Genomic DNA, 72089 nt, shown 5'->3' with positions numbered 1-72089 from the left:
TTTCAATAAAAAATGCTAGTGCAGTTACTAATGGATCTCAATTTTTCATTACGTTTGCTGCAACACCTCATCTTGATGGATATTTACTTGATGCTAAGCTTGTAGTCAATTGGGTTATGTTTTTTTTTTGAAAAGGTATGCTTTTCCTAACTTTATAAATTCTAGTTTTATAGCAACCTAGGTTTGTGTGTAAACTAATAAAAAAAATCCTTTAAAAGAGCAGGTAGTTTCCTATTAACATCAAATACCTTTTTAATTTTTAACAATTGATCCACAAATCTTCATAATCTTTTATAGGCTATTCTCTCTAGTGTAGTTCAATTGGTATATATGCTACTGATAGGGTGAGGCTAATATCTGGTTGGCAAATGTGGTTGACAAATATGGTTACAATTAATTATCATTTTCCCCCTTATGAACATTTTTGTAGTTCCTTTCTCAACAGTAGACATGCAATATTATTTTCTATGTTACTTGTGTAGGTCTCTCGTAGGCATTTCTTGATATGCTTGACATGATTTTTCATTTCGAAATATAAATAGCTTCTCATCCTTTTTTGTATCCATGCTAAAATATTTTTCTACTTTCAATCTATAAAATGTCAACAGTTTAAAATGTAAATTTGAGATGGTAAGTTGTTTTCTTTGAGTATGCTATTAATTGTGAAGTAATGTCATATAGCTTTTAATAATTTTTTTATAATTAACTAACCATTTTTCTTTTTCTGTTCAATTATAGGGAGGTGACTTCTCAAAGAGAGATGGTAAACATGTGCACTTTACTATTATTTGATTACTTAATAGCTAGTGTATCTCTTAAGTCTCATGTTAAAACATACTCCCTGTAAAGTACAATATGATCTAAATACAAAAACCTTCCCCTTTCCTTTTTCTATATTGGGATGCTTGCAAGGATGTTAAATGCAAAATAATACTCCTATGACTTTAGTTTTGAGTGCCCTATTCTATGAGTGCATGTACATGCGATAACTATAGACACTTTACCTAGAGTTTTGTTAAACTTTTCTAATATCTCTATTGGATAAATGAAGATACCCATGAAGTCCAATGCTTGTAAGAAAACATTTATTATAATGATTCTTGATGCATTAAAAATATGCTTGAACTCTTGAGATAACTACCTAATATAAATTGTAGCTATCTTATTATTCTCAAGAATACTATAGGCATTTAGTCTATTCAAAAATTAGTGTCTAGTTAAAAGCTAAAACTATATGCATGGCTCTTTGTAGGTGCATTGTATCCCTTAATACTATATTATTAATATAAATTATAAATGTGGATCTATATCAAGACATTCTTTTTTTCTCTTTAGTTTCCTACAACAATATGATATTAATTCCTTTTAAATCAACAATTTGTATAAAAGCTAGACAAGTCAATCTATACACCAATCATTTTATTTAGGAATCGTGTCTGAAAAAGATAACAATAGAAAAACTACTAATAGAAACAAGTGAAGAGGAACCATGGAGTATTAGGCTCTAGTCCACATCATAGTGAAGAACACATTGAATAACTTGGGTATGGCAGGATACTTCTGGTGGTTTTGTTCCTACGATTTAAGTCTGATCATCCTCACATGGAGAAAGAAATTGGTAACATGCATCTGTTGTAATGTCCCATGTAGAATAACTTAAATTCTACACTCAATCTAAAAGATTTAAAAGGATCCAAGGTTGCAAGAAACCAATAATTTCTAAAGGTTATAAAAAATTATATAACTGGTTATAGAAATTTGCTAATTCAACCTTTGTTTTATTCAAAATTAAACTCCTTTACAATAGATAGAGGAAGGTAATAGATAATATTATCCACACCCAAGTCTGATATGATTTAAGGTAATCTATTTTGAGCACTAGTTTGATATTGAGAGTTGACAAGAGTATGAAGTTGTTGTTCTAGATATATATTTTGATGTGTATAAGATAGTACTTATCCAATTGTCATTTTCTAGTTAAACCTATATATTCTATGGTGGCCTACTATTGATTTGTCTGATATAATATCATAGTACTAGTGCATGCTTATTATGGTCATAGATGGGTCATGTACACTAATGTGTGCTAGGTTATGAATCCTTTCCTATTTGAATTCCTTCAAATATGTAATTGAAAATTCCCTTCCAATCTACTAGCTTATATATATATTTCTTTGTCTTTCCTCCTCTATATGTTTCAATGGACTCTTGCTTGATAACATTAAGTGAATTGACAAACATGCAAATAGTTGTGTTTCACACAGTTGTTGCCTTGTACAGGTCACATTAACTAAAGTACCAAAGGTGTGGACATTGCAACCCTCATTCGAAAAAACATTGGTGGGTTCATACAAAACGTTGGATCTAGCTTTATTGTTATATCTTTAGGGGTCCAATCTAATGACACTAGAATACTTTCATTGATGTTCTTCATCTCATTCCAACCCCAAATGCTATTACAAGTTGTATCTTACCAAAAAATTCTACAATTTTATAAATTATATCTCACACCATTACTATATTATTCAAAACCCAAAAATGTTCTCCAAGACTCATCTCGCTTGCAATCTAACACCAGTAACCTTCAGTATTTCTCTTCTTATTCTTAGTTACACAATTTTGCATTCTTACCACTGTATCTTCCCTACAAAATTCTGCAAAATCCATCTTCTTAATGATGATCTTCATTCAATTTTCTAGGTGGTACTTCATTGTCTGTCTTTTGCTTCTTCTTAGCTTTGTCATGTTTAACCTTCTATGTTTTCCTCTTCTGTGTCAAACCAAAACTCTCCATGATACCTTCTAAACTTCTTCTAGTACAATTCTCTGTAAAATCTAGATGTCAAACAAAAATTTCACAACTTCCTTCTAAAAATTTGTGAACAAAAACCAATAATGATTGCCTTTTTAGTACCAAACATATTGCATTCGTGCATTTACTCTCTCACATGAATTCAAACATAAAGCCATCTTTATCATTGTAACAAATGAACTAACTATCAAAAGTCACTTCGTGCAATTATCTCTATGCCTTATAAAATATATTCAAACATTTGATCATTGTAGCTCTTAGCAATAAAAATATGTCTCCTCCAATCACTATATCTTAATACTGCAAATAGTGAACTATTTTTGATTTCATGTCTATTGTAATAGAAATAGTGACACTTCTATCACTCATTGTTGATCACTATACCTCCATTGCATAAAATTTGATATGCAATCAATTTCAACTTATCACTATAACTCACAACGATACTAACGTAGGAAAAGGATGAATAACTAGGACCAAAGGCTCACCCAACTATCCAAACCACCTTGCAAGAGTTAACACAATGGAAGAAAACACAAGGAACAACAACCAAAGGAGAAAGAAGAGTGAAATACTTTTATTGATTCTCTAAATATTCAACAAACATGCCCAGTTGTAAGGCCTTCTAGGTTACAACCAATAATATTTAGAATTACAATTCAAATTCGATTCTTGAAGTTCACATCCTCTATCTTGCTCTAAGAATTCTCCTACTTGCTGATCTCTAATTTGCCTTAATTCTAAACCTAAAATCTCTATTTATACTTTCCAAAATGGTTCACAGAACATTATAGAACATAGAGAAGCCACAAGTCAACTCTCAGCAAATATAACTACCTATACCAAAATTAAATGCAAGCAAAGTCAGCCCAAATAGGAACCAAACCTAGATTACTCAGCAAAAGAAAGCTTTCCAAAACTGGCACTCCGCATCCACACAAGCTCGGCATCAAAAGGGATTACATTGCAGCAACCATGAACTCAGTAGCAACTAAAAACTAGAACTCAGTAGCAATTAAAACTTAGTAGCAACTGGAAATTGGAACTTGATAGCAACTAGAACTCAGTAACAATTGGAACTTGGTAGCAATTGGAACTCGGTAGCAACTAACAAAATGAACAAAATGTGTAGGATTACAAGGAAAACCTAGGATGCTCCTGCATCAGACAACCAGGGTTGGAGAAAATGATTCTCTTGAATCATGCAAGTGTCACAACCTAAGCTAAATCCAACTCAAATTGAGAAATCCATGTAGCATCTTTAATAGGTCTATTCTTCCACTTCATCAAATATTCATAGTAATATTTTCCTCTTGTGCTTTTGCCAACTCTCTGATCCAATATCTATTCAACTTCTTCAATCTACTTCTTAGGATAATCTTTTGATACAACAACTTCATCCTCTAACTCATGATACTTATACAAATCAACAATATTGAATATAGGAGATAATCAGGTAACTCAACTTTATAAGCATTACCACTGTCAAACTTCTTCAAGATCTTATAAGGTCCCAATTTCTTCATCTTCAGCTTACTATATGTTCCAACTAGGAATCTTCCTTCTTCAAATGAACCATCACCTCATCACCAACTTGAAAATCATGGTGTCTTCTAGACTAATCAACATTCTCCTTGTACTTCTGATTACTTTGTTCCAACCTCAACTTCACTTTCTTATGCAAAGACTCCATAAAATCAGCAAATTGTTCTCCTGCAGCGCTTCTCTTTTCTTCACCAGCAACATCTCTCAAATCTGATATACCTCTAAGATGCATTCTAGTAACAATCTCAAAAGGCATCTTCCCTGTACTCCAGTTCACAGAATTGTTATATGCAAATTTAGCTTGTGGCAATACCATCTCCCAATTACATGGCTTATTCCCAACTAAATATCTCAGCAAATTACCCAAGCTTCTATTCACAACCTATGTCTATCCATCTGTTTGTGGATGGAATGTAAAACTAAACTTTAGCTCAATACCCATCTTCTTCCACAAAGTCTTCCAAAAATAACCAACAAACTTACTATCTCTATCAAAAATAATGCTTCTTGGTAATCCATGCAATCTCACAATCTCTTTAAAGAAAAGTTCAGCAACATGCTCAACATCTGATGTCTTCTTACATGGTATACAATGAGCCATCTTAGAAAATCTATCCACTACAACAAATATAGAATCATACCCCTTCATTGTCTTAGGCAATCCAAGAACAAAATCCATACTAATGTCAGTCCAAGGTTTCTCAGGAATAGTAATAGGTGTATATAAACTAGTATTTTGACTCACTCCCTTTTCAACTTGACAAACTCCACAACTCTTTACAAATTTTTGAACATCCTTATACATTTGCGGCCAATAATACTTCTCTTTCAGAAAATTCATTGTCTTATCAATTCCAAAATGTCCAACTAATCCACCACTATGCTTTTCCTTAATCATATTCTACCTCATAGAACTTCTAGGAATACACAACTGAATACCTTTGAACAAAATACCTTCTTAAATGAAAAACTCATCATACTTACTTATGTGATCCATCAGATTTGGTGCTCTGCACTCTCTCCACACCTCAGAAAAATCAGGATCAACATCATACAACTCTTTCATTTCATCAAAACCAAGAACTTCAACCTTCATTTCAGTCAACAAAGAATGTCTTCTACTCAATGCATTAATAGCTCTGTTAGTAACTCCACTCTTATGCTTGATCACAAATGTAAAACTCTGCAAGTACTCAACCCACTTCATATGTCTTTGATTCAATTTATGTTGACTTCCCAAGTATTGTAAAGCTTTATGATCAGTATATAGTACAAACTCTTTAAGAATCAAATAATATCTCCACTTCTTTAATGCTTGGACAATAGCATAAAATTATTGATCATACAAAGAATACTTCCTTTTAGCATCATTCAACTTATCACTAAAGAAAGAAACAGGCTTACCTTCTTGACTTAATAAAGCTCCTATTGCATTACCACTCGCATCACCTTCCACTTGAAATACTTTGTTAAAATAAGGTGAAGCTAATACAGATAATTCAACAACCTTTTGTTTCAAAGTCTCAAAACTCTTATAAACTTCGTGTGTCCACTTCAATTCCTTTTTATCTCCCCTCATTGTCTCAGTCATAGCATTACAAAAAACACTAAAATTCTTTATAAACTTTCTATAAAAACTAGCCAAACCATGAAATGATCTTACCTCACCCACATTCTTAGGTGTAGACCATTCCAAAATTCCTTTAACCTTCTTAGGATCCATCAACTGAAATCACAAATCCCAAATACACAATCTCCTCTTGCATAAAAGAACACTTTTTCAAATTAATTAGCAACTTTTCCTCTTTCAACCTCTGCAATACTTGTCTAATATGCTCAAGATGTTCTTCCTTAGTCTTACTGAATATCAAAATATCATCCAAATAAACAATCAAAAACTTACCCAAAAATCTTTTCAGAACTTCATTCATCAACCTCATGAAAGTACTAGCTACATTAGTCAAACCAAAAGGCATAACCAACCATCCATACAAACCATCTTTTGTCTTGAAAGCAATCTTCCATTCATCACCTTCTCTGATTCTGATTTAACAATAGCCACTCTTCAAATCAATCTTGGTAAAATACTTTGCTCCACTCAAACAATCTATTATGTCATCCATCCTCGGCATAGGAAACCTATATTTCACTGTGATCTTCTTAATAACTCTGGAATCAGTACACATTCTCCATTCTCCATTCTTTTTAGGTGCTAATACAATAGGTACAGCACATGGACGCAAGCTTTCTCTAATCAAACCTTTCTGCAACAACTCATGCACTTGTTTGTTAAGTTCTTCATTCTCTGTAGGTGTCAATCTATATGGTGCTTTGTTTAGAAAACTAGCTCCAGGAATCAAATCCATACAATGACTTATACTTCTTATTGGAGGTAAACCATTAGGAATATCCTCAGCAGCAATCTCTTTATACTCATTCAACAATTCTGTAATTTCCTCTGGTACTCAACTTCCATTAGTTTCTATTGTCACTTGGTCACCATTGATTGGTACTCGGCTAATACTATTTGTTGGCGCACAACTCAATCCTCTAGCAATTATAGGAAAACAAACTTGGTTCCTTTTCATTTCCTTTTCAAATTGTTTCCTATTAACCATACAAATTTTATAGTAGTACAATTAACCTTGTCTAGACTTTCAATCAAAGGCAGCAATGTTTGTTTCTTCCCATTCACCCAAAGAGTGTATTGATTCAATCTTCCATCATGCACAACATATCTATCATATTGCCAAGGTCTTCCCAACAAAATATGACAACAATCCATAGGCATAATATGACACAAAACTTCATGAAAGTAATGTCCAATTTTGAACTTCACAAGGCATTGTTCACTTACCAATATCTTATGCTCATCTTTGATCCATGAAACATGATAAGGTTTGGGATGTTTCAGCCTCTGCAACTGTAACTTGGTAAACAGGTCTTCCGATGCCAGATTTGTAGAACTTCCACTATCAATGATCACTTTGCAGCATTTTCCAACCATCTTACATCTTGTCTTGAAAAGACTTCTCCTTAAAACACGTTCCTCATCACTTCCCTTATTGCATAAGGTTCTTCTCACCATCAAACTTTCTCCAGCCTCAAGTCCACTTGGTGAACCATCATCATCTTCTTGAATCACAAAATTTATGTTACCTTGCCTACTTTCAAAGGATCTACATTCAAAAGATCTATGTCCCTCTTTACTACATCTAAAAAAATTACCATGAAATCTACCACTAGAATAAGAATTACTTCTTGCTCAATAAGAATTAGTACCTCCTTGGTAAGAATTGTCATTTTTCCATTCAATCTTGCCTTTGTCATCATTCTTCCATTCTAATTTTCCTTTATCTTGCATAGAACTATCATATCTACCACTTTCTCCATAAGATCTACCTCTGCACCTCTACCTCTTTGTCTTTGTTCATGCTTCTTTGTCAAGATCTCCTCAAATTTCAAGGCATTTTAATATGCTTCTTCCACACTTTCCAACTTCACAAAACTTATTCCATCTTGAATTCTAAATCTCAATCCATTAATGTACCTTGCAATTTTCTCAACATCATCATCCACATGTCTAGATCTGATGTCCAATCTATAGAATTCCTTGGTATATTCTTTCACAGTCATGTCCTTTTGTTTCAAATTTTGCATCTTTCTCAATAGGCTAACTTGGTAATCAGCAGGGAGGAATTTGTTCTTTACCTTGTTCACCATCTTTGGCCAAGTTTTGATCTTCTCCTTTCCTCTCTTTTGTCTATCAATTTGCAAGTGCTCCCACCATAATGATGCATGACCTTTCAACCTAGTGACTACAATCTTCACTTTTCTATTATTACGAGTGTTTTCATACTCAAAGAACTTCTCCATATTAGAAATCCAATCCAACACAACATTGGTATCCAATTTTCCGTTAAAAGGAACAAATTCTACAGTAGGCTTTGAATTTTCCCTAGACAACACTCACAACAATCTTTCCTCATCTTGATATTCTTCAAGTTTTGGATTATGGTTTGGTGCTACTACATCATCACTTACATCATCAAGATATGCTCCTCTTCTCTAGGCTGTCTCCACAGTATCTAATTTGGCTACAATTTATCTCAACTGATTTCCAATATAGCATCATCAACATTTCTTTTACCATGAATCATCTTTACAAATCAGTTCTCGCAAGATCTTAACCCTCTACAAGTTATAAGTCAAATCCATAGATTTTCCACCCTACAACCAAATCTAAATCAGGATTCTACATGATCCAATCTCCATAAGGATGAACCTCAAGCTCTAATACCAACTGACACAAGCAAAGGATGAATAACTAGGGCCAAAGGCTCACCCAGCTATCCAAACCATCCTGCAAGAGTTAACACAACAGAATAAAACACAAGGAACAACAACCAAAGGAGGAAGAAGAACGAAATGCTTTTATTGATTCTCCAAATATTCAACATACATGCCCAGTTGTAAGGCCTTCTGGGCTATGACCAATAATATTTAGAATTACAATTCAAATTTGATCCTGGAAGTTTGCATCCTCTATCTTGCTCTAAGGATTCTCTTACTTGTTGATCTCTAATCTACCTTAATTCTAAGCCTAAACACTCTATTTATACTTGCCAAAATGGCTCACAGAACATTCTAGAACATAGAGAAGCCACAAATCGGCTCTCAGCAAATATAACTACCATACCAAAATTAAATGTGAGCAAAGTCGGCCCAAATAGGAACCAAACATAGATTACTCGGCAAAAGAAAACTTTCCAAAACTAGCACTCGGCATCCAAAGGGATTACAGGGTAGTAACTACGAACTTGGTAGCAACTAAAAATTGAAACTCGGTAGCAACTAGAAACTGGAACTCGATAGCAACTAACAGAATGAAAAAAATGTTCAAGATTACAAGGAAAACCTAGGATGCTCCTACATCAGATACCTCTTTTATAATACATCAATCTATCATTATAAACTATAGCAATCACCAAGCTTCATCTATTATCACTAGAGCACATCTATTCACTCTTTGATCACCTATAATTACTACATATCACAGCGACAACTTCCATCTCATTGCTAATTGCTAAAGCTGAAACCTTGTCATTTTGATTAGCAATAATCGCTATATCTCATAGCAATCTCATTGCTAATCACCAAAGTTGGAACCTTGTCATTTTGATTAGCGACAATCTCTATATCTCTATTGCAAAAAATGTGATCTATGATCGATTTTAACTTATTGCTATAACTCATAGCGATACCTCTTTTTTAAAACATTCATCCATCACTATAAACTGTAATGATCACCAAGCTTCATCACTTATCACTAGAGAACATCTATTCATCTTCGATCAATAATAATCACTACATATCATAGCGACAACTTCTATGTCATCACTAATCATCAAAGCCAAAACCTTGTCATTTTGCTTAGCTATAATCTCTATATCTCATGGAGATCTCCTTACTTTATAGCTGATCGCTATATCTTTTTTGTGTTTTCACTACATATAATAATTACAACAATGAGTGATAGAGATGTTGCATCTCTATAAGTCATGTTGATGACTATTTTTGGTGATAAAAAAGGAGGAGATATTGCTATAGAATATAGTGAACTCTTTTATAGCTATACGAAGAAGGCCTAATCTTGACATAGTGATAAGCAATGAGGAAAGTATATCGCTATGACATATAGCGATCCCTTTTATCGCTATGTGAAGAAACTGCAAAAATAATATAGTGATGAGCAATAGAGGAGGCTTATCACTATAACATATGGTGATCATCGACAAACAGAAAACAAATATAATCATTACAGTGATGAGCAATAGAGATGTTGTATCGCTATAAGTCATGGTGATGAGTGTTTTCTGTGATTGAAAAAGAGATATCATTATAGAATTTCACGAACTCTTCTATCGAAAAGGAAGAGATATCACTATAAGTCATGGCAATGAGTGCTTTCAGTGATCGAAAAGAAGAAGATATCACTATAGAATATAGCAAACTCCTTTATAAAAAAGGAGGAGATATCGCTATAAGTCATGGTGATGATTTTTTTTAATGATTGGTAAAGGAGGCTTATCACTAAAGAATATAACGAACTCTTCTATCTTAAATGAGGAGATATCACTATCAGTCATAGCAATGAGTGTTTTTGGTGAGCGAAAAGGAGGATTATCGCTATAGAATATAGTGAACCATTCTATCAAAAAGGAGAAGATATTGCTATAAGTCATGGCGATGAGTTTTTTCAATGAGTGCAAAGGAGGCTTATCGCTATAACATATAGCGATCATTAGAAATTTGGTCAAAAATTGGTTGAATTTTTTACCAAAAAAATAATGAAAAAATAGTTTGTCAAAAATTTGACCAACATGAGTAAAAAATTTCACCAGTTTTTGTTGAAAAATGAGTCAAAATGTACTAGTGCAAACCCCATTTAATGAACATCATGAGTTTATCCTCCATATACCCATCCATATAGAAGAACCTGTCAACCTCCATATCACCTGGGGTGTCTTGCAAGAGTGTGGAGGTCATGAATCTACACTCGTATATTTTGAAAAGGTGTTGAAAGTTCATTTGTATCTCTATTTTCTTTCTTAGTCTCTTTGTTTTCAATTCAGGCCTTGTAGCCTTTTTAAGCCCGAGTTTTCCCTATCTTTCATCTATCCTTCAAATCTCATCCTTCATGTCCTTATTTCTTATTTCCCTCTTATTATCTTATTTTTGTTCTTGTACCTTATTTAAATTTATAACAATACTCTTTACTATTTTATAGGGCTAGTCGAGGGCTAAAATTTCTCAAGTTGATGATTTCATACTTTCTACCGTTAACTTTGGCCTTGATAGCTATGCGGTGTCATAGCTTACACACCTATAAAGTTTACAATTTGAGTCAAACTCATGATGTATCTTATTCATTCCTCTTATGCTTTTTTTTTCTTCTTTAGGGTACCCCACGTAGCTCGAGGTCAGGAGAAAAGAGAAAGAAATCAGCAAGAACACCCAAACACAAAAAGATATTAAATGCATGTCAAGTTTTTATTTTGAAATTTATTATGAATGAATGTAAGTAAAAGTAATTGATTTTTGTAGAGTTGATGAATGCACTTGACACTACTAATGTTTAGGATAGGGAAGAGTAAATTTTCATATTTTATTTCAATTAAATTCCATCACCATGTCATAACATGTTATGATTTTCCATCCAACCAATTGTCAAAGTTGTCTCACAAGTATTATTTCCTCCTACAATTACCTGATATGCATATGAGGTTATGGTACGCATTGGTCCTATATACATATTAAACAATTGTATTTACAAATGAGTACATGTTTTTTTTTCCAGTTTTATAGTGATTATCAACAATTTTGGGTTATCAACATGTGTTATTTATCTCTTACCTATTACAAAACCATTCGGAACTTCATACAAATCCTTTCACATTTCATTTTGTTTAGAGTCCTAAGCATCAAAGATGGGGTCAAACACAACAAGAGCTAGAGGTAAGCATCTAGATTCTTAGTTAAAGCACTCTTGTGATCTCAATTTCAATTTCTTATGTGCGTGATAAAAATCCCTAACTTGTACTCCATAATTCTAACATTTTATCACTTACCATACAAGTTGTGCCTCATACCAACACTAATTCATCACTAGTTTTGCATCTTGGTAGCATGGGAGATCCAGCTCAGACTATAGTACATATTTTTTTCACTCTATTTAGAACCCTTAATGTCTACTCTACAATTCTAACATTTTATTGCTTACCATACAAGTTGTGCCTCATACCAACATTGATTAATTAGTGGTTGTGCCTCCTATTAGCATGGAAGGTCCAACTCAAGTTGTAGTATGTATTTTTTTACTCTATTTGGAATCCTTAATGCCACTATATAATTCTACTATTATCGCTTACCATACAAATTGTGCCTCATACTAGCATTTTTTCATCAATGGTTGTGCCTCCCATTAACACAAGAGATCCAAATCAAGATCTAGTATGTATTTGTTTTTTTTGCTCTATTTTGAAATCCCTAACACCTATTTCTACAAATCTAACATTTTATCACTTACCATACAAGTGGTGCCTCATACTAGTATTGCTTCATCACTAGTTATGCCTCCCATGAGCACGGATTCATCGATAGTTGTATCTCCCATCATCACTCTACCTCATCATTTTGTTAGGAGTCATTCCCATCCACGAAAGAGCAATTTATCATCACCATTTAGTCCAAGTGTGGGACAAAGAGATGAGGTAAACAAGAACTCAACTATCCACAATTTATAACCTAATTTTTAGTTATTTTCATATTGTTATTAGATAAGATATTTGATATAGCATGTTAGTTTTCCTTGTATAGACACCTGGTGAGCCATGTACTGCATCAAAGAGGCTTAGTTTTGATGATCTAGCACAATCATAGATATTGATAGAGATATACATATTAGTTGTGGTCATTACATAATATTAACATATATTCGACTTTTGTATTGTATCTATGAGACATGGCGTCTTTTTGTAACTATATGATTCATATGGAACACTATTGTTCATTTTGATATACATTAAAGTTTAATTTCCATCCAACTTGTACAATGTGTGTGTACAAATTTGTATTTCATATTTATTTCTTGTAATTACTCAAACACACACATGTTCATTATTTTATATAGAAAATGTAACATGTTTATCAAATCCATTCTAAGATGTAATCAAAATCATATGTGAATTATTTTGATTTAATAAGACATGAACAATAAAAATATGTCATGTTTTTGTATTTGTGTCAAATTATTAAAATTTCACACTTATTTAGATGTCTTTTGGAAGCCCTTATCTTGTGGTTTGACACCCATTTGGCATGCATACTTAAGGAAACGTGGGAAAGGATCTAATAGTGAAATTAGGTGATTTTATAATATTGTTTATAGCTTGTTATGCCACCTAAGATGTGTAGGTGTTCGCTCCAAAAGGCTTTGCAAGAATTTTTCAAAACTTTCTATGTTTGTCATCTTTGCATCAAAAGTTGCAATATGGAAACTTTACATCTTTTTCTTAAAGAGTGGAAGGTCAAATGTTTATTTTGGTTAAGTTAGGATGTGAAAAGACTCTAACTAACACTTCCACCAGGTACAATGGAAAAATCAAATCAATTTTGGTTTTACTGGATTGAGTCACTAAAGCAATTAGCCTTACAAGGTCACCAATGTAGCTTAGAGACCCTTAGGGATGCTTTTGTTGAGTGTGGTCAATAATCTCTGAGGGACTTTGTGGCTGAAATGAGATTATCCCTAGCCAAAACTTGGCCAAACAAAGATAATAGAGAAGACAATTCGATCCCAAGACAAATGGCTTGAAATATACATAACGTTGCTCATTTGAACTGATCAACATTGCAACTTTTGGCATTAGTTGAGAAGGGATGTGAAATCCAAACAAAGTTGGATCTCCTAAAATAAAGATAGGTAATTGTAGACCTCAGCAATGTGATCCTATAGCACTTTATATTTTGTCAATACCTCGCACAAGCTTAGAGATATGACTTCTCAAATATCATTTCCCAATAGTGCTTAGAGAACCTTAGGGATGCTTCTATTTAGTGTGGTTGATAATGTCTGATGGACTCTGTTGCAAAAATGAGGTTGGCCCTAGCCTAAACCTAATCAACAAGAGCTAATAGAAAAGATGGTTTGATCTTAGGGTGAACAATTTGAAATATACACAACCTTGCTCATTTGAACTAAGCAACAATGGAACTTTTAGCATTAGGCGAGAAAGGGATCCCAAATCCAAATAAAGTCAAATCTCCTAAAAATGGGATAGGTTATTGGAGGCCTTGAAAACACAATCCTGTAGTACCTAACAGTTTGTCAATACCTTAAAAGAGCTTAGAGATGTTCTGCTCAAAGATCTCTGCCCAATAATGTTTAGAGACCCTTAGGGATGCTTATGTTTAATGTGGTCAATAACGTCTGAGGGACTCTATCACTGAAATTAGATTGGACCTAGAAAAAAACTAGACCAATCAGAGCTGACAAGTATACATTTTGATCCTAGGATGAATGTTTTGAAATATACACAAGCTTGCTCATTTGAACTGAGAAACACTATAACTTTTGGCATTATACAAGAAAGGTATGACAAATCCAAACAATGTTGGATCTCCTAAAACTAAGACAACTAATTGTAGGCCTCAACAATTTGATCCTATAGCACTTGAGATTTCATCAGTACCTCACATGCACTAAGATATATACCCATTTAAAGATCATTTTCCAATAGTGCTTAGAGACCCTTAGGGATGCTTCTGTTTAGTGTGGTCAATAATGCTCAAATGAATCTATCACCAAAATAAGGTTGGACCTAGCCTAAATAGGACCAATAGGAGCTAATGGAGTAGATGGTTTGATGCCAAGATGAATGGTTTAAAAGATACACAACCTTGCTCATTTGAATTGAACAACATTGCAACTTTTGGCATTAGGCGAGAAAGGGACCATGTGAAATTAAAAAAAAGTTAGATCTTCTAAAAATGAGATAGGTTATTGTAGGCCTCAAAAACATGATCTTGTAGCACCTAATAGTCTTTCAATACCTTGTACAAGCTCATAGATATGACCAGTCAAAGATTGATTCCCAATGTTGCCTAAAGACTCTTAGGGACACTTCTATGCAATGTGCTTGATAATGTCCAAGGATTTATGTGGCCCTAGAAAGATTGGACCTAGCCTAAATCTAGCCAACACAAGCTAATAGAAAAGTATTTTGAATCCCAAGATGAACAAAATGTAGGTATACACCATTGGTAAGAGTGGGAAAAGGGTACAAAAATTATTGTTGTATTTCTCTCATGTGAAACTATGGATGAGTGAAGGCCCAATATAACATGTATTATACAAAACTAATCAAATAAGGTGCAAGAAAGAAGGATTGAGGGGTGTACATTGTAAGGAAGCATGATTGGAGGGTATAAAGTTGATGCAAGGGTATGCTAGCAACTGATTTACCTTAACAAGGGGTAATTTTTTGAGATGATATTGATTATATATGTTTAATAGAAGGTGTACATTGAAAGAATCAGTTTTGGAAGTGATTGAAGAATGGATTTCTAGAAGGCCCTAGTTTTAGGGAGCAAGTGGTGAGGATTTGATGGTTGGGAATGTAAACAAGGCCAAGGGGACTTAAAACCAATTAAATCCATGGTTTTGACACCTAAGTAGATGCTAGACAAAGTTGAGGAATCAGGGATTAAGGATAAAGAGTAGTTGCTATGTAAAAAGTGACCTATTTTAAGCATAAAAAGGGGTGCCATAGTGTGATGGTAAGGACACAGTAACCAAATTTGTAACAATAACAATATATAAAAATATACTGTATTTCTATCTCTTACTATTTTTATATACAAAATTTGGCATCTAAATATTCACATGTTACATCTCTTATCGCTTTTTTATACAAAATATGACATCTAAATATTCACATGTTACATGTCTTCTCTTTTTTTAATACAAAATTTGGCATCTACATATGCACATCATTGTGAAGTTTCAATATTTCGTGTGACATATATACAAAATTTTCAAAACTATTCTACCATATGTAGAATGATTCATCTATATAGCACACAATCAATCAAGGAAACTTTTGGATCATCTCTAACGCTTATTGTATCAAGTATTTCCTCACAACCAGATTCATAAATTTTGATAACTTCTTTTAAGAGGTCTACCATGATATGGTATCAATTAAATATTCGTTGCAACAATAAGGCAAGAGTAATGAAGAACATGTCTGTGTGTCTCAAAATCCTTAAAAAACCATGTGCTATAATTCTTGATAGAGCACATACGTTTAATTGTAAAGATAATATAAATTCAAAATTAATACATTAAACATGAAAAATTGACTTAAAGATATCTACATTCCAATGGACAAAAATATACTACCTTCTACACCATGTGTTTGTCACAACAACAGATCCTACTAGGTACTCAATACCCTCACAATCAATGATTGTAGCTATCAGTTTCATTTTTTCCTAGAAAGTAATTGATTCCTTCATCATTATTCTCATCTACAATAATTGCATATACATGATCTACATTATATGGAACAATGCGTTAATGCCAAAATTGAAATTAATCTATTTTAACCAAGTATTAAATTGATAACTTAGTACCTAGTTCAACAAGGTTAGATACATGCTCAAAATCTATTGATGCTTCAACCTAGTTGAGTTGTAGTGTTGTAGGTAGTTGATATGAATCGATTGAATGCAAAGGTCTACAAGACCACCGGTCAACCCTCTCTTTTGATTCACATTCATCCCATAAATGATGCATACAAGAAGAGAAAAAACATGCAAGATTTCTAGTATGAATGGCTAGTGATGTTGCATTTGAACTTTGAAATGAATGCATCTCACTTGATCTTGTAAGTGTACAACAATCTTGCAAAATTTCAATGTTAGGTTCACATATCAACCAAAAATATCTAGAAACCATAGACCTACTTGTATTACCTAGTCCAATTATAGAATTACACCATTGCACAATTGTTTCAATATTTTCTAATATTGTGTCACCTTCATACTTTAATTCCTCTCTACTAACAGCTCTTTTCACACATGCTCCAACACTATCCTTCTCTTCCTTTCCATGTACTGCCTCGGTAAAATTCCAAAAATGTTGCACTCCACTTTTCACATGCATCCTACTCAATCAATAGAACACCTTTGCATTCTTGAATTGTGTGGTGCAATTGTTTGACCATATAATGTTGTGATTGTATCTTACATGTCATTCCCTAAAATATTCATAGAAAACTCCAAAACATCCTTGCACAAACTATGTTGAATGAATTCAATCATCATTGGTATAGAAGTGATACTCTCTTGAAACCTTTATGTCCTCCTCTATGCTATCATGTGCATGAATAAATACTATGTGTACAAAATTGATACTTGCATAGAGTTGTAATACATTGGTTGCACTTCATTTTGAGGATTTAGTGTATAGTTTGTAGTGAAGTTAACAATTGACACAATTGTACCCAAGGGAAAAGTGTCCTTACACAAGTTGAATTGCACATCTAACTATCTAGCTCTATGTGTATGACGTATGTACTCAAACTATTTTCTCTTGAGACAATTTCATAAAATTAGCTACACATACATCATTTATTACTAACTCGCACCTCTTTAATTATTGTCCATCTTAAATACCACATGTAACTAGCTTGTACTTTCCAAGAGAAACTAGTGTCTTACCAATTCCATGTGTGATATCTAGATGTAGGCATCTATGCAGCTTTTGCAAATCACCACATTGAAGGAAAAAACCTTTCAAACACATGGTCTTATAATAAATGCACCCATCATCTCGTTTACATAGTAGACTCATAATAAATTCTCTCGGTAACTTAGGAGGCACTTGTAGACCACATTCCTATAATATATCTCTAGAGTGAAAAGTACAACATATATAATGATAAACATCATAATGCATAGAAAACTCAACATGTAATGTGTGTATGATTTATCTTAAGACATAATGGTTTGGTCATCTCAAAATACCTTTGGCTGATTTTAATTTGAGGAAATTCTTGAATTAACATTTCATAAAAATGTGTTTGAGTCATATCCAAATAATGTTTTGCATGTGCCTCATGGTTTGTTTTTCCAATTCGTCTTTTGACAACATCTTTTTTGTTTGGTGTAGCCTTTGTGTTGTCACACCAAAAGGTTTTCAATTAATATTCTTAGTGCATCAACAACAACTTTATCCTTACGTGAGAGTCCACCTTGGAATGACCAAAAAGAAATATAATTAGAATTCTCAAACTTCTCTCATCTCGCTAAAGCTTTAGCTAACAATGTTCTACTTATCTTTAATGATTTACTTGTTTGGCTTACCATACAAGATTTTTCCATTTCATTTCCCATTATGGTTGATGTAAGGACACGTTGACTTGTATTATGTGATTTTAAACCAATGGATTGGTATGCATCAAAGATATTTCTAACAATGCTTCTATCACTACTATTTTCAAATGTTCTTAACTCCTAAATTCTCACTGTCTCTCTAAATTTAAGATTTTTAAGCACTTCAACAACAAGTTGGGATCTTCTACTTTGATTTAATTTTTCAAAATAGTTATTCCAAATCTTTTTAACAATTCTTTTACAACTTCTTGCTGACATTTTATCATGCACTGGCTTCAAAATATTTTCATCGATGTCAATTAGAAACTTTGGTTTTCTACAAATTATTCTAGGAGATGTTGATGTAGGTGCATGCTCTATATTTCCATTACTTGCATTGTGTACATTCATCATTTCAACTTGAGATGCCACATTAGGTGCATTAGGTGGTGTAAGTATATTTGTCATAATTATTACAATTGTTGTATGTTGAACATTTTTGTTTGTTGAATTAGGTGCATTTGTGACATCAATATCAATAGTTGCATGCTCATGATTTTCATTTGCAACATTAGGTGCATTGATCATGTCAATTTGAATTAGTAGACTTTCATCACTTACATTGGAGGCATTTGATGATATACCTTCACATAATCTCCTCATATGATCTCTTGTTTGTGCCTTTGTTGCCTCTCATTTTTCAATAGTTCCTCTCTTAGTCTTTCCCATGATTGTAGATGCAAATCACCCTACAAACAATAACATGAAATAAATACACAATCAAATACAAAATTAAACAAATGTGAAACACTATTTTATGCTCAGTCACAAGATACAAACATCTAATAACATGTGGACACAAGAAAATAGATCAAATTCATCATTTCCAAGAAAATTGCCATATAAAAAATAACATTAACAAAAATACACGATCAAATACAAATTTAAACAAATTTGCATCATTGTTTTATGCTCAATCACAAGATACAAACATAAAATAACATGTGGACACAAGAAAATAGATCAAATTCAACATTCCCAAGCAAAAATGACCAAATATTTGCATACCTAATGTAGAAAGACATGAAACAAAAGTAGAATCTTGTGGCCCACAATGAAACAACATAATAATCGCTGACATGTTCTTTTAATTACACTTTTCAATAACTTGATTGGGTTATTGAGTCCTAACTACATCGTTCATAGTATCTCAAAAGTCAGTCAAGTCTTACTAAACCCGATCAAGTTATGTAGAACTAGTACACAAAGAGAGATGGGGGGTTAGCGAAAGGTAGAGGGAGGAAGTGAGGGAGTTAGAGGATTAGGAGTTTAGGGATTAGAGAGAGGGGGTTAGGAGTTAGATAGAGATAAAGATAGAGGTTAGGGGTTTGAGAGGGGGAGAGGGAGGGAAGGAGGGTTACTGATATCTTTGTGGGTACAATCTCCATCAAGGTCTTTTTCTTAACCGAGTTTCCCTAAAAAACAAATATGGTGTTATGAGTTCTTCGATTGCTTGTGTATTATGTTTTAGTTTAATTTTGACATGTTTGATATGGTACTTGTGCAATCGGTTTGACGTTATTAAAAAAGCTAGAATACCTAATTCACCCTTGCACTCTCACCCTAGCGCTCTCAGTGTTCTTCAATCCTAACATTCCTTGAGGTATGGACATGACTTTTTGTCCTCATAAATTAAACAACTACCTAACTTAATAGGCGAATGTTCTCGATCTTGGTATGTCTTCATTCTTAATCTTCTGAGGGCTCTTCTATGCTTGTGTCAAAAACCAAAAAACAAAGTACCCAAAATGATAACGCACAAAGGAATTGAATTGAAGAGTGCAATTTATTTTCTTCTTCCTCCCTTGGATTGCGATTGCTGCAAATTGAAAGAAGTCGATCTCATGAACAATGTCTCTCCCTGGGATGAATTATCCTTAGCCTGCATGCTTAGTAGATCGCCAAACCGTAATTTACAAATAACAGGATTGGAATCAGTGAGGGCCAAGAAGGAGAAATTATTGAGGCATACACTTTTACATCCTTTTAGAATAAATCTTTGTGTATATTGAGGAGGTTATTCATCGGCCAAAGATACATTGGTGAATCGGAGGAACCGCCCTGCCATTATAGCATTTGCACAGCTCAATGGATTCTGCCAAACATAGCTACTCAACCGGCACTTACGTGAATTCCACGCCCGATAATTTGCAGGATAGAATGCTTAATTACAACTGCAGAATTCAATGTCTCTTGCACTGAAGCACACCCCATGAGCATCACAGACCCCATGCACGCCACATTTTAGTTGAGCTCTTGGAAAGATCATGCTCCATTGGCTCTTATCAATTCACTAAAACAACAGTTAGTATCCATCATAGTTTTAAACTTGCTTGATGAATATCGAACTACCTTCAGATGTATGCGACTATGTGTAGTAAATTCTTGCAGGAGAAAATTTCACCACTTCCTCCCCAAATGAGGACTGAGGAATCACATCTGACGCAGTGGTGTAATTAGTGTTGTAATATGAAACACCATTTTTGTAAGGTGTTCCAGGTGAGATGAAAGGGAGCAACAAGTGATATATATACACCATGAAATTAGTAATGCGAAAGGATAAAATTATTATAGAGAATCATGTGGACTACATGAAAGTAGAGAGGGATATCTTGACATAGGTGGAACATCCTTTTATAGTTCAAATTCATTCGAGACAAAATCAAGATTGTGTTCGACTCTGGATTTAGATCTCGAATAAAAGTATATGGCCACACATAGTATTGGATCTTTGTTCAAAAGAATTGTACAATGACATCCAAAGTTGATGAATAAATGTGGTCCAATTCTATGTGTGGGACAATAGTGTATATGGCACCTAAATTCATACTTTGTAAAGGTCATGATAAAATTTCCTATTGGTGGAGTGTTGGCATACTTCTTTATGAAATGGTTATTGGTCAGCCTCCCTTGGCCTACAACAATAGGCAGATCCTAGTAAGCCTCAAGGGTTGTTGCAGAAGGATCCTAGTAAGCGTCTAGGGAGCAGATTTAATCGCAGCAATGAAATTAAGCGTCACAAGTGGTTTAAAATTATTAACTGCAAAAAAAAGTGGTCTAAAATATTAACTCGAAGATTCCTTGTTGGGACTAGATTCATTGCTATCAGAGTAGTTTTAGGGTTAGGAAGGAATTATGTGGATGACTATGTGCATGTGGAAATGGTTGAAAACAATAAATTTACTCCTTTGGTGTGGAGATTTGAGGCTAGGAAGAGAAGGAGAAGATTTAAGGAAGTAAGAAAGATCACTGGAGAAATTGAAAGATTAAATTCAACCAGGGTACCAAGAAGACAAAGGTCTCCAAAAGGAATGAGATTTGCAGAGGATGAAGCGGGAGGGACACTACAGGTGAAAAAGCTCAAGGGAATGATGACGGTGAGTTTGGTCAAAAGATAATGTTTACTATAATCTAGCAATATTTTCATAGTAATATAATAAAATAATTGATCTCAATAATTGTGTAATTAAATTTTTAAAACTATATTGACACAATCTACATCAACACTCCACGTAACCATTGCATAATTTGCAGTCATATAAGGTTTCCTTAAGACAATTCACATCAACCACATAGAATGCATCTCAAAAGCCAACAACAAACGTATTTCTCAGTGTAACCAATGCACCTACTCACTGCAAAAACTAGAGCATTTATAAAATTCAATATGGAGACAATGAAATGTATCTTATAGTTGGATATTACTTCCAAAATTAGATTTAAATGTAGTTTTATATTTATATATTCAATCACTTTAATGCTGTTCACTGAGAAATCAATGGAGCGATGAATGGCGGATACTCTTCAAGATGGAAAATAATTACGGCCAGCAAAATCCGCAGACATTTTAACGTTCACTGCTAACTTTAAATTGAAAAACAATTATGGACAGCAACATTGTATTGCCCGAACTGCAAGCAAAATCCTATTGTCAGACCTTGGAAGGCCCGGAAATAATTGAGAGACGTTTTCTATCAGCTAACTTTATGCTGTTTGTCAAAGATGGTGGCCGACTGATTATAAATTATGGAAAATGTGCTTCAAATTTCAAATTCTTCTTCTTTGTTCATTGACTATATGTTCAAGGACAGAGCGAGGCATTCTTGAAAATGAGCCCTGTTTATGATAGCATGGAATTCTGTTGTTTAAATTCTCTGGTTTTCCTGTTTCCAACGCTCTTCTTGGGTATCATATATGCTTGTTCACTGTGGAGCTGCAGCACTTCTAAATCATCTCCGGAGAAGGCGAAGAGCCATTCTCATACGGATTCATATAAAAGGACATGTTCTACTGCTTTTGCTCTTTTCAAGGAGGGGTTTAAGAGCTTGAAGCAGAGGCAAATTCACTCGGACAAAAATGCCGAGCCCCTCAGTGAAGCCTCTGAAGTAGCAGAACCTCCAAAGTCTATGCTTGAAAGTAGATTGGAGCAGAGTAGCACAAGCATTTCAACAACAGTGGCAGAAAAGGAACTGTTGACTCCGCTTTGCAGCAATTCTCTCAGTGTGGAAAATTCAGGGCTCTGCTTTGAGTTGTCAGAGGAATTATCTTGTGACTCTACAGATGAACGATTTCGAGTTAGTGGCAAGAGTAGGAAGAGCAGAAGGAAAAACGTTTCCGAGCTTACAGAAAGGATTAAGGTTTATGTAAGGGTCAGACCTCTGTCGAAAAAAGAAGAAAAAATGGGTGCCCGTAGTTGTGTTGGTGCCGTGAGCGACAAGGACCTCTTGCTGAAAGAAACTGGAAACAAGGAAATTTCAAGTTCCAAGAAGAATGGCACTCAGACTTACAAATTCGATGCAATTTTCCATGAATCTGTTGAGCAACAAGAAGTTTACAATGCAAGGTAGTGAATTTCCTCATTTGCCCCACTTTCTTTGCATACTTCGCGTTGCATAAAATAGGCTTCATTTTCTCCAGGAAATAATGCATGCATTCCAACCATGCAAACTGAATTTTCTCCAGGAAATAATACATGCATTCGAACCATGCATAAAATAGGCTTCATTTTCTTCAGGAAATAATACAAACCGAATTTTCTTGGCCCTCTCTCTTAATTTCTACTCTCCCGCCCTAGAGAATTTCTAAGAGCTTATTGAGCACCGTATATTAGAAGTTTATTGCCGGTTTTCTATGTTGAATTGATTTACATGTCAGAAATATCTGTGATACTTACACTAGAAGTGAATAATAGATTCACTTGGTTAAGTGTTTGTATTTAATTGTCGCTAATATATCTGATATTTCTTGTGATCTAATCTTGTTTTGTGACAAAAATATTTCAATTACTATGCATGAAGCATTTGAGAAAAGCAATTCAATTAGATATTACTCAATTCCTATTGTGGATAATACAATATGCAAACATGCAGGCTGTCTAGAAAAGAAAAATTTAGAATAGCTTCCATTTTAATATTGTTTGTAGTTGTACTGAATTCTATAGAATGTTGTGTAATTGATTGGAATGAATGTGTGCAGCACTGGAGAGCTTGTTGATGCTGTTCTCCATGGAAAAAATGCATGTGTGTTTTGTTATGGAGCTACAGGGGCAGGCAAAACTCATACAATGTTGGGAACCATTGAGAACCCAGGAGTGGTGACCATGTCGATAAAAGATATCTTTACAAAAATTGGGCAGCAAAAGTGTTACCAAGAACCAGTGGTTGTGCTTTCATATATTGAGATTTACAATGAATCTGTGAAGGATCTCCTCTCCCCCGGCAGGCCTCTTGTTCTGAGAGAGGATAAACAGGTTTTCTTTAGTCCAATCTCAAGCTCTTTGTGTGAGCATTTGGGGTTTCTTTTATTGACCTAAATGAACTTTCGTTCTTTCAGGGCAATGTATCGTTGCTAGGGATCACACAATGCAGGACTTATTCAACCAAAGAGGTGTGATTTTCACTTTCCTGTTAAATTTGGATACACAACAGAGAATACAAATCATACAACAAACTTGTCTAAATAAGCTTGCATGCAGGTAATGGAATTACTTCAACAAGGAAATAAGAACAGAACTATAGCGTCCACTCGAATGAATGAGACTTCATCTCGATCTCATGCTATTATTCAGGTTTGCACTTCATAATACAAGTCCTCTAATTTGGAATATTTCAGTCTTCAAGATTATGTAGGATCATAACTTAAATTGTTTTTAAATTGTTTTGATTATTATTGCAGGTTATGGTGGAATGGAAAGTGGATGGGGGATCAAACACTGAAACTTGCAAGGGTAAACTATCTCTAGTAGATTTGGCAGGGTCTGAGAGGGCTACGGCCACAAATCAAAGGACAGTCAGATGTGCGGAAGGAGCCAACATAAACAAATCACTCTTGGCCCTTAGCAGCTGCATAAATGCTCTAGTAGAAAGGAAAAGACACATACCTTACAGAGATTCAAAACTAACTCAACTTCTCAAGGTGTGAAAATTATTATCCTTAAGATTTTTCCCAATTTCTACTTTTCTCACTTGTAAGCTTTTAGAATGACATTATAAGGAATATGATGTAAGCCATTATAAGGAATTTGCACAGCATATATCTACATAACAATTGAAAATGTTTGAATATAAAAAAGGAAAAACTATCTTGGCAGGATCTTTTAAGGGTCAACTGACCATGATAGGCGTTGCATGATTGCAGGACTCATTAGGTGGAAATTGCCAAACTGCCATTATTGCAAATATCAGTCCAAATAATTTAGCTTATATAGAAACGAAAAACACTCTTCACTGGGCAAATCGAGCAAAAGAGATTCCTACAAAGGTAAGTTATGACTAGATTTTAATCAATTGCTATTTTAACAGTTTAGTTTTATTTGGAACTGGTCAATAAAATGATTTTTGATGGGGAGTATCATGATATTACAGGTCAGCAATATTGCAAATGAAGGGGAAGTCAAAATTGAACACTACGAGCTTCTCCTTGAAATGCAAAAGGAGATTCAAGAGTTAAGAATGCAGAATGATCTATTGCAACAAAAGTTAATTGCTCTTAAAAACCAAGGCCTGAGTTATCCAACAACAGGCATTCTACAAAGAAACAGGCCAAGGAAGTTAACAGTCAAGGGCTATTAATCACCGTGAACTATGAAAAATTCCGGTCTGCTATTGCTATGATGGTATCTATATATCAAACTTCGAGAGAATATAGTATTCATTGGATTATGATTAGTTTAGATATATCAAATATGCAAATTCACAAAACCAAGAATTGAAAAAATTATATAACCATTCTTATCACTTGGTAACTAGATAGTGGAAGAATTTTTATATGAATTTTTTTAAATACTCAAAGATGCACCAGTTAACAGGGCAGTGCCATTTAACTTAGCAATTTCAGATGAGTGCCAAAAGAGGGAATATGCATAGAAGTTTACTGTACTGTTGAATTTAAAAAAAAAAAAATTTCGTTATAATGATAAATGGCTTCAACTTGGCTTCAACTAACTACCAAGAATACAAAAATTGAATCCAAAAATTTCCTTGTATTGTGAACTAGATAACCAAATTTGTTTACTTTGACCAGGTAGCACGGATTAAAATGATCATGAATAATCACCTAAGAAGGATTATCAAATATGAAAAATGTAAGGATCGTAATATGGTTGAGCAAGCATGAAATGATCAGGGTATCAATGTTTTCAACAATAGCCTAACATTTTTATTTAAAAACAATGGAAAGGTATATTTACAGTTATAGCAAGGATTTACCATATGTTAGTTTTAGGTAGCTTGGACAGTTGTTCATCCATATGTGATTAATTAGCGAATAATTGTTAGAGTTAGGACAAATATTTGTTAATTAATTGACTCCTTCTAGAAGCAACTAGAAACTTTTTGGTTAGGAAGCAACTAGAAGCTTCTTGGTTAGGAAGCAACTAGAAATTTCTTGGTTGAGTTGTCTTTATCAAGAAGCAACTAGAAACCTCTTGGTTAAATAGTATAAAAGGGGATCAAGGGAGGCATTTGGAGAATAGAACAGAACAACAAGAGTTGTAGAAGCATTTGCAATGTTGGCAAATGAGTTTGCAGTGATAGCAAACAATCTTGTAGTGTTAGTAAGGGCGCAATGATAGTGTTGGGGATAGCAGTGGAGAATATCAACAAGAGAAATTAGAAGGTTGTTTGAATTTTGCCAATGAGAAGAAAGGAAGTTTGTATCTCTTGATTTGCTAAAGTTAATATATTTTCCATTTGTAGAATTGGTTTTCCCTTAGGGGTTTTTCCAGGGACGATTTGTCCAAAAATATTGTGTTCTTTGTGTTCTGAATTTCTTTCTGTATTTTATTGGTGAAGTTGCAGTTGTGTTATTTTTTGATATTAGTTGTGAATTTATTTTCGACAATTTAAAAATCATTTACGATAGGAGATTAATAATCAGTGATTGCAATAGTGTTAATTTTCACACGATCAATGACCTATCATATAATGATCCTGAAGAATTAGTATGATAATAACATAGGCACCAAAAGAAAATGCTTTCTCTTGCAAGATTGCAATTAATACGAAAGCAAGAAGGTGAGCTCAGAAAAATAGACTTATTAAAAATTGAAAAAAAGAAATAATAACGATATATATATAAGATATATCCTATGAAGGGACGTGTCTATTCATGGTCTATTCTCTATATATAAATCTAGGTGGATGTTGCATTTGGAACACACATACCAAATTCATAGCAATCCCATTACACTTGCAGCAATCCCCTAAAACTAACATTTTATGAATTTTTTGTGGTTCATCTTCGAAGCTTTTTGCTGAAAATCACAAGCCTGGTTAACGGTTTTCATTGCGCAATTTCTCAATTTGGGCAAAAGTCTCTAATTTTCAGTGTAACACGAGGACTGGCACCCCCCTCTCAAACCTCAAAGTACCCGTCCCCAACAGGTCCCCGCACCAAGTACTTGAGTACCTAAGTAACCCTACCTCCGCCATTCTACAACCATGTTGCCACTAGGATGGGTACTTGAATTTTATTTGAATTTTGATTTTTGATATGCAACATGTTACTATGTTGAATGTTCAATAGTTATAATTCATGTTGCAATTTTGCCATGTTCAAGTATTTCAATTTGTTATGTTCTACTAAAACATTACTTCATAATTAGCATTTCAAGTTCCATATGTATACCATACAACACCCCTCCACGCAAAGCCTCGTGTTTTGTTGTGTAAAGGTTCTTATGGGTTTTCATAATTTTTTCCCTCAAAAAAAAAATTGATTATGTAATTCGCGAAGCCGCATGAGATTCCTTTGTGGGTTTTTAATTATTTCATCAAAAATTATTTGTTGGGTTTTACTAGTTTTCCTAAAAAATGAAGCTTTATATTCTCTGATTCATGTCTCGGATTCTGTTGTTTGTTTTTTATCAATTCTTCACCTCAAAAATCGTATTTGGTTTTGCCGATTTTCTCCTAAAAAATCATGACATTTTGCAATTTTTTTGGAGCATCATACTCACTTGCAAAGTTTGGAGAGTTTGACGATTTTTCCTCAAAATCAGGCTAGTTGTTCTTAGTGTTTGTCTCTATATTCAGGGAAGAGCAGCTTCATTATCCAACTTCGGGTTGAATGTTTTTGTGATGATTTATGGTCAGATGTTTTTCAAATTTTGGGAGGGTCAGTGGCAAACTCATCTCAATGGCAAAATCAGTGGCAGGTTCTTGTCTTTTGTTGCAAAGCATTCTGAAGAAGGGGACACCCTTATCTGTTCATGTTTGAGCAGATTTTGGCCTCTCAATCATTTACATTTTACAAATCCAGGGTGAGTCTCAGCAGCAGCAAAATGTTTTGAATAATTTGAGACCAAATGACAACAGTTAGACGATGACCATTAAGGGAGGATATTAGACTATTATAATGTTTCTTTAATGGTCATCTTAGTTACTTTAGTTTATTAGGTAGTTTATATTTCGTCTTTAGTTCACAGTTGTTTCTTTTAGAAACATCGTTTTGTAAATCTATAAAAGGAGCTTTCATCTCCTTTGTATAATACAACTACAACAACATTGATTTATCAAAAGAATTCTGAATCTTAAATTTGTAGTCACCGAACTCCAAAGGGCGGAGCACTAATTGATTCTGATGCATCTCCTTGGGATCGGAGGATCTGCATTATATAGGATATGAAAAGACATCCATGAGCGGACATGTCTCCAAAAGGTGGAGACATGCCCGTTCATGGGTATGTCTCGTGAAGAGGTGCCTTTCCATGCCTGGTCTCTAATCAGGTTTGAATTCTTAACAAATACCAATTAATTAATTAAGATTGAAAGTGATCTTGCTCAAACATGATAAATATCCAATCTGTTTCTCATTGCTGATCATAATGCTCGATCAGGATTTGATATGAAACATCAATCAACTACAATCTGCAATTTAATAGTCTCTAAGTGCAGATCGATCATATACTTAGAATTTATGGTTCCTCAATCATATAGAAACATGATGATTGATTTTCCAAAAATCTATGAAAGTAATGATATGACTAAATGTAATATGTATGTGTCTTATGTATATCAGAATATACAGAGGCTGATATACATACACACATATATATACATCATGAAATCAATCATCATTTCAATATCTGACCAAAGCTACCATTTATTCAACACCAAGAGCCATTATTTTGTCCAGAGAAGACCTCCTTCATGCTGCATTCATATTGGCAGCTGAATGCCCAGGTCAGTGTCATGCATATTGCCTATTCATCAGGGCCTTCACTCTTGTTTTCTCTATTCTTCTTTTTTTTCTGTTTGGTCCAGTGCAGGTGGCATTGAGATTATAGCAGGATAAAGATGAAACATGGCTTTGTTGGTTGTGTCTCATCCAATGGCGGTGTTCTATGTGTAGGTATCTCAGACACATTTTTAATTTGGATTTGGTATCCCTAAGTTTTGTTAGAGAGATTTTGAGGGAGGAGGGACTTTGCATTTCTACAATGCAGAGGACTAGAGCCTCAATTTCTAACTATTTTACCAGCAATTGGGTTCCCATGTTCTAGATTATAACATGAGGGACTGGATCCTCAGTTGAATCCTCCCTTCTAATAATGTCTATCTAATAACAGTGAGCTATGAGGAAGGTCTATAAGAATTGGAAGGTGCCGAAGCTCACTGATGCAGGTAGAGTAGATTCTGATCTCAAACGCTTTTTCTCATTGTCTCCCAAGTGGCATGTATTGCTGGCACTGTTCTATCAAAGATTTAGCTTTAAATGTTGTCAAACTATACATTATTCAGATATTCTCTATGATGGCTGTGAGGAAATTCCACTCCTCTACAAGTTTCCATCTATTTTTAAGTATAGAATCACAAAAGCCACTCATCAGTCTCCTCCTGACCCTGGGGTGTAAGTTGTTGCAGAGGAGGAGGCTTCTAATCCATGTCTGTCAAATAGATAGATCTCAGAAAGGTGCTGATTGTTTGGTAGATTTATGCATGTATCTATTGTAGGCCCTGTGTAGCATACAATTTTAGAGCCAGAAAGACTTGGCTTTCTTTCTTTATTGTATTAAGCTTATCAATTTAATGGGAGTGGGTCCCTATATAATCCAAAATTGACCGAATCAGAAAAACCTCTATATTAATAAAAATTTGGCTAACCTTCCTTGTTACTTATATTCAGCTCAGTTTGGAATCATATCAATTTATAGTTTTATAACTTAAAACTAAAAGCCATACAACAAATTATAAAACTTTTTTAACCTACCAAACCCTCTTTTTTTGCCATTCTAGCCTTTTAAGAATATACTAATAAGCTATAATCTTGTGATCTATGATTCCTCCCCACATTCAATTGCCCTAAGTTCTAACGACTGTAAGGTAGCTTACCCAAAACATCGGACAAAAGCTTTCATGCATTTCACTGAAAAGATATTTAGAAAATTTCTTAATTAATTTGATTAATGCTCTTGAGCTTTCTAGGGCTCTTGGGAATTTCCATTAAACAAATGTCGATGCATTTTTTGTACATCACCTGCTGCAGAAATATCTGAACTAAAAATTATGGTCATCATGAAAAGAGTGAAATCTGAAAATGCCTTGGGGCACTCATATCATGAAATACTTGGAAGTTGGAACAACTTCTGACCTCAAATTACTTATTTTGTTCATATAATGAAGTCCTTGAACTACTGAGCAGTAATAAAAAGAAATTCTTGGACTCAACACCTTACACTTAACTTCTTGAGGAAGTGTTATGATAGAGAATGACCTCCAGTATCTTGGGGTATTGTTATGATAAAGTTCTCTAGTCTACAGAGCATTGTCATATTTAAGTCTTTGAAACTCTTAGAACATTACTGTAAAATTATTTCAGGCCAAGTTCCAAAAAAGATATTATCAGCTTCCTGTTGTATGTGTGCATATAAGTTTCTGCTCTTTGCAGTGGTGATAGATAACTTCCTACCATGGGTTACATTATATTTTCTCTTTTCTTAACTACCATCTCATGAGTTATTCTTGTTATTTTCCTTTCTATGCAACTATTCAAGTAGCATGACCCATAAAAATGAATACTTCTAGATGGACAACAGCTCTAATATAAATTTTATCGTAAGCTCAAACATAGCTGATCAAACTTATTAAACCTTTACAAGCTATTTCACCAAATATATCAGCAATATTTTCCAGCTCATCTTGGTATTTGTGATGTAGTTATCACCATCATCTTGATCATTAACATGTCATCATGTTTAGAAGAGGAGATGCAAGTTCTACACACAGAAAATAACTCCAGAGTTCCATCCACTGCTTTCAAAAGATTCATTTTTGTCATCAAGACACGTAACACAGAAGTGAACCATGATATACCAAATTGGTAAGATTGTGAGATATTTTCCAAATAAAGGAGGGAAAGAGTCAACAATTTAAATTCTGACTGTGTGTCATTGTATAATTTGATAAAGCTCAAATGTATCTAATCATTTAGCCAATATCACATTTGGAACTCGTAATTGTATGCTTCAAACAGAATAAGAAATCATGTCAGATACTTTATTGAGGTTGCACAACCACATCTTCCCATATATAATCCCACCTCCTTAAGCTATTTGAATCTCTAGCATAAAACTGTCATAAACATAAAGACTGAGAGATTATCAACCAACCACACTCACTGCACAACTTGGAAAGGGCAAACCTTCAATGAACCATCTAGGCACTCATTTAAGGATTTTTCTTGAAAACAAGAAGCATAAAACAAAAACAGTCCACAATGGCATTTTACCTCTGTGTTGGCTAAATCTTTCACCTGATCTGTTAATCCGTCCCCTGCATGTAACCCAATAGAGAAATTATACTAAGGAACAATCATGAAAAGTTGTAACTATAGATTAAACGTTATGAACAGTTTGCTAAAATTTAAAATTCTTTTTGAAGTTGAAACTATTGATTATCATTCCAAAGATGTTCAGAAGTCGCTCAATCACTCCAAAGGCTCTGGACATTTAAAGATTTGTAATTTTTTCAGATAGTGATTTGTATTTGAATATCTTGGACAATACACAATATTTAGAAAAATACATGGAATAATCCAACATCCTAAACAAAGGGGCATCAGAAAAACAAATAGAGAGCTGTGATTTAGAGCAGTGGACCTGCCATAAGCAGCAGACACCAGCAACCAGCATATTTAAGGTAGAGATTGTTACCCAGCCTGAAGCAGGTGGATATTAAAGAAAATATTATTAGCATCAGTTGGAATAACTAAATGTTGATAAAGTAGCAAGGTAATTACCTCCAACAAGATGCGAGTTAATGCTAACAAAGAATATGTTTAAGGAAGAGATGTGATTTTGCAAGGTGCTGAGATTCATCAAAGTCCAGAAGGGATATGATTCTTGAAGAAATATAACTTCTGTCTCAAGGAAGAAATAGAAATGTGTACCCAAAAATAGAATTTAAGGGCGTGAAAGAAACAGCAGAAGTAATCATATATATAGCAGGGTGATCTGTTTATAATCTCCTAAATTATTGTAGTGTGAAGAACTAGCTGTTATGTATTTTTATGTGAATTATACATAGAAGTGAATATATATATACATGCACATCAGATTTTATGCAGTCAATGCTACTTGAATCTCAATATCTATGCATATATAAAATATGAATTTCTGCATACAAAACCCTATCATGTGGAGGGAAGAACAAGAATGCAAGGAGGGGAAACAGTGGAAGGTGTTTGAGGTATTTTTATGTGAATCGGGCCATGGGTTGAGGGTCATTTTAAGGGCACCATATTGCGGCCTCCCTTACCAACCCCACATTGATCAATTTTTGGAGTGAACTAGAAAGGATCCACAATCATAAGAGGTAAGAGGTTGACATGATGGAGAACAATGTATAGAGCTCACTAGGTACATCATCTCATAAAGATGGTTAAGGACCATGAGCCCAAAGAGAACAAGGTCCTGCTATTGGGCCCAGGTAGAGGATATTTGGGGTACCTCATCATGTCTTCTATCACAACTCTCACGATAGTTGAGCTCCCACACAATCATTTAGATTTGATATATATTTGTTAACCCTAGAAATGGATGTATCTAATGAATTATGTCTCCATTATTATCTAGTTTGGTTGCTGGTTATCAAAACAGGCTTATCTCATCTTATTATTGGGCGAGGATTATATCTCTAATTACACTATGCCCTTTGTTTTTAGGGAAAAGTATAAGATGATCCGAGAAAGGGAGATTATAAAAACATTTTCCCACACCCCCTCTATGTGTAACTTATCATTGCTGCCCCTCGAACTCATCAGGACTCCACTCCCAAAAAACCACTAGTTATTAAGTATGAATTAAGCAATTTCAAATATTGAATGTTTGAAGATCATATGATGTGTAGTGTTTGAATTATCACAAATCAATATTCAGATTAGGTATTTATTTTCTCTACAGGCATTAATTAGCCAATAGCCTATTATACTGGAGACTTTGGCAGGAAGCTGTGATGTCTCATACCGAATTCTTTTCCCCTTTGCCTGAACAATTTCAGAGCGTCCCACAAGTTACCAGTTGACACAGGGGTAAGACTGACAGCTTGGAAAAGTTCCAATAAATGCAACAATAATTGATTTATCCATTTAATAAATGCAAATATAATAAACAGTGAAAGTGAAGGCACCACCACAAATCATCACCATCAATTGGCTCGCTGAGATGGTGAGCTTTATCTATTGCCGAACACAGTCAGAGGCTGAATCTCATACTCCCTTTTGTGCCTGCTGGATTTTGCTGTTCACTCCGTGATCATTCAGGGTGTGGAATTCAAATTAGGGCCATATTTCTGGACTACTGTACAGTGTGTATGCTTTCATGATTCGTCACACAGTGTCCACAATCTTCAACCTTGGAAACGAATTGAAGTGCTGGTAATATAGTCTGAACAACCAGCTACACCCAGTTTGTTACATGTGACAGTGGCAGCCAAGGAAATATAATGGCATATTGACAAGTTTTCCGTGGGAATGCACGAGTTAAAGACGTGCAAACAGTGCTGAATCTGACGACTGAAAATTACATGTGACAGTGGCAGCCTTGAACCCTTGAGTGACATAATGGAATTTTAAAAGACTCGTAATTGTAGTTACTAGTTAGGAAAGGGTCCATGGGTACATAGTGCTTAGAGAAAAATTTTCCCCTTCCAGTTTTCATTTACTTTGACTTTGATTTTTTTCTTTGACTATGTTTCAATCCGTAACTCATTAATAACACTTGTTATTCAACAATTAAATTTATTTTTTATAAAGTGATATAACATAGGGTTAGTAACTCTTTTCCATTATTTTTTTCTCAAAGGATTTGGATGTAGTAATTTTCACATTTAGGTCTTCAAAACTTTAGAGTGGATGATTGAAAAGCCACAATACACACAATGAAGAATCAAAGATGAAAGAATAGATTATCAATCAGATCTGCAATCTGGGTGTGGGCATTGTATAACAATATCTTACATAAGAAACCCGGTTATGATTTTTTTTATTAAGTTTAATATGTGGGTCAGAACTATGATGGTAAAAGTGATTGTATGTGTGTACAAATAATCTTCATAACATTGATTTCAACTATCATGTTTCACTATTCTAGGAATACAATAGAATGTATCAGCTTATTGGTTGGCATACACATAATTATATACATCAGCATGCATGTGATCTAATATGCATTTCAATGTTGTAATATAAAGTTATGTGTATGCCTTTTGTTTGTTGCAATTAGCCATGGTAGGGGGAAATGAGGTAGTCACGGTCAAGAGAACAGTGATGAGGTCACCTTCTAAGCATTCCACCTCATGGTTGTCACCAGGGAGTCCCCATGGAACCAAAGGGGTACAAAGTGGAATACTTTTGGGCTTAGGAAAGATAGACTTCAAGGCACCCAATTGTAAGCATTCCATAATCATTTGAAGCATGAGAGGAGTGGCAAGATGGAAGAAAATAGAGATCAACTCACATACTAGGTACACCACCTCATATATATGGCACGGGCTAGATGAAGCCAAGAGGTATGGTATACCGGCTCTTGGACCTAGGGTAGGAGGTTTTTGGGACACCTCATCGAGTTGGGTCTACGAATCTAATGATTTAATCTTCATTCTTCATATATGTTTATTTTCTCATTAAAGATATCTAACTATGACATTATGATTATAAATGAACCCTAACTATGTTACAAGGCTTCAATCAAATCGAAAGTTATCTCTAAGCCTTGCTTGAAGAAAAATTGTAATCTAGGGCACATTTGAATATCATAATGTGGGACATTCCAAAATCACTAATCCATTGAACACATTTAGCTGATTTATTAGCAAGTGAATTAACTTTTGCCGATAATTCGTGCTGAATACAAGCAACATCATGATTCGCATGTAATAAGGTAAGAGTTTGTCTGCAGAAGCAAAGATTTACAAAACCTTATAGCAAGCTCAAACCTCTTTGACCCAATACAATTACCAAGGATGTTGGAGACAGCAAATTTGAGCTCTCTATCTTGTAAATTATCTTATCTAAATCTATTTTTCAGCGTTGAACTCCACCTTTGTTTGACACTCCAGATGCAATATAAGAGCTCCAAACAGTTACAATAAAATAGGTATCATTAGTGCTATTGCTATTTAAGGCCAATCAGTAGTTTGATTACATCATGTCACCTAAGGAGTCTAGTGTCCCCTTTTTGGGTCAACCATTACTGATACTTTGTTTAATCAATTGTCATGTTCATAATATGTCATTTCGGTTATCAAATGATGTTGTTACTGGGATTTATAGAAGAAGAATATAGATGGTATCCAAGTTGCCTAGACACCAGCTATGGACTCCTTAAAATTTATAGGTCCAAGTCCATTTCACAAAGATTTACAAAACGCTAACCCCTACCCTCTATTGGGATAAGATCCATTAGCTTGGATTTATGCAAGCTCCTCCTTGGTAGCACTAAACTCTTCCTTCCTTAGCCAAATAGTAGTAGGATTGAAATGTAGATATATATTTCTGATTTTGCTATTATAGTTGATATTAAAAATTCATTATTGTAAATGATAACTACAACAGTTATTGATATATGAACAATATTCATATATATAAATATGTATATCATATAGATATAATAGATCTTAGAATCATATAAGATTATTTATTTCCTCCTCTTTTTGAAGAAATCCTATTGTATTTATATTCTCCTTTATAATCATAATCCATTCGAAAGTCACACCCCTTCATAATTATAATCCTTTCAAAAAGTCACAACACTTTATAATTACAACATTTTTGAAGAGTCACAACCATTCCTAATTATGACCCTTTCAAAGAGTCACATCCTTTCAATATCATTGATACCTTTAGAGAAAGTCACTTCCTTATTTTCTTCACATCACTTTCCTCCTCCATTGTTCCTTCTTTTACTCCTAGCTTTTCCTCCTCTCCCTCCTTTCCTTTTGAAATGAACTCTCCTCTCTTTTATATCTTATTTTGAAGGTACATATATCTTTAATTTCATTAGATTTAATTAATTTGTATTATTATATATTATATTATTTATTAACTTATTTACTTTCTACAATATTATCTCTTGTAGTCAATTTTATTTATTTATTCATCCATTGTGATTTTATTATTATTTAATAAATTATATTATTATTTATTTTTATATATTATAATATTATTTTAATACTATTTCTCATTTTTATATTAATATTAATTGTAATATGATTTTATTATCATTATTAATTTAATAATATTATCTTATTAATCAAAATTCTATCTTAGAAGGACATGACAAAGGCACGTGACCATACTCTGACACAACTAGGCAATCACACCTCACTAGATCATCAAGAATGATCAGTTACCTCACCTAGCATAATCATAGCCCACAAAACAACTTGCAAAACAATTTCTACTTTTGCCTCACACTTGTCACAATGGGTCTATTGCTTCTCAAGGAAGCACAACCAATCCGAGAGTACTTGGGAATTTTATCAGTATATGTCATCTCATAGTCTCACTATACATCAAGCCCTATTCAATATTGGATTTACAATGTTATCAACCACTCATGGTTGAAATTGCAGCGAGACTAATTTTTATTATGGTATACCACTATGTGCAGATAGTAACATCCCAAATATAAACAATCATGCCAGGATGCACCAGAAAATGAAACGGTCTGCAAGACAAATATGCTGAAGAAGAAAAATAAGTCTTCTCGCAGCCATCAACCTTGTCTTCCATCTCCATACCTACTTAAATATGCAAACAGCTAATTATTATAATGGCTTCTAGGTTTAAAAAAAGTTTTCCAGTTTTTGTTAGGTCCTACAATCACCTCTATATTCTAAATCAAGCCTGCAAATTTGTAAATTAGTATAAACTGTCTACGATGAGCACCAAGTCTTCATGGTTCATGAGACTAAATAGAAGAGCTTCTGCAAAAATCTAACAGACTTATTGAGAAGCTCTTCTACCCAGTGGTCTATCTATATAATTCTAATATGCTATTCCAGTGATTGTTATGCTAAATGTGATTGTTTGTCCATTTTCTCACAGTACTTCAGTCATTATTCATAAGAAAAAATACAAATTGTTTGTTCTCATAACACACTGGACCTCCTTTGGCATGCCATCCCTTTGATCATTTAGTAGATCTCAAAATCATTTGACATTGCATATATTTATAGTGGTTCTTATAAACTACTGATTGCATTTATCATTTCAAACTTTTAGTTTTCAGATCTGGGTTTTACGGTTTAAAATTCCATAAGTTCTTTCAAAATTTTATCTCTATTCCTATGTTTCAGATTTAATGCTACCCTCTTTCCAAACTAGGGTTACTGTCAATCAGATTATTAGCAGCTATTACAAGATTCAGTTATGTCCTTAAACAACCACATTTAAACATTCAAACCTTGATATTAATGAAAAAGAACCCAAAATCACACTCACCTGTAAAGTTTCCTGAGACAAAGGCACGGGATGCATCTCTGTAACCAAACAAAAGCATTTGATTGATGAAAACATTTATATATGAAAAATATGACAATACAAAGTTACAAACCACACAACCACTATCTACTAGATATAGAAACTCAGCTACGTAAATTGTTTACATGATTAGATTTTGTGAAACTGAGAAAATTATGCAAATTTTATGTGCTCTCTCATACACCACATTCATCCTAACATGTTTAAAACTCTATTGAGCTGTACAAGCTTTGCTGATTTTAACAGCTTACAAAATGTTTTTTTCCTAAAACCTACTCAACCTTTTGATTAAGTGTGGCAGAAGGGAATACCCTAGTCACATTATCATTTTTATTTTACCTTTAAATATAATACAAAACAGAACAGCATTTAAAGTAGAAACAATATTCAAATTTATAAGGGGAAGTTCCATTATGGAGAGCAAAGGAAATGATAATAAAGAAAATTACAAAAATACCTATAACAAGCATGATTTCTTTTAGCGTGTGAAGAAAAAGTGTCCTTTAAATCTCAGGCTCAGACACAAAGCTAAAAAGCACTTCCGCACAAAAGAAGATGTTTTCAGATTTATTAACGCACGTGGGAAACATAATCTAGAAAAAGCAAAAATACACTCATTTCATCTACCTAAAAACAGAAACTAGAAAGAAGAGCACAAACTTGAATTGGATTTATGACCCCACACACACAAAAATATCAACAACTGGATAGAAATTGCAACTAAAGCTGTAATTATCTATCTTTGAATGCAACAATACAAACCTTGCAGTATTTCACAAAGTTATTCAATAGACAAAGCATAAGACAACACAAAAGAAAACAACTCTTGAAAAGCAATTTTTACAGCAATTATGATAAAATTACAATTGAAAACAAATTTATTTATAGTTTTTACAACGTTTTGCACTAAAAATAGTTTCCTTGCATACAAAGCAAGCTTGATATACTATATTGTTCACAAAATAATTTTCTTCATTTTCAAGGGCACAATCTAATGTCATACATATGAGAGAGAGACTCACTAATTGATCTGGTGACAATAGACCGAAAAGACATAGATTCATTTCAAAAGATAACATTGCATTTAAGGCCATAGGTGTATTGACATGATTCTAATCCTTGTCTTAAAATGTGGAAAGATCACCATTTCTTTCACTGGAGAGTAACTGTGAAATAGTGGTAACATAAGGCCAACCAAATAACCTTTTTGTAATTATTATTTTGCCTCTCAGAAGATGAGAGAAAGCTCATCTTAGTTACATATCTTGCAAAATTTCTAATTCTTGGTTATTTTGTTGAGATAACTCCCTTCAAACTAAAGGCAAAATAAACTTTGGATTAAAATTGTAACTCAAGATAAAATAAAGGAGTGCGCTAAAAGTTCTGAAAAAGATCTTCATAGAAAGTTATTTTAAGATATTTATCAATTAATTATTCTGCCAAAAAAGCATCAATCATAAAGACGCGCAACAAAGAGCAACAACTGAAAAGAAAAAGGCAGCAATTGCAAACAAATGTACCTTTTAAAAACTAAAAGATGTGACCTTCCCCACCATGGAAGGTATAAAAGTAAGGAAGGTGGGGTGATCAAGAAAAGGCAGATCAGAAAATAAGAAATCAGGTCTGAATCAAGAGAAGTAAACATTCAATAGCAACAGCTTGATTAAAGAAAAAATTTGTGAAAAAAGAAGTTAAATATAGACATATATGTATGTGTTCATATAATAATAATTTTGCAGAAAATCATAATCTTGTGAATATTCTAAATGCTTCTATTTATTATATATGATAGGGGATTCGTTTAATAATCTATTTGAATTTAGAGAAACTGATTGCAAATAGTTAGGATGGTGAGCCATATGAGTTCATAAGAGGTGAAGGAAGACCGGCCTCAATGCTCTTATCAAGTATGCCCCAAGATGGAATGGAAGACCAAGTCTCCATGCTCTTGGGCTCGAGGAGGATGACCAGCCTACAAGGTGAACTAACGGAAGGAAGGACAAGCCACCTTCCATGCTTACACAGTACAAGAGACCATGCTTGTGGTCTAGGAGGAGGAATGGAAGACTGGCCTTCCATGCTCTTCAGATTGATCAAGGACAGCCAACCTCCAAGGTGAACTGACCGATGGAAGGGTGACTAACATTCCATGTTCTTGCAGTACAAAGGCAACCAACATTTATGACTGTGGTTTGCAAATATTTCAATGAATTCCTAATGAGATTGTCATTAGAATCCGCATTGAAATGTCTATTGCCTTAATTAGATTTTTAATGTGAATAATGTGTCTATTATGATGCATACTAGTGCTTAGTTAAAATAAATGTTACCATGGCTTATGATTTAATGTCAAATTTCAATGACAAATATTGTGTGCAGTACCTAGACTAGAAATTATCTTACAAAGGGCATTTCAATTGGTAAATATATACTCTTAAATGTATTATATTTTTTATTTTTTAATTGGAATTGTGGTTTAAGGGCAAAATTCAGAAATATTCCAAAAGAGGACATTACAAGGGAATTGGAAAATTGATCATTTAAAAATAAATAATTGCAGGAGAATTTTATATTTCCATCTTTCTAATTTTAACATTACATTCCACATGCATAACTATCATTAAATAGTTTTTAGAGAGAGTCACCTCTAGGTGCAGACTTGCAAAATGAAAAATCACACTGCACAGAAAAGTGCAAATTTATTCTTAACATTAAAGGATAAGCACAAGTAATTCTTTCGGTCATTGTTGAAATCTGAAATATTTAATTACACTAGAGTAAGTATATTATTTGTCATTTATTAGTGGATGCCTTGTCTAGTATTTGTCCCCATGTCAAATGGATATTTGTATTCCACCAATACAAGTAAATATATGCTAAAGTATTCCTACCAGAACTTCTAATTGAATGGATCAATTATCATTGAGCTACATTTAACATACAACAAAACTATTAAAGCACTTTTTGCAACATATGTCACATTCTTTTTGGGGATCGCATAATATATAACGAATGTAGATTAGTCGTTATGGTTTTTCGAAAAGAGGGAGTAGCTAGAGGAAGTTTGTGAGATGGGAAATGGTAATGTTTAATTGAAACCCACTGCCAACTTCAAGCAGGCTACAACTAATCTTGATGACAAAAAAGAGAAAAAAACCATCCTTACTGAACCCATACAACAGTCTTCTGAACAACCCACCATGCAACATGAATGGCATCTACAATGGACATGCAAAAACTGGAATGAAGGCAAAGCAACAAACTGACATGAGAAAAACCACAGTTTATGTTAATTGCTCAACTCTGGGAATCAACATACTTATGCCAGTAGAGCAAGATGGATATTGTGCTTCATAAAGGCAATAATTTTAAAGTTTTGCAATAAAGAAGAGACTAAAGCATCCATAATGAACTCATGCAACAATCTTCTGGGCAACCCGTCATACAACATGAATGGCACAGATCATAGACATACAAATGCCAAAAACTATAGCCAGGATGAAGTCAGATGTCTATGTAAGCAAAACTGCAGTTTCCCATAATTCTCTTCTCTTAAATCTGCAGCTTGTTATGTATAGCTACATGGATATTGCCCTTTGTGATGACAGTAAGTTTGAAATTTTGCAACAAATATTTATTGAGGGGAAACAGGAACCATACCAACATATAATGTCCCCAATCTCCATAAAGTGTCTTAATTAGATTAATTAATTAAGAGGTCCAAAATTTAAATATTATTATTAAGGGCCTTTAATTAATTAATAAAGGGGGCCCACTTAATAAAATAATAAAACTAATGTTTGTCAGCCTATTTGTAACTTTCGAAGAATTTCATGGAGGCCTTTATATGGCATTGGCTGGCACTGTAGGTAGGCATCACAGAGTTTATGTTTTCTTTGTATTTCTCGAAGTCGAAGGCTAAAGGTGGTCTGTATGCAGTTTCGGAGGTGGAAGATCTTCCCTATTCTATATTCGCAGTTTCAGTAGTTAGCAAGCATCCTAGTCTGTCGTTGGAGATATCATTCTGATATTTCACATTGAGCCTTAATCTGTAAAGTCTTCATTTGAAGACCAATTTGGTGTAATCTGCGATATATATAGAGATCCAACATTCACATATTTGGTTCATCTTCGTGTATTTTGTGTCTTTGTTGTAATGAACCCAGCTGGCCGTAAATTCAAAATTAATGCTGAATTGTATATGCTTGAGAATTTTGAGAGATTCTTTGCATTTTTTATTGGTTTTAACTTTTTCCTGAATATATGTTTTTTGTATTCTCTGAAAATATATGCAATGCTTGAAAGTTAAACTATTCATCATACAATTAATGAAAAGACTTTATTTCCTCATTCCACTAAGAGCTATCTATAAAGGCACACCAATACTCACATCAACTCCATTTGCTTTTCAATCTATATGCAAAAATTTAAAACTAGATATATCTATAATTCATTGATTTGAAATTAATGAGAACCTGGCAACCGGTTAGCGACAACACCACCTTTCATCTATCAAGCAATTATCGCTGAGACCTGGAGGTATTGGATATGAGCACTTAAAGCCGGAATGTGTATGAAAAAGTTGAAACACAGAGGATAAGTGAGCATTTAACCTTAACATGGATACTAGATTTCAGGACATCTACGCCTGACTTCATAGTGAGCTTTTTCCCATTCAATGCAAGCTCTCCAAACACATATCGCAACCAATAAATTGAATTGTTGACCCAGTATATATAACCACAGCAGCTAGAGTATGACCACAGCATCTCCAGAATTGATTGCAGACCTTCACTGAGATCTACAGCAGCCAAATAAATATTGATTGCAGCCTCTGGCCTTAGACTGCGTTAAGAAACAAAATGCCAACCTTAAACAGTATCTTTAGCTGCATTTGAAATTACTGAATCCTCTTCACAAGTTGAACCTTCTAAGCACAGTCCTAACCTCTGATATGAGGTTAAAGCAAGCATAATTCACTGGCAACACCAGTTCAAACTTCAAAGTGTGATGTAGTTTTGAGAATTCACCATTCTCATACTAACAACGAATTCAAACCCTTGGTACCAAATTCACAAGTATGCATAATGATATCCGATTCACATGCATTCCTTGCTTCAATGCTTCCAGGTTGCTAAAACAAACCAGAGGCTTCAACGCCACTCTTCCCCTTAGCTTCAACGATACACCTCCCAGGCATACACGACAAAGATTATAAAGTTTAAATATTTGATGATATAACATTGTCTTTTGCTGTTGGCTTTTGACATTGAAAAATTAATAATTTTCCCCTCTCAATAAAGTTCAAAAGATTATAATCTTTTAATTGTAAATTCTCCTATGGAAATAATGATGCCCAAAAGCCTTAATAAAGGAGTCATAGGAAATAATAAGCTGCTAAATAAGAAAGTCCTCCAATATAACATTAATCAAGTTAAACTTACTTTATAGTCATTAATCATTTAAGCCTTCACTTCCTTTTTATAAAGTTCCACATTTAATTTTTTTTAATCAAACTTAATTAATAGTTAATAATTTAAATAAATCTCTTAATAAAATTACTCCGGGGGATTCTATCCAAGTCGAGCAAAAACAGGGACATTATATTTGTAGTGTTCATTTGTACTATAATCTAGTGTAATAATACTCATTGTATCAAGATATCTTCCCGACTACATACTTCGTTGTCAAACCCATACATACCCTACGCGCAAGGTTTTGTTCTTTGTTCAAGGTTGAAGCATCAACATACGACTGAGGTCTCATTAACTAAATAGCCTAGTAGACACATCATACACCATACGGAAATATTGGAGGCTAACCATCATTGAAGGGTGTTAGTGTCAGGTGGCAGTATGTTGACTAGTAGGTAGCAATGTTGACTGGTGTGGTGGCAATGTGTTACTAAGTAGGGTGGAAGATCCGTGCCATTGAGGTGTGTCATTCAATACATCATAGTGATACCAAAACTAGTGATCCTAACAACTTGTTAGGGGAATCATGGTATCGAGTGATGGAAAATGGTGGTCAGATGTTGCGTGCAATACAAAAGATTGGCAAATATCTTAGCAATAGTGTTGATATTCCATTAGATATATTGGAAGAATGTTTGAGTAAGGTGAACCAATCACCTTCAAGATTCGTACAGAGGACCTTGCACCGATTGAGGTCACCTTAAGACAACCCAGTTTGTTGAGACGCCATGACACTGAGATCAAGCTAGCAGCTACAACATGTCTAAGTATGTAACCTCCTCTTAGAGCTAGGATAGCAAGATTTGGTCCACAATATGTTTCATCGCTTTTTGGTCATGATAAAAGAGAGCCACGATAATAAGATTTTCTTTGCCATGGAGAATATTATGCTTTCATGTATTGAGGGGATGGATATAATATCCCCACCTATCATAAATATGCTATGGGCTATTCTTGATCAAGAATGCATCCCTTCTATTGTGGCATGTACATTGGTCAGAAAATTTATTCAAGCAATGTGAAAAAAAATAAGTCTCAATTGTTATTTTTCTAGGATCGTTTCTGCAAATGTAGTAATATTGCCAATGTGATTGATGATTTCCAAATGCAGATTTGGATCTCATATAAATATGAGAAGAGGAGACATGTCTCTGCAAGAGACATGTTCCTATAGTTAATCATCTTTAGTTAACTATATGTATAACTCACCTTTAAGCATATATGTAATATTAATATATTAACCATATATGTAATATATTATTATATAATGTATAATACATATAATATATATATTATATTACATATACATACACACACACACACACACACACACACACACACACACATATATATATATATATATATAATTCTTATCAATAATATAACACATAAAACAATGTTCATATAAATCATGAATACAAATACTCAATGTAATGAGTATATCATTTCTATTGATGCTATACTTCAACACTCCCTCTTAGCAAGGGAGAAGTGACAAAAACATTTTATGAGATATCAATATCAAGGATATCTATACACAACATATTATCTGACTCTAACACTCTGAAATAGTGACTTGTCAAATAACTACAATCACAATGTTATGAACACTATCATAACATATAAGCATATAAGTCTGAAACAATATCTGGAGTAATCATAATGCTTTCGTTATCAATGACTTCCAGCATATCCAGAACAAAAATTGTCATAATAACAGGCCTATCATTTGCAAGATTGTCATCTTACAAAGATTAGCTTCTATATGTTCATTATCATGGTGTCCGGCAAAATCCAGCCCAAAGAACCATGATAACAGGTCTACCATTTATAAGATTGTTATCTTATAATGGTCACCTTCTGTTTATATATGTCAATGAAAGATCTTCAGCTTTCATTACATATCATATGTGAAATAGTAGCCACCATGAACCCAATCAGAGGGTGGTACAAAGGGTTTTCACCTCATACTTCTCTCTCATAGAGGAGAGTGCATTATAAAGAATTTCTCTTAGAACTTCTCCTGAAAGAGAAGATATCATCCACAAAGGATTGTATCTCAAAATTTCTTTCTCTGAACATCAATCTTGGGAAGTCAGGTCCTCTAGTTACTTCCTCAAAAACTCTCTTTATCCAAGGATGCCTGTCGAACTAATCAATCCCTCATGATATACATAGGAGTAGGCCCATAAACATCATGCAGTCATCCACATGTATTTCTAGACTCCCTCTGAGTATCAATCTTCTAAGCTCCTACATTGCCTTCGAAGAAGTGTCATACTCCCTCTTAATGTAGAGGAATCTCATAATCTTAATCATCAAAGATGTTTTCTTCAAGAGCCTCACTTTATCCATCTTAATCATCAGGGTCTTTGGAACTACTATCATTCAATTTAGTTTGCACTATATTTGGTAGCATCTGTAAAGTACCAACCTTCTTTTGCTATAAGAATATCCTCAAACATAAAGGAAAAGATCAAAGCAAATAACGCTTATAGTATGTATAGAATTACAAATAAATGAATAGATAAATGTAAAAGATACAAGTACTTATCTGCCCATGAGGGTCATGGAATATCTCATTTTCTAAGGATGGTTCAAGTGGGAATGAAACATTGCCTATTATTCCCCCCCACAATGTAAAATTCCCACTCTTATAGCATTGAACACTTTTACATCACATCAAATTTGACGACTTCTTTCTAAGTTCCAATTTTCTCTTTTCATCCATTGAAGCTCGAAACACTCATTAAGCTTAATAGTAGAAGCTAACACAAGCTTGTCCACAATACGCCAATATCTTGATTGAGAATGATTGTGCCACTTGAATGACTCTACAACTCATACATCAAATTTCATTTATCAAAGAGAGACTCGTAGATAGTTTAATTTAAAGTCACAACTTTCTTATGATGTACACGAGGGGTAAGCCCATTCACATAGTTGCATGAATTATAGTCCTCTTCACTGTTACAATTTATCGATCACTGAAGATTCCATCACAACATTGGTTTACTCCCTCTAAATCAATATGATCGATATCACTGACGGCTGATGAAACCATATCATCTATCTGCTCCCTCTGACGGATGTGTCAAAATCCTTCTAAACATAAACCTTCTAAGCTTCTAAAATAAACTTCCCTTTAACAAAGTGTTAGACTCTCTCTAAATCTGATATTAATCCTCCTCTTCCTACAAGAACATTCTCGAAGGAAAAGATTAAGGCAAATGCTCGTATAGAAAAATAAGTAAGTGCGATATTACAAAGATTAGATAAATAAAATACTAAAGGATAATAAATTCTCACAATAAGATCATTTCAATATAATTTAGATTTAACTCAAATCTATATTTTCAACATATTGTTTTCTTATTAATGGCACATATAATAATCTATGGTGACCAATTTCACTTATATTCTTTACAAATTATTTAGAAAATATATTTGACTTCATGTATAATCACCATATATATATATTCATTGATTTAACAATATAGAAGAAACTTTAATATATATTCACCTTGTTCTATATCACTCAAAATATTTCTTAGAAATTATATATATATATATATATATATATATATATATATAATCATAATCTTCCATACGTCGATATGATTTAGATAATATCTCATTATAATGTGAAAGAATTACTACATCACATAACTTACCTCAATACAATCTTGCAAGTACCACCTTAGTATCACCTTGAGATCTCTTGTCAACAAGTGGCAAGCACTTATGTACCTTTCCTTTTATCTTATGGATCCCACGATATTTTAGTTGTAATTTTGATTACCTTTCATTCCATGAAAATAAGTTTGAACTATTAGTTACTGGCCCTTGCTAACATTACCTCTCTCCCTTCTAATTGCTTCACTGTTGTATCGTGATCCAATATCAAGTCCACATAAATGTTTGATGGTTTCCTTTTTAATATATTTCATCTTTCATATATTTCATCTCCCCCTTCCTGTGCTATACCCGGTTTGACCTCTCACGCCATGAATTTTTCTCGATATGCGGTGGGACCCCTAAGGCCATGTCTTTTTATTTTATTTTTATAAGTGTTCCTTCTATAGCATTTAGGTTTCTCATTTTAATATTTAAAAATGAGTGACCCAGCCATGACTAGAATCAGGGCCCTCAAACAATTCTTGTCGATCATAGAAGGATGCATAATTAAATTGTGGCGTCAACCCTTTGAATTCCTTCCATTTTATTTTGTGTGTTGAACGAGTCTGACCAATGAGCATCATTGACCTCATTTTGCTGAGCGTATTTAAGATTTTTATGCACACTACTTAGTAAGGATCTCGCTGTGTAGGTTCGCATTTCTAATCTTGGATGAACGTCCCAACCAATCTATTGTGATTGTTCTCTTACCTTCATGCCAAACATATTGCCTTACATGAGGTGGGACAGGAAGACGCTACAGACTAACTCTCAAACCAAAGTCCCATTTAATACACAATAACTCGATTCTATCGACATAGTTTGAGTCTCATAGAAATGATGCTCTTGTTGTTGTTTACCTCTGCTTCTTCAGGTGTCTTCCACATTACTATATTGAATCGACAAATTACAATTCTTCTATTCTCGCCATATCTGAATTATGTTATTCCAACGTTGCATATCCTTCTCTTGTTTATGCAAAGCTGATACCAATGTAGATATATATATTGAACATAGATAATATGCTATTCTCTAAATTTCTTCTATTCGATAACTATCTTTTGAACTTCATGACCGGTGATTGATCAAAGACATTGTTTTAACCATAATTCGAAAATAGTCATTCCCTTCTCATGACCTTTGTCAAACAATTAAGGTAGCTGATTGCTATGTCTTCTATGTGATGCCTTTATCCATCAGTTGAGAAAAATTCTGTATTTTTCTTTGTTACATTTGCAGTTGACTCTGATACCATGTTGTTTTTCTAGGATCATTTCTGCAAATATAGCAACATTGCCAATGTGATTGATGATTTCCAAATGCAGATTTGGATCTCATATAAATATGAGAAGAGGAGACATGTCTCTTCAAGAGAAATGTTCCTATAGTTAATCATCTTTAGTTAACTATATGTATAACTCACCTTTAAGCATATATGTAATATTAATATATTAACCATATATATATATATATAATTCTTATCAATAATATAAGACATAAAACAATGTTCACATAAATCATGAATACAAATACTCAATGTAATGAGTATATCACTTCGACTGATGCTATACTTCAACATCAATTACACGAGGCTAAGGATGTTGGTGATGGCAATAAGAGTGAAGAGCAATATGAAGAGTCGCATGAGGATATGCAAGAATCTGCTACTACACCTACAAGTGGAGAAAACCTAAGCCTGCATGCCAACAAGAAGGTTGAAGAGGGCACTTGCATGGAGCCTGCCAAGCCAACATTGATCAAATGATTGCACGGAGATGTGGACACTACTAGTGACCCTTTTCATGGACAAGGTCTACAGTTTGAGTATGGAGTTCTTCCTTTTGTAGAATATGTGGCAGACTTGATCATTGTTTTTCAAAAAGAGTGGCATCTAGATGTGAAGAACAAGTTGCAAATGAGTTTTGAGATTCCAAACCATCATTTTTGAAAAGTGATTGATTGGCATCATGACATAACAACTTGGAATTTGGGCATCATTGTGTTTGATGATTGGCTTCACTAGGATCCTGACGGCTCCAAGCATGGCAACATTTATATCAAAGTGCAGCAGTGGAAGCTTGATGGAACGTACAGGTGCTTTAAGGACGTGGTGTTCATGGTCATATGACGCAGCATGGGGATTTTTGGTGTTATAGCTTTCGACACCTGCACTTGGTTTGGGATCTTGGAGCTTTGTAGTTGGCAAACTATTTGATGACAAATTGCTTAAGGGAAAGCAATCTTTGGGTGGGGAGGATTTGTAATGTCCCCAATTTTCATAGAGTATCATAATTAGGTTAATTAATTAAGTGGACCAAAAATTTTAATAACATTATTAAAAACCTTTAATTTATTAATAAAGGTGGCCCAAAAATTTATATTAAAGACCTTTAATTTATTAATAAAGGTGGCCCAATTAATAAAATAATAAAATAAATTTGTAGCCCATTTGTCAATAAAATTATATTTTTTTCCTTTTTTTTTTTGCCAAACCCTAAAGTAAGGCCTATTAGATGCATTTCATTCATCTAATCTCTCATTTGCTTTGTCATTTTGCTCTCTCATTTTGGTGTGGCCATTTTGCAAGTTTGAAGAGAAGGTTGTAGAGATTGTTTGTGGAGTCTCAAATCCTTCAAATAATCAGTGTTGAGTGTTCCAGGTATGCATTTGATCCTTCCTTTTGCTTCTTTCATAGTTTGTTTTTAGTTTTTTAAATTTTTTATATTTATTGTTCTAAATTTTTATCAAGTTTTGTATAAGTTTTTAAATATTTTTTTTAATTTGTTTTTATAGATTGCAAGAATCCAAGAATGAGTAGTCAGGGTTCACTGGGTGGGGTGGGAACCCAAAGATTTAAAATTGATAAAGGCTCTCCTTTGTGGAAGTATACAACAAGAATTGAGCAATGTGCTGGTGGGGGAGGGTATATATGGAAATGCAATTTTTGCCAAAACCAATATAGAAGCTCCTATTTCCGGGTTAAACATCATTTGATAGGTCCACCAGGTCAAGGGATTTCCATGTGTGAGGGCCTCCCAGAAGGAGGTAAAAAAGGGTTGTCGGCTCCTCAAATAGCAGACATGTTAAAAGAACAAGAAGAGGCTGATAGGTTAGTGTCAAAGGCAAAAAAAAATAAGTCAAAGCAAATACCACCAACACCACCCTCTCAAAAAATTAGTAAACCACATCCCTTCCTACCTACCCCATCTATGGATGAAGATGAAATAGAAACACCAGCATCTCGCAAGAGAGGCCCATTAGATACGGCATTTGAAAATGACAAGAGAGAAATTGCTGACATAAAGGTTGGGCGTTGCCTCATTACAAATGGTGTTGAACCGTCCATAGACATTTGAATAATGTCATCTTGACTTCTATTGTGTATATGGTAATCCATAAATTGTGCCAAGCTACTACACCTGAATTATCATTTAAGACATGGAATAATGAGGATGTAACAAAGAACCTTGTAAGGCACCTTTTTGTCACTTGATCATCTTGATATCTACTCATATGGAATTCAGGGCATTCTGTTGCATTTCCATGTTCTTTATAATAAATAACATGATCTTTAGAACATGCATATATTGCTTGATACTCCATTCTAATATGTTTTATAGTGGCACATAATTCTAGGTACAAGTGAGGGAGAAAATTTTTTGGTGGTAACAAATAGTCACCTATATTCAATCTATAGAAAAAAAATATAAGTTGTTAGTATAAAAAATCTTAATGGTACATGTTTTACCTTTTATAGACTATAATGATGTATATGAAAAACTTTAGCATACATGACATTGCTATGTTGGATAAACCATTCATAACCTTCAAATTCACCAACAATAATACAACAAAGAGAAGAGTTGATTGGAATCCTTTGTAAAGGGTCATGTTTCCTTTCTCAAGTATAGGTATATTGATCATGGATGGCCTCATTGTCATCTTCATCATAATCATCATCATCAGCAACAACAACAACACTAGTACCAAATGTGTCATGGATCACTACATTCATACCATCATCTTCAAATGTGTTTTATGGCATGTGATCATCATCTTCCATGGGATCATGATCTTCTCCTTCAGTATTCACACCTCCATGTTCCTCCATATTTACACCTCCATGTTCCTCCATATTCACACCTCCATGTTCCTCTCAGATGTGGTAGTTCATATTACATTCTATCTTGGCGAGAACGGCATATATAAAAATGATGAAAATCAAACCCCCCTTCAACGTGACAATAAAACCCCCATTTTTTGGTTTATATCTACATTAATTGTGAAAACAATATAACAAATAACTTACCAATGGATGATAATCAAACCCCCCTTTAATGTGACCATTCTCCCTACAATGTCTCTTAGTTTTTTTGATTTTGATTCTTCTTTTCTTCAAGTCGTTACAACTCTTGCAAAGACAATAGCATTTATCATCGGCTTCTCTTTTAAAGTTAGACAATAATCGAGCGATTGTTTCCCTATTTTTATCAAATTTCCTTGTATTATTTAGCATAATCCTTTTTCATAGGAATAACTTATTTTTGTACCCTTACTAGGTTGGTTATACTTGTTGGATCTATAATTGATAACCATTTCAACATACACATTGATATTAGAGAGAAAACCTTGAAAAAAAATTGGACATGGTGTTCTTAATGTTTATATATGTACATATGATTTTGAAAGAAAAAATTTGGTGTACTTAATGTGTATGTCTGCAAAAAAATTGGACATATTGTACTTAATGTTTATATCTGCACATTGTTTATATTGAGGCGGCTGATCATGTGGTGGGTTTTGATGTTGTGGAAACTTCTCCAATATTTGTTGGAGGTGAGGGGTGTTAGTCCCCCACCTCTGGCTAGTGTGCAGGGCCAAAAATATTTAGTGTTTTTTCCGATAACATAAAACTGAAAATGTTAAAAAAAAATCCCTAAAATGGTCAATTTTAGAGGTTTCCCTAAAATGTTGTTATAAGCAGCTGAGATGCATAATACATTGTAATGTTGGTGTATGTTTTTGCTAGATAATAGAAAGGTTGAAGGCTATGTAGATGGATGTAGCCCAAGTTTTGTGTGAACCTCATTACATCTAGGTGTTATATGTACTCTTTGGGTACTCTCCTTTTGTTTCTACATATAACTATTTATTCTTATATTGTTCTGGATCTGTCAAACCCTAACACACATGGTTTTGAAAGAAAAAAATTGGTGTAATTAATGTGTATATCTACAAAAATATTGGACATGTTTCACTTAATGTTTATATCTACACAATGGTTTTGAAGATGGTAGAATTATTGAACAAGGTATTTCTTCACTGAACCACATTAAAATCACCAGGTATTTCTTCACTAAACTACATTCAAATATGTCTACGGGTTGTAGGGAACCTAACATATAAATACAATTTGACCATACGGTATCATTTGAGTACTTTTTGTTGTAAATATACATTGTTTTTGTGAATCCCAATAAATAAGTTGGCAAACTTGATATAAAGATTAAATATATTTTGCATAAACACTACATACATTGTTTGCAATAAACAAATAATAACTACGAAAAAATTCATTTTTCATTTTTCTTCTTCTTAAGCACACTTTCTTCATAATCATAGAGTGTGATCAAACACAAAGCATTATCTATTTTATCACTCTTTTTTCTTCATATTTCTTACCCAATGATTTCATCTCACCCCTATAAATATGCTCCATTTATAACTCCATCTACCGCATCAACACAACTCCCATTTCATATTGATTACTAATTTGGACTATCTTTCTCCCATTTATATTCCCTCACACATTTGATCATTTGAGAAAATAAACTATTCAATTCCTTCTTGTATTCTGAGGAAGGTCTTATTTGATTCTATTGTTGTATGAACCACGTGTGGAGATTTTCAATGTGTAGATCATTCATAGAATCATCAGCAATTTTTGTGTTGGAATTTATTTGTGTGAGTGTCTTAGTGTGCTTTTATTTCTCAATTTTAGTATACTAAATGTATTTATATGCCATGATTGATGCAAGGCATAAGCTATGCAAGCTTGCAAATTTTCCTCCCTTCATGTGACTATGTGAGTACTAATCTATTCAGTTATTTTTCTCTATAATTTAATCACTAACCCCACATTAATATCCACATTCCCCTCTCACCAAATCAAGTTTTGCAAGTAGGTATACTATTGTCTAACTTTGGATCTTTTTGAACTCTATTTAATTCTATGGAATGTTTTGGCTTTCAGTTTTAGGATTGGAAAGCTTTGCAATTAAGGTAGGCTATACAAAGACTATGGCTAAGTTCTGAAACAAATTATTAGACATTATATTACTCTAGATAGCTCTTAGAGAGTAGATATATGTTCTAAATAAATTCAACTAAAGTGCTTGAGCTCAACCAAAATTCTCACACTGGTCCTTAAACTAAACTAATTACCAGAGATGTTTATTCTTGCCTAACTGCAATCTACAAACCCACATTATTATATTAGTTTGAGTGACAATCCTAGTTGTTAGAGGCATTCACTCCTATTTGAGATGAAATCTATAAGTATAAATAAATAGACATGGTCACATGCAAAAAGTTATAATTAATGAGCAGCCCAAGCTACTATCAAAGGAGACCATTTTAGACTTTAGTTAATAAACTGTCGTGACCCAATATTTGAGTAACTCTTTTTTTTGTCTTTTGGAAGTCTTATTTTCCTTGCTCAAGGAAAGTGTAGTTTTATATCTCAAGTGTCCATTAATATTGTTGTCTCATGATCTAAGACTCTATTTTACCCTAATTCAAATTGTGAAGTTGCTTGCTATATCATCTCTGAATTTAAAGCTAGATAGATAAATAGTCATACTTGAAAAGTGGCTCTAACAATTAGTTTTATTATAGACATTTATTTATTTTAGTTGTATCAGCTTTTTTTTTAAAGTTTTATTGTCCAATTTTCCATGGTTTAGCCAACTATGATGTTTGACTTCCATAGCATTATTCATGCTTTAAGTTTACGTTAGGATAATTAGATTTATGTCTAGGCTTGGGGATGATCTAGACAGCCTATTTGCTGAATTTATTTCTCTACTCTAATAACATATCATTGTAAGGAATATTATAAGAAAAAAAATGAGAATCCCAATTTAATTCAATTAGGGAATTTAATCTTCATACAGATTATAGTTTTGTTCCTCCTCTAGTACAAGGATATAAAAATGGGCACAGTGGCAGTTGTATCCCTTCTCCTTGCCTTAATGCTTGGAGATGAGGTTTCTCCCATAACTAATCCAAAGCTGTATATACAACTAGCTTTGAATGCAATATTTTTTGCTAGAATATTCCAAGCATCCATGGGCATTTTTAGGTTGGAGCTAATTATCTATACCTCCATACATAAATAATTTCCTATTTGTATTTGTTTGATTTCATATTAGCATAAATTTTCTAAGACCCTCACTCTAGGTTTAAATGTCGATAACCCATTGGAGTGTTACAGGCTAAGATTCATCATAGACATGCTTTCATATGCAACAATAGTGGGATTCATGACAATAGTAGCCACTGTTGTGTGCCTCCAATAGCTCAGAGGATTCCTTGGTCTGCAACATTTCACAACTAAGATAAATGTTGAAATTCCTCAAGGTCAAGAAATTTGGCTAAGTGGATTTGAGTACCAATTGGGGTTCAGGATTCACAAAAATTTCTTTGAATTGGATTTGGATTTGTTTTGGACCTACCTTACATAGAAAAATATTTTTAAAAATATATATATGCACATAGATGCAATAGTACATTAGTTCATACACCACTATGCTAATATTAAAGCAACATAGCAAAAAACACCACCATGTCAATGTTTTAGTTAAAAAACAATAATGTCAACATTGATAATCAACTATCATTGAACAAATATCACCATGGACCATCAAGAAATTCATCATTATCAAGTAACTCATCATCATTTTTTTGTTGCAAATTTGTAGTACAAAAAGTATCGCTATAAGCCCATTTAAGGTAAAGGTTGTGATTGTTACAATATTGTAAGCTTCACACATCAATTTTCATACTTGATAATTCAAAGAAAGCAAATTTGGACCAGAATGGATGAAATCATGTCGTGTAGCAACCAAAATTAGTTAAACAGAATATTCAATTTCTTTGAACCTTTGTGGTTGGTCTATTAAGGATTGTATTCTTTGAGTTTAACTAGTTCATTATTTCCTATAATGGACTGAAGACTTAATGATCTAAGTTGTTTTTTAGTTGTTTTAATGTTTCATTGTCATCATTCAATAATTGTATAAGGAAAATTCATCAAAACATGAGATGCTTACTAATTCAATGTTAAAATATTATAAAGTTTCTTTAGCAATAATGTGCAAATTTTACAATTGATACCTCAAAAAACTATTCATATGTCTTTTCTTTGATAAAAATAATCATAAATGGTCATCAAAGTCAATTTGAACCTCCTAAATTTCTAGATTAGTCCTAAACCCTATAGGTGATAAAGAGGCATCATGAGCCCTTCCACACTCACATTAGAACACTCCATGTTCCCTTTATGTTGATAGAACTTCTCATATCATAACTCACAACTATAGTCATTATCTAAATGTCTTCCTTGATAGGATCAACTATTTAAGAATCCTCTACTAATCATAACCTTATAATCCCTAGCTTTGATCATGACTTTTGAATTCTGAACAAAAACTTTTGAATTCAAGTCTAGTAATAGGTAATGAAGATGTGGATTACTTTCAAGTAGGATTTTTATTTAGTGGTCATTATTGCCCATCAAGAAAAATTTTACTGATCTAAAAGATTTTAGTATTGCAATCTGCAACTACTATGACTTCTTGTAAGAATTTGGTATAGCTCTGATACCATGTAAGAATTTGCCTAAGGGAAACATTCATCGAGGAACTAAGAACTCAAACACAAGCACAAATGTAGACCAAAAATGGATATGATCAATTAATCAGAATATGTCCTAATACATTACTCTATTCAGTATGTGATGTACAAACACACCAGGAGTGCCTATATATAAAGGCCTCTCAAGAAGCACCTAGAATGTCTTTAGAAAGAGCCAGGAGATAAGATAAGCACCAGATAACTAAGCACATGCCTTATCCATCATTCTAGATGAGTGGATAAGAATGAGAAGGTTGTAGACACCATGTGCTTAATTAGTGTGCTAACTCCTATGTTGTAGACACCATTTGCATAAAAGAGGTGTGGACTCCTATTTTTTCAACATGACAACTCACAAGAGTATGCATACTCCTAGTTGGCTAATAAATAAATAATAAAAAATATGCATTAACCTAAGTAAACTTAAGTGTAAATAGTAAAGTACATATTTACACCAACACCCCCCCTTAAGTGCAACTTAGGGAAATGTCCTTAAGCTTATGAAAACTAGGATGAAATTTATAATGGGTCCTAACTACTAGGCCATGTTAGGTACCCATGTACATAACGATATGCAATCTCTCATAAAGTAGAGAAAGAGGGAAAACCTCATGGGAAAAACCCTCCACCAAAAAGAGAGATAAATAGGGATGCATGGATGGATAGAGTAATCAAGACCCCCCCCCCCATTACGACATACATCCAGTATATACAAGAGAAAAATGGAGAAGGAAAAAACCCCCTAAGAGGAAGAAGTCCCCCCCAAAATGGAGAAGAAGGAGACAAGGTAGTCCCCCCACCCTAAAGGTAGTGTCTCGATCCGTGAGAAATTCTCTAATGTAGAAGCTGATCCATGACTATTGTATGATGTTTTGCCCCTTTGGAAGAAACAAATGTAAGGGTTCAAAGGAGATACATCCCTATATGGAGGAGGAATCTCTAAAAAGAACGGTGTCTCTGAAACCTGTTCAAGTGTCCCTGTGTCGATGTTGATGATGGCTTCCTCCAAAACTGCTAAGAAGAAGTGCAGATTGAACAAGGAGTGATGTAGAACCTATTTCAAAAAATCAACAGTCTTATCAAATGACAAAGAGACCTCTTTCAGATGTTGTACATAAGTATCCACAATCACATCAACTTGTAAAGACTAATCATGTAAAGAATGGACATGAGCATCAAAGTAAGCCCTCGCAACAATTGTAGAAGGATCATCCTCAGCAAAGAGAAGTGGTAGATCATCAAAGAAGTATTCCAAATTTTTTGTGTGTGACTCCACAAATAGAGCTAAAATGTCTGACAAGAAGTCATCACCTGGAAGACAAAGTGTATCCTATAGTGTTGAAGTACATGAATCTATCATTGTAGCAAAAGAATTATTCACCTCAAAGAGAAGATGAATATCATCAAGGATGTCTCCCACATCTTCAATGTGATACTCCATGAATAGGCGTACAAGGGTAGAAAGGAATTCATCGCATGAAGTAGAGTAGGAAGACATAAAGGGTCTTGTTGCACTGAATCTGAAGCATTTGTAGCTAAAATAGGATTAGTAGGAGCAACAAGAGCATCTGGAGGTGTGATCTCATCTGAAGAGGATGCACCAACAACTGGAGGTAAGAAATCTTTTGGAAATGGAGGAATGTTTGGATCTCCATACTTCTCCCAAAGATACATCCAATAATCATGTGGAGACCATATCTTGGCAACTAGCTTACGATAATCAGAAGAAGAGAGACTGGTAAGAATGATAACGATCAGTCTGCCAACAGGTGGTTGTTCTTCAGTGTCAGAGATCAAGTCATTAGAACATAAATAAGGAAATACTTCCTTATGCTTTCTTTTAAGATGATCAAGGAGTGTATCACTCCATGTGTGATAGTTTCTTTTTGTCAACCTGAGTCTAATTCCTTGCTGACATGTGAAACAATGCTCCTTTTCCATGATGGACCAATCAATGTAACCTCCAAAGAATCAAAGAACCCCCCCTAATGTATGATTTAGGCACTTGGTAGTCACTTACCAATTTAGGGCCTATTTCTGAAAGTAGTATTTTTGTCCACAAAACCTATAGTCTGATTGTAGATCTAGAAAGTAGACAAAAAAATGCACTTTCAAAAAAAATGAAACCTAATTTGGAGTCTAGATGAGCCTGTACTAAGCATTTGAAGTGGCAAAATTCAAGATTTGTGAGTTGCATAAAAATTCAAGAATAGAGATCTCAAACCACCTACACCAATGTGTAGATCATGAAATTCTATCCCAAAACAAAACAAAATTGCTTGCAAAAAGAAGTCTATATGAGGGAGATATTGGTGTTTGAAAATTGTTGCTACTATTTTTTTTTTGAATCGCCGTCGCACCTCCAAAAATTAAATGGCTCTAGATTTTACCTCAGATGTCCAATTTGGATGAGACAAAAATCCAATCTGGGGGTTTTTGGACCTTCTAAATGTGATGCAAATATCTAATTTGCACTAGCAAGCTTCAATCTTCACCTGCAAAAGATCTCTCCTATGGCCCAATGGCCAAAAAAATTTCAAAAAATAATGTAGATCCAAAAATAGAAGAGATGCGGATGAAAAAAATGTAGATCTAAAAATTAAATGTATAGATCTAAAATGATCATACCAAAATTGCAAATCAGACCTTTGGGTGTCAGTTTGCAAAAAAATTGTCTCAATTTTAACTATGTCTAGAGTAGGTGAGTTTATAGTCAATCTTCACCAAATCAGCATTCCAGATGCAATGGCGAGGTTAGATCTAGCTCTAGACACTCCCAATTTATGTAGTACTCTAGATTCAGGCTGCAGTGATGAAGCAAGAAGATTGTCTTGAACACCTTTGTGAAGAAGAATTCTCTAAGAGCTCTAATACCATGTAAGAATTTGCTATAGCTCTAATATCATGTAAGAATTTTCCTAAGGGAAAAAATCACGCAGGAACTAAGAACTCAAACACAAGCACAACTGTAGACCAAAAATGGATATGATAAATTAATCAGAGTATGTCCTAATACATTTATCTATTCAATATGTGATATACAAACACACTAGGAGTGCCTATATATAAAAACCTCTCAGGAAGCACCTAGAATGTCTCTAGAAAGAGTCAGGAGATAAGATAAGCATCATGACAACTAAGCACATGTCTTATCCATCATTGTAGATGAGTGGATAAGAATGACAAGGTTGTAGACAACATGTTCTTAATTAGTGTTCTAACTCCTATATTGCAGACACCATGTGCATAAAAGAGGTGCGGACTCCTATGTTGTCAACATGACAACTCATAAGAGTACACATACTCCTAGGTGGCTAATAAATAAATAATAATAAATATGCATTAACCTAAGTAAACTTAAGTAAGTGTAAATAGTAAAGTACGTATTTACACCAACACTTATGATATTCTATAGAATAAAAGGAACAACTACTACTCATTTAAACCATTTTGGATATATGCACTTAGGTACCTATGTTATCTTTGATTCTTCACATCATATTTTACATGTAATGGGTATGTTACTAAAGTTTCTAAATATCTTTGGAGCTATGCACAGCTCTATTGTAGTGGAGTTCAGTAAGATTTCTACAAATTGTTAGAAACCTACATTTTATTCGTAGAATTTATGGACATGCCTATTAGTTGAATAATTTCAACCAAATCATGTGCTAGCAACTTTCTTTTTAGTCATTTTACCATAAGGCGTACAAGCCTCTACTTCTAGGCTTAACCAAAATATGTGACTTCCATTCAGAATAATTATATGGTGTAAGAAGAGAAAAGGCTTAAAAATTCATTATCTTAGTTCCTATTCTCTAAGAACATGCAAAATTTTGTGGCTAATGCTAACATATGAATAATAGATCTATCTAGGAAAAGGAGAAAAGAATCTTTGCAAGAATAAAAGAAATAAATAAAATTAGGAATAGAATTACATCTCTCATTATTCAATGTTTACAATATGCATAGAAGGAGAAATTGGGTAGAATGTTTATAAAGAAATTAGGTTCTCATACATTTTCTAGGTTTCTGCCCAAGATTGATTCACAAGGTTAATATCTTATCAAATAATGAATTGGCTTTATGGGAAGGAATCTAAGCTTAAATATTCACATTCAAATGGTTGTTAAAATTTATCTGGAACAATTAGCCCACCTTCCATGCTTTGTTGACAAGAAAACATAAACAAAATGTCCCTTGTTGAATTAGTTGAACACCTTAAATAAACCAAAATCAATATAATATCTAAGCTATCTAATGCCTAAAGCAAAACTAGAATGAGTTGAATACCTAATAGACACAAAAAATACCCAATGTAGTAGGCAAGGGCATGGGTGCAACAAGGTAATGGCATACCAAGGGCAATGCAAGACCTTCAAGGGCACAGGCATGGACAATGGGGGATCGATCTACCTTATTTCTATTGGTGGCTTTGCAACTTTCCACTGGCGTCTTCGCAACTCTTCAATATCACAATCGATCAAATGCATAATGATTTATGTTGTGTTTTCTTTTCTTGTTTATAATCACGTGGACATTGCAATTGCAACACCAATGTCAGTATTGTGACGATGTCGAGGATATTTGCAAAAAAAACATGAAAATCACACACAAATTATACTACCCTCATAAATTGCCATCACAATTTGACCCCAGATGTTGTAGTTTAATTTTTTATTTTATTTTTAAGCATAAACCAAAGCCCCATATGAAATCGATTTCTAATTGATTGTAATTACCATAGTAATTTTTTAATTACTACAGTAAATGCATTTTTTTTAATGTTTCCATGATAGATCTGATAGGGCAACATAATTGAAACAATCAAATTTAATAATTCAATCTAGTTTTTCTATTTTTTTCAACCCTATCTTGACCTTCTTCTTTTTTCAATTTTTCCAATAAGATTTCAATTGACTTCTCTCACAGTCAATTCAATAACGAATAACAAGATTCCTCAAAACAAGGGTTTCAACTAGAACTTATCTTTGAAAAACAAGATCTACAATCAGACACAAAGCAAACAAAGAGAAAATTCAATATAATCTACTGTGATAACTTCAATAGAGTTCCTACCTTGATATGATGCTAACCAGATGAACATTTGGAAATTGCAATAATTCTCGTCTCTCAAAACCCCTTCCAAAAATTTGCTCCTCCAAACCTCAGTGTGGAGAAATGAGCTTGAATTTCTTAATACAGAGCTTTCTCCTTTAGGGTTTCGGTTTTACAAACACCCAAACACTTTTTCTTTATTATGTTAAGTAATTTTAATTTCATGTGCAATCTTTTTGCATTTTAATTAAAATTAACTTCATTTAATTTATTCTCTCTTGCTTTTATTAAATAACAAGATATATTTTAAAAGTATATTTATTAATTTAAATAATAATAATAATTAGAGTTTATTATAAAAATGAAACTCCTAAGTTAATTATTATTAAATTAAATAAATATAATTACGCCAAATTACAACTTTAATTAAACCTTTTAAATTTAATTCTTCTATTTAATTAATTTCTCAATTAATTGAATATAATTAAAAATTGTTTCGTTAAATTAAATCATTTAATAATCTCTTAATTTGATTTAATTATAACTGAAAATCACAACAGACCCACAAAATTAAATAGCAAAACCCATTTTAAAGACAAAGTACTAAATCAAGTTCAAGGGTCAAAATCTTGAATTTACATCACTTGATGAATTTGAAAGGGTAAACAACAAAGATAATTGTCATATATTTTAGGACAATTGGCTCAGGTTTAGGATTTGGACTTGAGAACCATCTCCCCTCTTTACCATTGAGATATTGTGATAGGGCATGCTCATCCTAGCAATTCAGGGAAGTTGATGCTCAGTACTTGCAATCTGCACAACATTTGAACATATATATTGTTGGAAATATTCAAGATATGACAAGTTACTAAGAGGGGAGGTGTGAATCGGTAACTTTTAAAATTCTTTCTTTTATCACAAAGCAATTAATACTAAAAGATAAAACATTCATCACACAAAAGAACACAATATCTTAGTGACCCAAAAACCTTCCAAATAGAAAGTAAAACTGGGGTGGGGATGATACCCACAAAACTTTACTACTGCAACATAAATTTGGCCTGTTAAGGCTTACATTGACCACTTCTAGTGATCTACCCTATTAGGAGCACAAAGAATTTCTAGGTCCACCTTGTTAGAGGATTTACAAACATACAATGAAGTATGCACTTGGTTAAGAGATTTATACAAAGACTATTAAGTGTACCTTGTTAGAGGATTTAGAAACTGATTCACCAGTTAAGACGAAGTAGTGGATCTACTTACAACTAATTGTTGATAAGATCCTTTACGCACTGATCACCTTATGTGATGGATATAACTTTTCTACCTCTATATTGACCTTGTTGTATTCCTTGAATTGTTGTTGATAATCCTTCACATGTACTTCTCAAAAATACTTCAAATTACTTCTCTATTGCTTAATACAAATGATATCTTACAATACACCTTACATATATACCATTCTAGTAATAAAAATTGCAAGGTTAGCTAAAACACAAGTAAACAAAACATTATTGAGTCGGCCAAATAGTAGTAAACTCAAGCTCTTCAAGCTAACCCAGTGACCTTCTGATACTCAGTATCCATTGCATTACTCAGCATCATCATGCACTTGGTAGAAGCAAAAGCATGGTCCATACTAATCACACAATGTATCTTGGAAATTGGTAACCATTGGAGACTCAGTAGATATAGTGTCACTCAGTGAGTACTGAAACCTTTGTTTACCTTGCTATCACTCAGTAAACACTACACATTCATCACTCGGTAGAAATTGACTTCGTGTCATGCAAAATGATAACTCAGTAGATACTATGAAGCTCAGTAACCATAATTTTTTTAGTGAATACTGTAAGCTTGGTAAACACAGTTGAACTATACATTCACTGGGTAGCTTCAAGAATGCTTGGTGTGAACTACTTAACTGCTAAGCTTACAAGGTAACCACTGAATGCTCAGTATAAATTGTAGACTGAGTGATGAGCTTGGTAAGCATTCAAAATTGAATAAGTTTTGTCACTAATGACAAATATGACATAATGCCAACAATCTCCCCCTTTGGCATTAATGAAAAAAACACTTATGAGCCAAAACTTATGTTTACTGACATTTTGATTTTGATTTTTCAAAATTGATCTTTGTAAAGCTACTGTATATACATATCTTACATATCCCCCCCATGCACATGGCATAATATATACATAGCTTTTATCCATACATATATCAATTTATTTTCTTCTTTATTTCTCCACAAGTCTCTTTACTCCCCATGTTCTCTTCCCTTGTTCATCTCATACTCCCCCTTTTTTATAATAATGCTAAAGAGTATATACAATAAATTAAAATAGAGACACTAAAATGTGAGAGAAACTCATATTATACCTTAAGAATAAGAGACAATTTCTTATCCCAGTTATCTTGCAAAATTTTGCAGGTGGAGAGTGCCAATTGAACTTCTATAGAAAGTTCAATCATATGATCTTCTATTGAAAAATTGTTGTCTTGGATCAATGTTTTTGAATAAGAAATATGATTTTGCATTTGGTCCATAACTGGAAGGATCATATTCTTGATGTCAATCAGTGTAGACTTGATCTTGGCTTCCTCCCTGAGTAGCTCTACCTACATTTCTGACAAAAATTTCACCTTCATGTGATGGATTGGTCAGGTGTTGATGAAGAGGGCTATAGCTCGGTAGATGAAGTAACTGGTACTTCCATTGAAGATACCTAGAGTTGTGAGCTAGCGGGAGCAGATAATATTTTTGATGTAGATGCAATCAATCCTATTGAAGCTGAATCCAACCCTAATGATGTTGCAGGCTTAGGTGGAGAGTGAGGAAGGGAAGTAATGACTTCTGCTGCAATCTTCACTCGATCATCTTCTTCATCCACTTCCTCCTTGTCTTCCTCTTCAGCTTCTTTCTCTTCATCATCAATCCTTAGTGCCTGATAGTCTTCAACATCAATAGTAGCACATGGAGTGTCTTCATCATCACTATCACCATAATCATCCTTGATCTCAACTAGATCATCACTAGGCTTATGTAGATGATAGATATTTTTCCGCATGTTTGTTGCATCTCTTACAACATGCTCAATGTCCTTGTTTAAAATCAAACATGTGTGAAATCTAATCATCATTTTACCTTCATTATCCTTCATGGCTACCTTTACTTTTGTATCAATAAGATTTGGCAATAGTTTCCTCAAGGATTGTTCATAGATGTCATTGGTTGTCTATGCAGCTGACTCCCATCTCGGCTACAATCTTACTAACAATTCTTTTGAGATTTGAGGAGTAATCTAGTCTGGGGAATACTTCCACTTTCCCATTTTGGTGAGTACCAGCTCCTCAATCTGCATCTTCTCAACATCAGTTCTGGTTTCAAACTTTAAAGCCTTAAAGTTTGTGATGTTAGCTCCCTCTTCCATCTATTTCAGCCTTTCTTGGAAGGTAAGTTGGGGCTTGCTAAACATTACTTGACCTTTATCTTTGCCTTTGCTTCTCTTGGTGAAAACAACTATGGAGGCCATTGGAGGTTTAGTAATGATAACCCTCCCTTTCTTCTCAGTTGGCTCTACTTCCTTTTTTTATTCTTTCTCTTCATCTTCCTTTTCTTGATCCTCTTCTTCATCTTCTCCTTTTCCCTCAGTAAGTATTAAGGGACCAGTGGCAATTTTCATCTTAGCAATCTTCCTCTTGCCTTTGCTGATTGCTTGAGGTAGCTTGATTTCCAATTCAATTTTGGCTTTTACACCATCATATGTGCCAAAGACTAGTTGCTTGGGTTCTATAGGCTCATTTACTAGTGCTTCAATTATGTCCCTGGTTTCATCAATATTGACCTCATAAGGGAGAGGTTTTATCCATGTAACTCGAGGCCTAATTGCTTGAATATATACACTATCATAGTCTACCATGAAACATACATCATCTTTATAATCCTCAACAAGTTTAGGAGGAATCCTAAACCTATTTTTCATTCTTTCTTTGAAGTCTTCAAAATAATTGTCCATTATACTATAAAACTTTACACCCATTTTTGCAATAAACTCATTTATCTAATACAAAATGGGAACATCCTTTCTCCATATGATAGAACCTTTGGATGGAAAGAATTTTTGCACATAAAAGAAAAGACACGTCAACAAAGAACCAAATTTGTAGGGATTGTTCTTTGATGACTTGATGCTATCCATATTCTTGTTTAGTTGCTTCTGTAGTAGCTCTGATAGGTCAAATTCCATGTTTTTCTTCACGACTTTGAATGCTAAGTCCACTGCCTCACATGGCACACTATTTAAATGACTAGACCAATAAATTTTGTGGGCAATTACATGAATTCCAAACCTCAACTCCACATTAGTAACGGTGCTAATTTTCAAACCTCTACCATCCCACTCGACTAGGGTTTTCTTCTAGAATTCATCCTGACTTAGGGTTTTGGTGGTTTTTGCTTTGGTTAGAATGGAAAGGTTAGTAATCTTATGAATCATCTTTTTGGTGATCAATACGGGCTGCTCCAACCATAACTGACCATTGTGTACACGGTTAAGAATATACCTAATCCATTTTATTTGAAAGCTTCTTGGCAGGTGTGATATGTGTGTCAATCCTTTTGAATCCAAATGCATGTGCTCAGGTTTCAATGAGCCATCAACACACATTTCTTCTAAAGCACTATCCATTTCTAGGGTTCCTATTTCTTGAATTGAACACTTAAAATGAGTGTGGATATTGTTAATCAAAAGTACCTTTGGTGGAATTTGTGATTGTGCACCATTAGGGTTGAGTGCCTCCGCTACTACTAGAACTATCTTGAAATTTGGTGCTTTCCACTCTACACCCTTGACCAACATCTATGATCCCCTTTTTGCCTTGCTGTTGTTGGTACTTTTGGATGCCATTGCTACTCGGTAAGTGAAAGAAATTTTCAAATAAATTCCTTAGCTACAAATTCACTCAAAATCACTTGAGTGCACCTAGAAATCTCTTTGCTCTGAGAATATTGAAGATGCAGTGAAAAATGAAGTCAAATTCTGCCCTTTTTGATGAAAATTTTCCATTAATACTAGGTATCATACTGACATAGTTCATGATAGACTGTCATCCATTGACCTAACTTAGTAAGGTCTTCAAACAACTTTTATTGGTGGAGTCTGATGCAACTCGATGAAAGATAACCTTTCTGTGATCCTTGTGTATCTGGAATACTGATTGGATCATTTCCATTCCTAAAATTTCTTGGAACTACTTATGATTTTCTTGTTGAGTATAGCTCCAACACATTCTTAGGAATCTAGTTTAAGGGGATGGAGTCACTCACTTCTTGAGTGACCTCGCTTCCATGATTTGAGCTTGCATCCTCAGTAGATTTAGGAATCCATTGCTACCTCATTTGTTTCCTTATGTTGTCAGCCCTTGCTTTCTTTTCATCTTCAACTTTGACTAAATTCATGCATTTTTTAGCTATATGACTGAGTTCAGTGCATGTGTAACACCTTATAGTAGTATCCTTCTTTCTTAGGTGATGCCTTGCACAATTTATGCTAGAGTGTCCATATTCTCCACAATAATGACATCTGCACTAGGTATTGTAGTTGTTTAGCTGGATTGAATGATTTGGATCTGCATTGAGATGCCTTGTGACCATGGTTTTTGTATTTGTGACATTTACCTTCAAATTTTGATTTCTCCTTGCATTCATTAGCTTTGTGACCATGTTGATTGTAGTTGTAGAACTTTCCATTGAATTTTTCTTTTCCATTGCTCAAACATTTGTTTGATGTATGACCAATTTTCCCACAATGATTGCATAAGGGTTTTTTTATTCCTTTCTACACCTTGTTTGGAAGATTCACCTTGTTCTTCATTGTATCCAAGTCCTACTTTACCTTTTTGCCTATGAAGATTCTGTACATTTTGTTGATTCAATTGATTCATGTCTTTTTGTGATTTCAACATTCTCTCATTGATTTGTTTTTCAGCATTTAGGTCATTTTTCAATTTTTCAATGATTTACTTTTCACATCTCAGTTCTCTTATTATTCTTTCATTAATTTCCCTTTCATAACTTAGATCACTTTTTATTCGTTCATTCTGTGCTTTGAGAATCCTAATTTCTTCATTTTCTCTAGTGATTTGATCAATGAGGTCTTAATGCTGATTGGATTGATTATGTTCTTCATTGTTTCTTGCCTCCAAGTCTTCATTTTCCTTATTCCTTTGTTCCAAAATTTCACATAGCCTGATTGATTGAATTTCTTGTTCTCTTTTGAGTTTCCTTAATTCTTCTTGTAGAGAGCCATTCTTTGCTAGGAGTTCTTTGATTGCCTCATTGGCTTCATCTGAGCTGCTGATGGGAAAAAGTATTCAATCTTTTCTTCAAGATACTGATGGTCATCCATTTGTCTTACAAGTTCTTTCCTTCTTTTTAGGGATTGGGAAAGATGCTTCTTTGCTTCTTTGAGTTGAGCTATGGTCATCTCTAGATCTAGCTTTTCATTTTCAATTTCATTGTCAAGTTTGAATATCTCCATTTGTCCTTAGATCTTTGCTCAAGCTATCAAAACTTTATCTTGAGAACCACAATGCTCTGATACCAATTGTTGGAAATATTCAAGATATGACAAGTTGCTGAGAGGGGAGGGGTGAATCAGTAACTTTTAAAATTCTTTCTTTTATCACAAAGCAATTAATACTAAAAGATAAAACATTTATCACACAAAAGAACACAATATTTTGGTGACCCATAAACCTTCCAAATAGAAAGTAAAACTGGGGTGGAGATGATATCCACAAAACTTTACTATTGCAGTATAAAGTTGGCCTATTAAGGCTTACATTGACCACTTCTAGTGATCTACCCTATTAGGATCACAAAGGACTGTTATGTCCACCTTGTTAGAGGATTTACAAACATATAATGAAGTTTGCACTTGGTTAAGAGATTTATACAAAGACTGTTAAGTCTACCTTTTTAGAGGATTTAGAAATTGATTCAACTGTTAAGATGAAGCAGTGGATCTACTTACAACTGATTTCTAATAAGATCCTTTATGCACTGATCACCTTATGTGATGGATATAACTTTTCTACCTCTGTATTGACCTTGCTATATTCCTTGAACTACTATTGATAATCCTTCACATGTACTTCTCAAAAATACTTCACATTACTTCTCTATTGCTTAATACAAATGATATCTTACAATACACCTTACATATATACCATTCTAGTAATAAAAATTGCAAGGTTTTCTAAAACACAATAAAATAAAACATTACTAAGTCGGCCAAACAGTAGTAAACTTGAGCTCTTCAAGCTGACTCGATGACCTTCTGATACTCGACATCCACTGCATTACTCAGCATTGTCATGTACTTGGTAGAAGTATAAGAATGGTCCATATTAATCACACAATGTAGCTTGGAACTTGGTAACCATTGGAGATTCGATAGATATAGTGTCACTCGGTGAGTACTGAAACCTTTGTTTACCTTGTTGTCACTCGGTAAACACTACACATTCATCACTCGGTAGAAACTGACTTCATGTCATGCAAACTAATAACTCGTTAGATACTATGAAGCTCAGTAACCATAATTTGTTCGATGAACACCATAAGCTTGGTAAACATAGTTGAACTGTACATTCACTCGGTAGCTTCAAGAATGCTCAGTGTGAATTGGTTAACTGCTAAGCTTACAAGTTAACCACTGAATGCTTGGTATAAACTATAGATTGAGTGATGAGCTCAATAAGAATTCAAAATCAAATAAGTGTTTTCTCTAATGACAAATATGACATAATGCCAACAATATATATATATATATATATATATATAAACTAAATAGGTGATGACAAGAAGTGGTGCAACATGTAGATCTTGACTAGTAGATGACTATGACTCCCTCCCTTAACCACATCAAAAATGTCAAACATAAAGTAAAATATACATGTACACCATACACATGCAAGTATGAGGTAAGTAACTATAGAAAACTACATATAAATCATCCATCTAACTATCATCATGAAATAATTGAAATCACTATATGAACATACGAAGCACCATCATCGAAAGGATAAACATAAACACATGAAATAAATGAGTATCAAGTAGCTCATCAAATATATAAAATAAGTATGAAATAACATCCAATCAAATCAGGTAACTGAGTACCACTAAATCATAACACAACCATAAAATATGGCCTAAAAGAATTCAGCAAAATAACATGAAAAGGAAACTAGGGGTAGGCATTCGATCCACCCCCTAGAGTTAGGCTTACTCCTACAAGACTACAAACAAGATAAACTCAAGTACTCAATGTTTGAGTCCCATTAAACCCTTCCCCCCTATAGGAGGATAAGACTCCACCGAAAACACCCTCTGTGATCTACCCATATCTCCAATAGTAGGTTCTAAAATTGTAGGTCTTTAATCCAAGAACTGTGGTTTCCATTAAAGGTAATGCAATGACTTATGCCCATTTTTTCCACTTGAAAAAATTCTCCATCAAAACTCCCCTACACTCTAGGTGCATTGGACTTCTGAAAACTACCCCCACTAGCAAAAGAATGAGTACTTTGTGTTTGAATTGATTGTGCCTATGGTGCTAAGAGTATTGAGAATCGCTAGAGTGTGAACCACCACCACTACTCTATGCTAGAGGATAGAATCCTCCCTGCTTCTACTTCTTCCAATTGCCTCCTAAAGAAGGAGGCTTCCTATTACTATTCATTCCCTGGTTTTGTGTACCCTTGGACCCAGATGGTGCATGTCCATTAGCAGGTGCACCCACAAAATCACCATGTCCTAAAATGACATGCTACTCCACAAGAATAGCCTAATGTCCTACATCCTTGAGGATTTTAGGTTGGAATTCCATTACACCCCCAATGAAATGGTTATTCTGACCCCGAATGAAATGTTGTACCATCAATGGTGAACTATCACTAATCCCTACATAAGGCATGAGCTCATAGAATTTTTTCCCATACTCTATGATAGTCATGGTATACTACCTCATATTATGAAATTCATCTACCCTCTACTGGTGTCAGCCCTCTATTAGGAAACAATCAAAGAAGTTTTCAAGGAATAACTCCCAAGTAATAGTTTTCATATCCACACCCAATTTCTTTTCTTCAATGTTCCACCATGTAGCTGCAAAGACTTCTAGGTGTGTGATGGAATACCTTTCTTTGACATTGGAATCAAAATCTTGCATCACAAAACATCTATCTAAGGCAATTAACCACTGCTCTGCAACATATCCTATACCTACTCTAGTGAAAGGTTTGATCTTGGACCTCTATAGGTCCCTCATCTAAGTGGCCCTAGCCAACCTATATTTATCACTGTGGACCTCTCCCCAAGGACTCTTTGATCTTTTCCTCTCCTCATTCCAGCATGGTGTGATTCCTCCTTATCAACATCCCTTGGATGAGGCAGGCGCTCTAAGATCAACCTCATCATCTATCTCCAATTAGCCTCCTCCGAGTTAGCATGATCTTCTCTTTGGTTCTCCTCCCTATTTTCCTCCTAAATAGGACTCTCTCTATGAGTTGAAGGAGATATATCATGTCCACCTCTCCCACAACCTCCACCTTGACCTACACTACGACCTCTAGCAACTGATCTAGTGTTAAACACCATCGTCCACCTCTCCCACAACCTCCACCTCGACCTGCACTATGACCTCAAACAAATGATCTAGTGTTAAACACCATCCTCCAAAAATACCCAAGCAAGAACAATAAAATATTCACAAAGTCAACAAAGGCATACTACCTTAAAGCATAATCATAAAAAAATATGTTTGAAGTCCAACTCAAGACTTATTCAAGTTTTTCCTTTTTCTATGTTCAAGTGAGCAAGTCTAAAGTTCAAAATGTTCAAGTTGTAATTGATACATATATTTGTTTAAGTTTCGTGTAAGCTCACTAGTTGTCATCTAGTGTTGTTCCAATATACCCAAAGCTCCCAATGTAGAAACTTGGGCTCTGATAACACATACAATGCCCCACTAGGGAACCCAAAATAAATTAACCTAAAATACAACTAAGTTTGTCAAACATTTTTATTTTATTTTTTGTTTAAGAAACACTACCACCCAACCTCATGTAACCTAAATGGCCCACTCCCACTATTTTGAGGAGATAATCAGCAATCCCATATAGATATCAATCCCAAAAGTCATAACCATCATCTAGGTCACCTCTCAAGCCTCTAGTATACATACCTAACTAGTCATAACTAGGTTTATCCCCAACCCAGCACAAAAATCATAATAAGTGTAAATAAATTGACCATTTCAATTTTCTGATGAAAAATTTCATATAAGTCAATTTGTAATAAAGTTTCAAGTTTAAATTTTCTATAAGTTTTCCAAATTGTAAAGGTTTCAAGATAAGATCAAGTACAAAGGCAGTTTCTATCTCCTAGTTAAACGCCCATAATTCCTTATTAATTGGGTATTCATTTGAGTATAATAATAGGATGCATATGAATAATCACTTTGTTAATCCAGTACCAAAACAAACTGTGTTAAATGATATTATAATTTTAATTATAATAAGACTAAAGAAAAAATTAATATTTAAAAAATATATATTAATGTCCAAATACTAAACAAAATAAATAACTAAATTTGATTTAATTAATTCTATAATTAAAATTTTAATTAAATAATTATAAAGTTTTAAATTAACTAACACTTAAGTTTGTTGAAAGTTATCTTTCACTCATTTAAATAAATAAATAAAACTATTTTAAAATTTATATATTAAAAAAAATATTAAATAAACCCCTTTTTTAAAGAAAAAAATCTTTAAAAAAACATTAACCCTTTTTTGAAAGGGCGGTAGCAGACATTTTCCAAGACAATCGTAGCTACCAAGGCAGTTACTGCTATCTTTGGTAGCATCGTCCTATGTGCCAATGGGGAAAGAGAAAAGAGCGAGTGAGGGTAATGGCCTGCCTCCCCAATTTTCTTTTAATGTATATATTTTTAAAAAAAAACTTAAACCAAAGCCACCAAGGAAATCAATTTATAATTAATTGTAATTACCATAGTAATTTTTCAATTAATGTGCTAAATATATATTTT

At 33.9% G+C, this 72089-nt stretch overlaps 2 protein-coding genes across 3 annotated transcripts; one reads left to right on the top strand and one right to left on the bottom strand.

The window, feature by feature from the left end:
• Positions 1-18661: 18661 nt before the first annotated feature.
• On the bottom strand, positions 18662-43044 carry LOC149568678 (membrane-associated progesterone-binding protein 4-like). 2 transcript variants are annotated; one of them, XM_089817596.1, is made up of 4 exons: positions 42451-43044; positions 37799-37836; positions 31586-31629; positions 18662-19047 (listed from the first exon to the last, which is right to left on the bottom strand). In XM_089817596.1, exons 1-4 carry the CDS (start codon positions 42604-42606, stop codon positions 19043-19045), a joined length of 243 nt encoding a protein of 80 aa, XP_089673722.1. In that variant the 5' UTR covers positions 42607-43044; the 3' UTR covers positions 18662-19042. The 2 variants fall into 2 exon arrangements, with proteins under 2 accessions (XP_089673722.1, XP_089673723.1); XM_089817597.1 differs by lacking the exon at positions 18662-19047 and adding an exon at positions 30960-31428.
• Positions 22435-25584, top strand: LOC149568679 (kinesin-like protein KIN-8A). Its single transcript, XM_089817595.1, has 7 exons — positions 22435-23201; positions 23834-24107; positions 24191-24244; positions 24333-24425; positions 24533-24772; positions 24995-25117; positions 25222-25584. The coding sequence occupies exons 1-7, from the start codon at positions 22468-22470 to the stop codon at positions 25426-25428; spliced, it is 1725 nt and encodes a 574-aa protein (XP_089673721.1). The 5' UTR covers positions 22435-22467; the 3' UTR covers positions 25429-25584.
• Positions 43045-72089: the final 29045 nt, after the last annotated feature.

The sequence above is a fragment of the Cupressus sempervirens genome, chromosome 3 (genome assembly GCF_028749045.1).
Source record: "Cupressus sempervirens isolate cs-2001-9-10 chromosome 3, ASM2874904v1, whole genome shotgun sequence".
Lineage (NCBI taxonomy): Eukaryota > Viridiplantae > Streptophyta > Pinopsida > Cupressales > Cupressaceae > Cupressus > Cupressus sempervirens.
This window is presented reverse-complemented; position numbering and strand designations above follow the sequence as displayed.

Bases quoted from the DNA above. Each gene is read 5' to 3' on its own strand.
- LOC149568679 (XM_089817595.1), top strand. From the start codon at position 22,468: ATGAGCCCTGTTTATGATAGCATGGAATTCTGTTGTTTAAATTCTCTG. The intron at 24,426-24,532 runs GTTTGCACTTCA...TTATTATTGCAG, and splicing joins GATCTCATGCTATTATTCAG to GTTATGGTGGAATGGAAAGT. The intron at 24,773-24,994 runs GTGTGAAAATTA...GCATGATTGCAG, and splicing joins AACTAACTCAACTTCTCAAG to GACTCATTAGGTGGAAATTG.
- LOC149568678 (XM_089817596.1), bottom strand. From the start codon at position 42,606: ATGCTGTGGTCATACTCTAGCTGCTGTGGTTATATATACTGGGTCAAC. The intron at 37,837-42,450 runs GTTAAATGCTCA...GTTTGGTTACAG, and splicing joins AATCTAGTATCCATGTTAAG to AGATGCATCCCGTGCCTTTG. The intron at 31,630-37,798 runs GTGAGTGTGATT...GGTTACATGCAG, and splicing joins TGTCTCAGGAAACTTTACAG to GGGACGGATTAACAGATCAG.